This window comes from Pleurodeles waltl, chromosome 4_1, assembly GCF_031143425.1.
Source record: "Pleurodeles waltl isolate 20211129_DDA chromosome 4_1, aPleWal1.hap1.20221129, whole genome shotgun sequence".
Taxonomy (NCBI): Eukaryota; Metazoa; Chordata; class Amphibia; order Caudata; family Salamandridae; genus Pleurodeles; species Pleurodeles waltl.
Genome location: NC_090442.1, coordinates 423,853,778 through 423,925,866, shown reverse-complemented (window position 1 = coordinate 423,925,866; position 72,089 = coordinate 423,853,778).

The window sequence follows — 72,089 nt, the reverse complement described above, 5'->3', positions numbered from 1 at the left end:
TTGCAAAGTGCCTAGCTGTGGATTTTGGCCTCCAGCTCAGCCAGCACCTAGGGAAACCTACCAAACCTGCGCATTTTGGAAAACTAGACACCTAGGGGAATCCAAGATGGGATGACTTGTGGGGCTCTCACCAGGTTCAGTTACCCAGAATCATTTTCAAGCCTCAAGATTAGGCCATAAAGCACTTTTTCCTCACATTTTGGTGATAGAAGTTCTGGAATCTGAGAGGAGCCACAAATTTCCTTCCACCCAGAGTTCCCCCAAGTCTCCCAATAAAAATGGTATCTCACTTGTGCAGGTAGGCCTAGGGCCCGGAACAGGAAATGCCCCAAAACACAACGTGGGCACATCACATTTTCCCAAAGAAATCAGAGCTGTTTTTTGCAAAGTGCCTAGCTGTGGATTTTGGCTTCGACCTAAGCCCCACCTAGGGAAACCTACCAAACCTGCACATTTTTTAAAACTAGACACCTAGGTGAATCCAAGATGGTGTGACTGTTGGGGCTCTCACCAGGTTCTGTTACCCAGAATCCTTTGCAAACCTCAACATTTGGCCAAAAAAACAATTTTTCCTCACATTTTAGTGATAGAAAGCTCTGGAATCTGAGAGGAGCAACAAATTTCCTTCCACACTGTGTTCCCCCAAGTCTCCCGATAAAAATGTTACCTCACTTGTGAGGGTAGGCCTAGCGCCCGCAACAGAAAATGCCCCAAAGCACAACGTGGCCACATCACATTCTCCCATAGAAAACACGGCTGTTTTTTGCAAAGTGCCTAGCTGTGGATTTTGGCCTCTAGCTCAGCCATCACCTAGTGAAACCTACCAAACCGGCACATTTGGGAAAACTAGACACCTAGGGGAATCCAAGATGGGGTGACTTGTGGGGCTATCACCAGGTTCTGTTACCCAGAATCCTTTGCAAACCTCAGAATTTGGCCTCAGAAAACTTTTTCCTCTCATTTTGGTGACAGAAAGTTGTGGATCTGAGAGGAGCCACAAATTTCCTTCCACCCAGCGTTCCCCCAAGTCTCCCGATAAAAATGGTACCTTACTTGTGTTGGTAGGCCTAGCGCCCGTGACAGGAAATGCCCCAAAACACAATGTGGACACATCACATTTTCCCAAAGAAAACAGACCTGTTTTTTGCAAAGTGCGTAGCTGTGGATTTTGGCCTCTAGCTCAGCCGGCACCTAGGGAAACCTACCAAACCTGCGCATTTTTTAAAACTAGACAGCTACGGGAATCCATGATTGGGTGACCTGTGGGGCTCTCACCATGTTCTGCTACCCAGAATCCTTTTCAAGCCTAAAAAATTGGCCAAAAAAACACTTTTCCCTCACATTTTGGTGGCAGAAAGTTCTGGAATCTGAGAGGAGCCACAAATTTCCTGCAAAGGATTCTGGGTACCAGAAGCTGGTGAGAGCCCCGTAAGTCACCCCATCTTGGATTCCCCTTGGTGTCCAGTTTTCAAAAATGCGCAGGTTTGGTAGGTTTCCATAGATGCGGGCTGAGCAAGAGGCCAAAATCTACAGCTAGACACTTCGCAAAAACAGCTCTGTTTTCTTTGGGAAAATGTGATGTGTCCATATTGTGTTTTGGGGCACTTCCTGTGGCGGGCACTAGGCCTACCAACACAGTTGAGGTATGTGGGCACATCACATTTTCCCAAAGAAAACAGAGCTGTTTTTTGCAAAGTGCCTAGCTGTGGATTTTGGCCTCTAGCTAAGCGCCACCTAGGGAAACCTACCAAACCTGCAAATTTTTTAAAACTAGACACCTAGATGAATCCAAGATGGAGTGACTGTTGAGGCTCTGACCAGGTTCTGTTACCCAGAATCCTTTGCAAACCTCAAAATTGGGCCAAAAAAACACGTTTTCCTCACATTTTGATGATGGAAAGTTCTGGAATCCGAGAGGAGCAACAAATTTCCTTCCACCCAGCGTTCCCCCAAGTCTCCCGATAAAAATGGTGCCTCACTTGTGTGGGTAGGCCTAGCGCCCGCATTAGGAGATTCCCCAAAGCACAATGTGGGCACATCACATTCTCCCATAGAAAACACAGCTGTTTTTTGCAAAGTGCCTAGCTGTGGATTTTGGCCTGTAGCTCAGCCAGCACCCAGGGAAACCTACCAAACCTGCCCATGTTGGAAAACTAGACAGTGGGGCTCTCACCAGGTTCTGTTACCCAGAATCCTTATCAAGCCTCAATATTTGGCCATAAAGCACTTTTTCCTCACATTTTGGTGATAATCTGAGAGGAGCCACAAATTTCCTTCCACCCAGAGTTCCCCCAAGTCTCCCAATAAAAATGGTATCTCACTTGTGCGGGTAGGCTTAGCGCCCGTGACAGGAAATGCCCCAAAACACAACATGGGCACATCACATTTTCCCAAAGAAAACAGAGCTGTTTTTTGCAAAGTGCGTAGCTGTAGATTTTGGCCTCTACCTAAGCGCCACCTAGGGAAACCTACCAAACCTGCACATTTTTTAAAAGTAGACATCTAGGTGAATCCAAGATTGGGTGACTTGTGAGGCTCTCACCAGGTTCTGTTACCCAGAATCCTTTGCAAGCCTCAAAATGTGGCCAAAAAAACACTTTTTCCTCACATTTTGGTGACAGAAAGTTCTGGAATCTGAGAGGAGCCACAAATTTCCTTGCATTCAGCATTCCTCCAAGTCTCCCAATAAAAATGGTCTCTGACTTCTGTGGGTAGGCCTAGCACCCATGACAGGAAATGCCCCAAAACACAAAGTGGGCACAACACATTTTCCCAAAGAAAACAGAGCTGTTTTTTGCAAAGTGCCGAGCTGTGGATTTTGGCCCCTATCCTAGCCGGCACCCAAGGAAACCTACCACAGCTGCACATTTGTGAAAACTAGACACCTTGGGGAATCCAAGATTGGGTGACTTGTGGTGCTCTCACCAGGTTCTGGTACCCAGAATCCTTTGCAAGCCTCAAAATTTGGCCAAAAAAACACTTTTTCCTCACATTTTGGTGACAGAAAGTTCTGGAATCTGAGCGGAGCAACAAATTTCCTTCCACCCAGCGTTCCCCCAAGTCTCCCAATAAAAATGGTACCTCACTTGTGTGGGTAGGCATAGCGCCCGCAACAGGAAATGCCCCAAAGCACAATGTGGGCACATCACTTTCTCCCATAGAAAACACAGCTGTTTTTTGCAAAGTGCCTAGCTGTGGATTTTGGGTTCTAGCTCAGCCAGCACCTAGGGAAACCTACCAAACCTGCGCATTTTGGAAAACTAGACACCTAGGGGAATCCAAGATGGGATGACTTGTGGGGCTCTCACCAGGTTCTGTTACCCAGAATCATTATCAAGCCTCAAGATTTGGCCATAAAGCACTTTTTCCTCACATTTTGGTGATACCCAGAGTTCCCCCAAGTCTCCCAATAAAAATGGTATCTCACTTGTGCAGGTAGGCCTAGCGCCCGGAACAGGAAATGCCCCAAAACACAACGTGGGCACATCACATTTTCCCAAAGAAAAGAGAGCTGTTTTTTGCAAAGTGCCTAGCTGTGGATTTTGGCCTCTAGGTAAGCGCCACCGAGTGAAACCTACCAAACCTGCACATTTTTTAAAACTAGACACCTAGGTGAATCCAAGATGGGGTGACTGTTGGGGCTCTCACCAGGTTCTGTTTCCCAGAATCCTTTGCAAACCTCAACATTTGGCCCAAAAAATACTTTTTCCTCACATTTTAGTGATAGAAAGCTCTGAAATCTGAGAGGAGCAACAAATGTCCTGCAAAGGATTTTGGGTACCAGAAGCTGGTGAGAGCCCCCTACGTCACCCCATCTTGGATTCCCCTTGGTGTACAGTTTACAAAAATGTGCAGGTTTGGTAGTTTTCCCTAGATGCGGACTTAGGAAGAGGCCAAAATCCACAGTTAGACACTTTGCAAAAATAGCTCTGTTATCTTTGGGAAAATGTGATGTGTCCATACTGTGTTTTGGGGCACCTCCTGTGGCAGGCACTAGGCGTACCAACACAGGTGAGGTACGTGGGCACATCACATTTTCCCAAAGAAAACAGAGCTGTTTTTTGCAAAATGCCTAGCGGTGAATTTTGGCCTCTAGCTAAGCGCCACCTATGGAAACCTACCAAACCTGCACATTTTTTAAAACTAGACACCTAGGTGAATCCAAGATGGGATGACTGTTGGGGCTCTCACTGGGTTCTGTTACCCAGAATCCTTTGCAAACCTCATAATGTGGCCAAAAAAACACTTTTTCCTCACATTTTGGTTATAGAATGTTCTGGAATCTGAGAGGAGCAACAAATTTCCTTCCACCCAGCGTTCCCCCAAGTCTCCCGATAAAAATGGTACCTCACTTCTGTGGGTAGGCCTAGCACCCGCAACAGGAAATGCCCAAAAGCACAATGTGGGCATATCACATTCTCCCATAGAAAACACAGCTGTTTTTTGCTAAGTGCCTAGATGTGGACTTTGGCCTCTAGCTCAGCCAGCACCTAGGGAAACCTACCAAACCTGCGCATCTTGGAAAACTAAACACCTAGGGGAATCCAAGATGGGATGAATTGTGGGGCTCTCACCAGGTTCTGTTACCCAGAATCCTTTTCAAGCCTCAAGTTTCGGCCATAAAGCACTTTTTCCTCACATTTTAGTGATAGAAAGCTCTGAAATCTGAGAGGAGCAACAAATTTCCTTCCACACTGTGTTCCCCCAAGTCTCCTGATAAAAATGTTACCTCACTTGTGTGGGTAGGCCTAGCGCCCGCAACAGAAAATGCCCCAAAGCACAACGTGGCTACATCACATTCTCCCATAGAAAACACAGCTGTTTTTTGCAAAGTGCCTAGCTGTGGATCTTGGCCTCTAGCTCAGCCAGCACCTAGGGAAACCTACCAAACCTGCGCATTTCCTTCCACCCAGCGTTCCCCCAAGTTTCCCGATAAAAATGGTACCTCACTTGTGTTGGAAGGCCTAGCGCCCATGACAGGAAATGCCAGAAACACAATGTGGACACATGACATTTTCCAAAAGAAAACAGACCTGTTTTTTGCAATGTGCGTAGCTGTGGATTTTGGCCTCTAGCTCAGCCGGCACCTAGGGAAACCCACTAAACCTGTGCATTTTTTAAAAATAGGCACCTACGGGAATCCAAGATGGGGTGACCTGTGGTGCTCTCACGAGGTTCTGTTACCCAGAATCCTTTGCAAGCCTCAAAATTTGGCCCAAAAAACACTTTTTCCTCACATTTTGGTGAAAGAAAGTTCTGGAATCTGAAAGGAGCCACAAATTTCCTTGCATTCAGCATTCCTCCAAGTCTCCCAATACAAATGGTCTCTGACTTCTGTGGGTAGGCCTAGCACCCACGACAGGAAATGCCCCAAAACACAAAGTGGGCACAACACATTTTCACAAAGAAAACAGAGCTGTTTTTTGCAAAGTGCCTAGCTGTGGATTTTGGCCTCTAGCTTAGCCGGCACCCAAGGAAACCTACTAAAGCTGCACATTTGTTAAAACTAGACACCTTGGGGAATCCAAGATGGGGTGACTTGTGGTGCTCTCACCAGGTTCTGGTACCCAGAATCCTTTGCAAGCCTCAAAATTTGGCCCAAAAAAAACTTTTTCCTCACATTTTGGTGACAGAAAGTTCTGGAATCTGAGAGGAGCAACAAATTTCCTTCCACCCAGCGTTCCCCCAAGTCTCCCAATAAAAATGGTACCTCACTTGTGTGGGTAGGCCTAGCGCCCGCAACAGGAAATGCCCCAAAGCACAATGTGGGCACATCACATTCTCCCATAGAAAACACAGCTGTTTTTTGCAAAGTGCCTAGCTGTGGATTTTGGGTTCTAGCTCAGCCAGCACCTAGGGAAAGCTAGCAAACCTGCGCATTTTGGAAAACTAGACACCTAGGGGAATCCAAGATGGGATGACTTGTGGGGCTCTCACCAGGTTCTGTTACCCAGAATCATTATCAAGCCTCAAGATTTGGCCATAAATCACTTTTTCCTCACATTTTGGTGATAGAAGTTCTGGAATCTGAGAGGAGCCACAAATTTCCTTTCGCCCAGCGTTCCCCCAAGTCTCCCAATAAAAATGGTACCTCACTTGTGTGGGTAGGCCTAGCGCCCGCAACAGGAAATGCCCCAAAGCACAATGTGGGCACATCACATTCTCCCATTGAAAACACAGCTGTTTTTTGCAAAGTGCCTAGCTGAGGATTTTGGGTTCTAGCTCAGCCAGCACCTAGGGAAAGCTAGCAAACCTGCGCATTTTGGAAAACTAGACACCTAGGGGAATCCAAGATGGGATGACTTGTGGGGCTCTCACCAGGTTCTGTTACCCAGAATCATTATCAAGCCTCAAGATTTGGCCATAAATCACTTTTTCCTCACATTTTGGTGATAGAAGTTCTGGAATCTGAGAGGAGCCACAAATTTCCTTTCACCCAGAGTTCCCCCAAGTCTCCCAATAAAAATGGTATCTCACTTGTGCAGGTAGGCCTAGCGCCCAGAACAGGAAATGCCTCAAAACACAACGTGGGCACATCACATTTTCCCAAAGAAAACAGAGCTGTTTTTTGCAAAGTGCCTAGCTGTGGATTTTGGCCTCTAGCTAAGCGCCACCTAGGGAAACCTACCAAACCTGCACATTTTTTAAAACTAGACACCTAGGTGAATCCAAGATGGGGTGACTGTTGGGGCTCTAACCAGGTTCTGTTTCCCAGAATCCTTTGCAAACCTCAACATTTGGCCAAAAAAATACTTTTTCCTCACATTTTAGTGATAGAAAGCTCTGAAATCTGAGAGGAGCAACAAATTTCCTTCCACACTGTGTTCCCCCACATCTCCTGATAAAAATGTTACCTCACTTGTGTGGGTAGGCCTAGCGCCCGCAACAGAAAATGCCCCAAAGCACAATGTGGCCACATCATATTCTCCCATAGAAAACACAGCTGTTTTTTGCAAAGTGCCTAGCTGTGGATTTTGGCCTCTAGCTCAGCTAGCACCTAGGGAAACCTACCAAACCTGCGCATTTGGGAAAACTAGACACCTGGGGAATCCAAAATGGGGTGAATTGTGGGGCTATCACCAGGTTCTGTTACCCAGAATCCTTTGCAAACCTCAGAATTTGGCCCCAAAACACTTTTTCCTCTCATTTTGGTGACAGAAAGTTGTGGATCTGAGAGTAGCCACGAATTTCCTTCCACGCAGCGTTCCCCCAAGTCTCCCGATAAAAATGGTACCTTACTTGTGTTGGTAGGCCTAGCGCCAGTGACAGGAAATGCCCCAAAACACAATGAGGACACATCACATTTTCCCAAAGAAAACAGACCTGTTTTTTGCAAAGTGCGTAGCTGTGGATTTTGGCCTCTAGCTCAGCCGGCACCTAGGGAAACCTACCAAACATGCGCATTTTTTAAAAATAGACAGCTACTGGAATCCAAGATGGGGTATCCTGTGGGGCTCTCACCATGTTCTGTTACCCAGAATCCTTTTCAAACCTCAAAAATTAGCCAAAAAAACACTTTTCCCTCACATTTTGGTGACAGAAAGTTCTGGAATCTGAGAGGAGCCACACATTTCCTTGCATTCAGCGTTCCTCCAAGTCTCCCAATAAAAATGTTACCTCACTTGTGTGGGTAGGCCTATCCGCCCGGAACAGGAAATGCCGCAAAACACAATGTGGGCACATCCCATTCTCCCATAGAAAACTGAGCTGTTTTTTGCAAAGTGCCTAGTTGTGGATTTTGGTCTCTAGCTCAGCCGGCACCTAGGCAAAGCTACCAAGGTGGTAATACAAGACGGGGTGACTTGTGGGGCTTTCACCAGGACCTTTTTAACCAGAATCCTTTGTAAACCTCAACATTTGGGGAAAAAGACACCTTTTCCTCACATTTTGGTGATAGAAAGTTCTGGAATCTGAGAGGAGCCACACATTTCCTTCCACCCAGCGTTCCCCCAAGACTCCCGATAAAAATGGTACCTCACTTGTGTGGGTAGGCATAGTGCCCGTGACAGGAAATGCTCCAAAACACATCGTGGGCACATCACATTTTCCCAAAGAAAACTAAGCTGTTTTTTGCAAAGAGCCTAGCTGTGGATTTTGGCCTCTAGCTCAGCGGGCACCTAGGGAAACTTACCAAACCTGCACATTTTTGAAAACTAGACACCTAGGGGAATCCAAGATGGGGTGACCTGTAGGGCTCTGACCAGGTTCTGTTACCCAGAATCCTTTGCAAGCCTCAAAATTTGGCCCCAAAACACTTTTTCCTCACAATTTAGTGACAGAAAGTCCTGGAATCTGAGAGGAGCCACAAGTTTCCTTCAACGCAGGTTTCCCCCAAGTCTCCCAATAAAAATGGTACCTCACTTGTGTGGGTAGGCCTAGCGCCCACAACAGGAAATGCCCCATAACAGAAAGTGGACACATCACATTTTCCCAAAGAAAACAGAGCTATTTTTTGCAAAGTGCCTAGCTGTGGATTTTGGAATCTAGCTCAGCGCCACCTAGGGAAACCTAGCAAACCTGTGCATTTTTTAAAACTAGACACCTAGGGGAATCCAAGATGGGGTGACTTTTGGGGCTCTCACCAGGATCTGTTACCCAGAATCCTTTGCAAACCTCAACATTTGGCCCAAAAACACTTTTTCCTCACATTTTGGTGATAGAAAGTTCTGGAATCTGAGAGGAGCCACAAATTTCCTTCCACCCAGCGTTTCCCCAAGTCTCCCGATAAAAATGTTACCTCACCTGTGTTGGTAGGCCTAGTGCGTGCCAGGGGAAATGCCCCAAAACACAATATGGACACATCACATTTTCCCAAAGAAAACAGAGCTGTTTTTGCGAAGTGTCTAGCCGTCAAAATTGAGGGGGAACCAAAGCAGGTCCAAAAGGCCAGTTTAAATAAAAACATTTTTAGGCTGACAAGTGCAGCACAATTTTTATCGGTATAGATGAGACAATGCTGGGTGGCAGGAATTTTGTGGATTCCTGCAGATTCCGGAAGGTTCCATCACAAAAATGTGTGATTTCCAGCAAAGTTGGAGGTTTGCAGGGCATTGTGGGGATAGAAAATGGTGCGGGTGCATGTGAAGCACACCACCCTTGAATCACCCAGATGTTTAGTTTTCAGATGTGTCTAGGTCTTGTGGATTTTTCTACATGGCAGCATCCCAAAGTCCAAAAAGTGCAGCCCTCACCATTCCAAGTGGGATGATTTAGAGAGTTAGCCAAGCTCTCAAGGCCCAAATGTAAAACCAAAACCCAAAATAATCAAATATCCTCTTGCTTGCAATGGGATAAGATGTTTTAGTGTGTGGGGGGAGAGCTGAAAGACTGTTACCCCCTTCAGTTGGGGTGGGAGCATAACCATAGCCATACTGGTTGGTAGCCACGACCCCACTATTTTTTAAAATTCCCTGTTATCTAGTAGACTTTCTGCTCCCCCCGGGGTGTGGATCAGAGGTAATTGCCCCATCGCCCAGCAGTGGGCAGAACAACTTTGGCCCCATTTCTTTGGTGGGTGGGGGGATGGCCATACCCCCACCCTCTTATTTAGAAGAGAAAAAAAAATCTGCCCTGGTCTCTGGTGGGCTTTCAGATGGGCCTTCCAAAAATAGGTTGATCTGCCCCCAAGGGGGGCAGATATGGCCAAGAGCAATCTGCCCCTATGGGGAGCAACCCTTGCCACTAGAGGGCAGAATATTCTAATAAATAAAACAAAGGCCCTCCTTATGACATTGGCGGTAAGTCCCGCTTACCGCCATGCCGACTGCTGCCAACATACCACTGCCAGAGCTTTTTATCACTACCCATAGAACTCCCTCTCCTCTCTCCTTTCCTCTGTGGTCAAGCCTTGATCAGAGTCACTGCTTCCTGGTCTTGCAGGGGGCACAATTGCAGGGGTCACTTCATCCACTGATGGCAAAAAATCCTCTAAGGGGCCATCTTCTGGCTCCTCATCCTCAGCATCATCCTCTGAATGGGCTTCTGCCCAGGCCCTCAGCGCCACTTGAAAGTTCTCCTTTCCGTAGGCCCCTTGGGTGGGTACACTCATCTCCTTGCAGAACCCTTTTAGTTGTTTGACAGTATATGTCTCCCACATAGCTAGGTCAAAATCTCCTGCTTGAGACCCAGCCTAAGACATGTTGAGTGAGGATTTAAGTTTAGAAAATTGTCAGGAAAAACACATTTGCAAAAAAAGATAAAAATCAAGTTGACCTTCAACTGTGGATAGGTAGTGAAATACTTAGCTACTGTATGGCTGCACAAATACAAGTCCTATCCCACCGCTGCCACCAATGTTAGACATGGGGTCTTTGGTTGGCAGTCAGGTTACCCCCTGTCCAAGTAAGGACCCTCACTCTAGTTAGGGTAAGTCACACACAATCCAAATTATCCTGTGCCCACCCTCTGGTAGCTTGGCACTGAGCAGTCAGGCTTAACTTAGAAGGCAATGTGTAAAGTATTTGTGCAATAAACTATACAATACCACAATATAACACCACGAAAATACACCACACAGTGTTTAGGAAAATATATAATATTTATCTGGATAAATGCAGGTCAAAACGATTTAAGATGAAATAAGCAAATGTAGGGATATCACTGGAAATGATATCAAGTGTCTTTAGAGTTAAAATATTACTGTAAAAGCAATAAGAAGTGCCTTCAGATCTCCTAGAAACACAAGTGTCTCTTGCAGGGCAAAGTACCTGGCTTACATTGAAAAATCCTTGCAAGGGACCGCAGAGGAGGATGTGCTTGGAAAACAGTGAGTGTGCGTCGGTTTCGCCCCTTCCCACACGGACTTGCTTCGTTATTTTCCACGCTGGGAAGACGTTGCATCGATTTCTGGTGCACGGACTTGGATCCTCTTTGGGTTGCAGGGTTTTCAGACACCCCAGGGACGATGCATGGAATCCTAGGCTTGCGGAGCAAAGTCACAGGGGCTGCATCTATTCTAGTTGGCGATGCGTGGAATTTCCTTCTGCACGGCAGGCGATGCGTCGATTCCTCTCATGAAATGGGGTGGCGCCATTCTGAGTCAGCTTGTGTCGATCCAGTAGGGCCGTGCTTCTAAGTTCCGGTCACGTCACTGCCACTGCGTCGATCTTCTGTCGCGAAGTCGGGTCTGCATCGTTCTGGTCTTGCCGTGTGGTGAATGTTTCACCGTGAGCAGGCTGCGCGTCGTTCTTGGCAGGTGGTGCGTTGAATTTTGGCGCACGGGGATTTCAGCTGCAGGAGAGAAGTCTTTTTGGTCCTGAGCCTTCAGGGAACAAAAGGCAAGCTCTATCCAAGCCCTTGGAGAGCACTTCTGCAGCACAGCAAGAGGGCAGCAAGACAGCAGGGCAACAGCAAGGCAGCAGTCTTCTTCAGAAAGCAGTCAGGTGAGTCATTTAGGTAGCCAGGCAGTTCTTCTTGCCAGGGTGCAGGTTCTGGTTCAGGTTTCTTCTCTAGGAAGTGTCTGAGGTGGTAGGGCAGAGGCCCTGTTTTTATACCCAAAAGTGAAGTGGGGGAGACTTCAAAGAGTGGCTTATAAGTGCACCAGGTCCCCTTTCAGTTCAATCCTGTCTGCCAGGGTCCCTGTAGGGGATGTGGCAGTCCTTTGTGTGAGAGCAGGCCCTCCATCCTCCCAGCCCAGGGAGACCTATTCACAATGCAGATGTATGCAAGTGATGCTGAGTATCCTGTGTTTGGGGTGTGTCTGAGTGAATGCACAAGAAGCTGTTCACCAAACCCAGCCAGATGTGGATTGTAAGGCACAGAAAGATTTAAGTGCAGAGAAATGCTCACTTTCTAAAAGTGACATTTCTAAAATAGTAATATTAAATCCAATGTCACCAGTCAGCAGGATTTTGTATTACCATTCTGGCCATACTAAATATGAGCTTCCTACTCCTTTCAGATCAGCAGCTACCACTCAAACAAAGTATGAGGGCAGCCCCAATGTTAGCCTATGAAGGGAGCAGGCCTCACAATAGGGTAAAAACGAATTTAGAAGTTTTACACTACCATGACATGTAACCTACACAGGTACATGTCCTGCCTTTTACCTACACAGCACCCTGCCCTAGGGTTTACCTAGGGCACACCTTAGGGGTGACTCATATGTAGAAAAAGGGGAGTTTTAGGCTTGTCAAGTACTTTTAAATGCCAAGTTGAATTGGCAGTGAAACTGCACACACAGGCCTTGCAATGGCAGGCTTGAGACAAGGTTAGGGGGCTACTTAAGTGGGTGGCACAATCAGTGCTGCAGGCCCACTAGTAGCTTTTAATCTACAGGCCCTAGGCACATATAGTGCACTCTACTAGGGACTTAGAAGTAAATTAAATAGCCCAATTGGGTGTGATCCAATGTTGCCATGTTTAAAAGGAGAGAGCATATGCACTTTAGCACTGGTTAGCAGTGGTAAAGTGGTCAGAGTCTAAAAACCAGCAAAAACAGTATCTAAAAAGTGGAGGGAGGCAGGCAAAAAGTTAGAGGCGACCACCCTAAGGCTGTCAGATCTAACAATGACCCACACATAGCAATCCGTCACTATGCAGACACACACACAAGTCCGCCAGCCCAAATGTCAGTGATAAACTGGCAGTACCAAACGCCAACAGAACTACGCCCACAGCATTATGACCCACGAATCACAGCTGCGCTCAAAATACATACACACATACAAAACAACACCACATTGGACAATTCAATCTACACACACCTGGCACACATACACACACCACACCCACACACCCACACCACTATAAAACACACACCCACAATATCCACAACCACCTATGACTCAAAAATATTGCCAACTGATATAGACAGACCAACAGCACCCACGGAACCAGAGCCACAAAACACCATCACCCATACACCATCCACGTACCTTACAGCACACACCCCAACACATCGCCCCACAGAGCCTCACACATACCACACACACTACACCCATGGCACCACAAAGAATCCCCAGGTTCTCAGAGGAGGAGCTAAGGGTCATGGTGGATGAAATCATCCAGGTAGAGCCATAGCTATTCGGATCACAGGTGCAGCAGACATCCAGTGCCAGGAAGATGGAGCAATGGTGGAGGATGGTTGACAAGGTCAACGCCGTGGGACAGCACCCAAGAACAAGGGATGACATCAAGAAGAGGTGGAACGACCTACGGGGGAAGGTACGTTCCGTGGTAGCAAGACAACAGATAGCGGTACAGAGGACTAGCAGTGGATCCCTACCTCCTCCCCTACAACTAACAACATGGGAGGAGCAAGTCTTGGCAATACTGCACCCTGAGGGCCTGGCAGGAGTAGCAGGAGGACTGGACTCTGGTAAGTCAAATCTTTACTACTTTCACCCCCCTACCTGCATACTATCACATACCCCCACTCTCATACTCACTCTCATCACTCCACCACCTCCCACACACCCCACCATCACAACCCACCTCTCCCACAACTAAGCCCTGCATGCAGCACCAATGCATGGACACCCATCACAGACCTGCATGGACACCCATCACCAAAGCATACACACTTGAGACAATCACCTAGCCCACCAAATCACCAATCACACAAGCCTAATCTGCCAGGGCAATAACAACCATAGAGGGCAACACACTCATGCACAAGATGGCACACGCAGAAACAATAACACTGCATTTACGTCCCCACAGGTCCCCCACACAACGTCACCGGAGGGGAGGTGCCAGCAACATCCAGTCCCCCCCCAGAAGAGGCCCACAGTGATGACAGCAGCTCTGCACACCTGGATCAGGATGACCAACCTGGCCCATCAGGGACTTCCGGACAGTCGGTTACCCAGGCACAGTCCCAAACCACCACAGAGCCTCCCCCTCAGGAAACACCAGCACAGCACCCACCCAGCTGGCCCATAAAACTGTCCCCAGGACACGTCAATCAGCAGGGTGTCCACCACTACAGGGACCCCAGGCCACCACACAAACACAGGACGATCAGGGAGCTGAGGACTGCTGTGCGACAGGGGGAGGACAGGTCCAGGGAACCGACTCTTCACGAGGCACTCACCAACATCCTGGGAGCATAACCCCATTCCCAGGAGACGATGGGCCCGATACTGGCCAAGTTGCAGGCAACCCATCGGCTGCAGGAGGGACAGTACCGGGGGATCAGGGAGGACCTGAGGGACATCCACACCACCCTGGTCACTATTGCAGGGGTGCTGGCAGACATGGCCAACACCCTGAGGGAGGCAGTGGCACACCAATGGGCTCCTGACACTAGCCAAATGGAGGAACAGCCTTCCACCTCTGCTGATGCTAGTGGACAGGAGGCCACGACACAGGAACAACAGGCCATCAGCACCCCTCCCCCTGCAGAAGGAGAACCACCCCACAAACGGTCCCTGCGATCCAGGCAGAAGTCAGAGAATATTGCCAAGAACCCACCAGGAAATAAGACTCTCCTGAATGTCACCCATGTGTCCCACTCTGTCACCCTGTCCACCTATTAGATACACCCGGTGCCTCTGGAGCTGAGCCATCACATATGGGATGCTGCTATTCCTCAGGATATAGGCCTCATGCACAGAGCCAGGATACTTTGCATTGACATGGAGAGATGTACTGGTCCACCAGGCACACTATCTGAACATTCATCAAGTGAAAGCTCTTTCGATTTCTGAACACCTGTTCATTTCTCTAGGGGAGGACAAAGGCAATATGTGTACCATCAATTGCCCCAGTAATATTGGGGATATGTCCCATTGCAAAGAAGTCAGCCTTCACTGTGGCCAAATCCTCCACCTGGGGGAAAACAATGTAGCAGCGCAAGTGTTTCATCAGGGCAGACAACACTCTTGTTAGCACTATTGAGAACATTGGCTGTGACATTCCTGCTGCCAAGCCCACTGTCACTTAGAAAGAACCAGTTGGCAAGAAATGGAGCACAGAAAGCACCTGCACAAGAGTGGGATCCCAGTGGGGTGACGGATAGCAGATATGAGGTCTGGCTCCGATTGGGCACACAGCTCTTGGATTGTGGCCCTGTCAAGTCTGTAGGTGAGGATACTGTGCCTGTCTTCCATTGTTGCCAAGTCCACCAGGGGTCTGTACACGGGGGTATGTCTCCATCTCCTACTCATCTGCAGCGGTTGCAATCTAGGGGGCAAAATGATGAACATCTGGTCAGTATTTCACACTTCCAAACTGTACACTGCATTGCATGTTGTGACTGAAACAGTATGTTGTGGGATAGGCCCAAATGGTGCCTGTGTGTACTGTGATGCACTTAGGTGCCATGACCTGCCCCCTCCCCCTGAAATAGCATCCACCTGTCCTGTGTGGATGAACAGGTGGAAATGAGGTAATGCTGCTGATGTTGTGCGCTGTTGCGGGAGGTGGTCCAGTACCGCCGTGCAACTCCTCATTGGTGTATGGGCCATATGGGTTACAGTGGCCAATGGTGCTGTACACCGGCGGTGACGGTACGCACCACCGGGGACGTGACCGCCATTTTCTATCTGTTCTCTCACTTGCTACCTGACCTTCAACAGGAGAGGATCTACACTGCAAGTGCTGCTGTGACCTGTGTCTGGGACCTACCATGGCTCGAGTCACTGGGGAAAGGGCCCCTGCCTTCACCGCTGCAGAGTTGGAGAGACTGGTGGATGGGGTCTTACCCCAGTACCGAAAGCTGTATGGGCCTCCAGACCAACAGGTGAGTACACTGTGAGCACGATGCATGGGGCATGAATGCATGGAGTGCTGTGTGTGAGGTCCTCGTGCAGGGGGGTGGAAGGGTCCTGGGCAGCGTGCTGCATGTACGGTGGCCAATGTCTGTGCATAAGGGAATGTGAGGCATATGGTGGGATATGAGTGTAAGAGGCCGGACGGTATGGCTGATACCTTTTTCTATGCTTATTTTTCTGCTGGTGAGCACCCATTAGAAAAAGAGTATATGGCGTGCCATTGCCAAGGACGTGCAGATCCTGGGGGTGTATGGCAGGCAGAGCACCCACTGTTGGAAACGGTGGGAGGACCTGAGATGCTGGGCATGGAAGACAGAGGAGGCCCAGCTGGGGTTGGCCTCCCAATGAGGAAGGGGTGCCTATCGAACCCTGACCCCCCTGATGGCGGTGGCCTATCCGGAGCTGGATGGGCACTTGAGGCCACAAGGGGGTGAGTACAGTTTCCAAATCTGCACATTGCACATGGTGGGGTGGTCTCTGGTGGGGGATGTGGGCCTGTGGGTGCCCCTAGACCAGGCAGGACATTGCATGGTAGGTCCCATGTTGGGCAGGGTTCTCATGTGAAAGTCCTCCACCCAAGCTAGTAGGACTCCACTACTGGGCAGGGGTCTATGTGTCTCAGGTATGCTGCTATTGGCCTTAGGTATGCCTGTCCTAGGGCTGGTGACTAGCAATATGACTTATAGTGCATTGCATAGTGCGTAGGCCTGTTCCCTGTGTGAGTGTGCTGTGTACGCCAATGGTGATGTTGAGGCAGCCATTGACCAAGTGTATCCTTTGTCTCCCCCTTTTTGTTTTGTCACCCTGTCCTTGGGTGCATTAGCATCATCTGGCAGGGGAGCAGAGGCACCCGCGACGGAGGGAGCTGCATCCCACATGGCCCAGGAGGCCAAATCCAGGGCACCAGTGGGACGGAGGGTGAGGGGAGCACCACGGCGGAGACAGGAGGGGACAGTTCTGACAGTGATACCTCCTCTGATGGAAGCTCCCTGGTGGTTGAGGACACCTCTGTGCCCACCCCAGCTACAGGTAGAGTCTCCATCCCTGTACACTGTACCCTGTACCTCCCAGCAGCCCCTCAGCGAGTTTCCTGTGCCCGCTCACCCAGGAGGGTGGGCATCTCCTTCACCCCAGGCACCTCAGGCCCTGCCCCAGTTAGCCCTGCTGCCCTGAGTGAGGAGGCTATTGACCTCCGGCGATCCATCTCTGTTGGGCAGTCAACCATAGTGAATGCCATCCAGGGGCTGGCAGGCCATTTGCAACAAACAAATGCATTCCTGGACGGCATTCACTCTGGCATGGTGGCCCAACAGAGCTCAATCCAGGCTCTGGCCTCCTCCCTGATGGCAGCCATTGTCCCTGTCTCTAGCCTCCCCCTTCCAGCTTCCTCTACACAGGACCATTCCCCTAAACCCCAACCTATCCCAAGCACACATTCAGACCAGCATGCACGCAAGACAACGCACAGGAGTGGCTCAGGCAAACATAAGCACCACACATCATCCCACGGGCACTCACACAAACACCATCCAGAATCAGACACACCAACATCCACTGCCTCCACACTGTGTCCCCCTCCTCCTCCTCGTCCACCACCCTTCCAGTAGCATCTCCACTCAAACCTGCATGCACTACATCCTCATCCTCATCTTCTACCTCCATCACCATCACGCCTATCACTACACACCCCTCACTGGCAGTCACCACCCCCACATCCATGCACATGTCCCCTGTGTACTCTCCCACTGTGTCTGTGTCCTCTCCTCCCAAAGTACACAAACGCAAGCACCTAGACACCCAACAGCCATCCACCTCACAACAGCATCCAGCCCATGCACCTGCCCCCAAACACAGCAGACTGACACCTCCCACAACCACTCCCTCTTCCTCCACTCCCAGACCTTTACCCTCTTCCCGCCCCAGTGTCCCTGAGAAGCTTTTCCTCTCCGCCATTGACCTCTTCCCTACCACTCCCCCCCAGCCTTCACGTCGGGCATAGGGTGGTCAGAACCCAGGCTAGCACCTCAGCCACCCAGTCCATGGCCACAGTAGTATCGGCAGCTACTGCAGGTGGGAGAGGCTCCAGGGAACCAGCCATAACCACTGACAGGGTGCCTGCACCAGCTGCCAAGGGAAGGACAAGGAGGCACCACCAGCTGTGAAGGGCAAGGGCAAGGAGGCACCTCCAGCTGTGAAGGGCAAGGGCAAGGAGGCACCACAAGCTGTGAAGGGCAACGGCAAGGGCCCTGCTCCTGCAGGCAGGAAGGTCAGGAGGCCTGGTGCAGGGAATAAATCAGAGCCCCCACCACCAACCATGGCGGTTCAGCAGTCCAAGGCAGCAGGGGACGGGCTGGAACCTCCCCCCACCACGGGCATTCCCTAAACCAGCACCACCACCAGCACCACCACCACAAGCACTGCCACCAGATTCACTGCCTGCAGCAGTGCCAGCAGCAGCAGCCCCAGTGGGCAGACGTCTGGGGCTGCAGGAGATGGGCTGGAGCCTCCCCCCGCCACCGGCATTCCTGTCACCAGCACCGCCTCCAGCACCACGACCAGCACCGCCACCAGCACCGCCACAAGCACCACCACCAGCAGCACTGCCTGCAGCAGTGCCAGCAGCAGCAATCCTAGTGGGCAGACGTCCGAGGCTGCAAGGGACAGGCTGGAGACTCCCACCACCACTGACATCCCCGACACCAGCCCCGCCACTGCCACCACTGAGCAGCCGTCACTGCCAGAGGGCAGTGTGTAGTCCTGACTCCATGGACTGTAGTGCGTCCTGGCCCATGCAAATCCTGTGGGTGTGACACCCAGGTGAGATACTGTGACCTTGCACTCCCCATATATTGCATCACAGGGCACAAAGCCCCCTCCAGAACCAGTGGAAGAAGGCATCCACTCACCCCTTCGTTGCCAGGATGAAGCACACTGGGCACAAAGCCCCATCCAGAACCAGTGGAAGAAGGCATCCACTCACCCCCTCCTTGTCAGGATGAAGCACACTGGGCACAAAGCCCTATCCAGAACCAGTGGAAGAAGGCATCCACTCACCCCCTCCTTGCCAGGATGAAGCACACTGGGCACAAGGCCCCCTCCAGAACCAGTGGATGAATGCATCCACTCACCCCCTCCTTGCCAGGATGAAGCACACCAGGCACAAAACCCCCTCCAGAACCAGTGGAAGAAGGCATCCACTCACCCACTCCTTGCCAGGATGAAGCACACTGGGCACAAAGTCCCCCCAGAACCAGTGGAGAAGCCATGCACTTGAGAAACTGTGGCCTTGCACTCCCCAGGACCAAGCAGTGGGCAAACCATCCACTTGAGAGACTGTGGCCTTGCACTCCCCAGGACCAAGCAGTGGACAGACCACCCACTTGAGGGACTGTGGCCTTGTACTCCCCAGGACCAAGCAGTGGGCAGACCACCCACTTGAGAGACTGTGGCTTTGCACGCCCCAGGACATCGCACAGGGCATGTTGCCCCCTTCAGGACAAGTGGTGTTGTTCCATCGTCCAACTGATGTGCCCCCCATTCCCTGTCCCCCTGAGGTGCCTGTGTATTTTCGACCTGATGCCCCTGCAGTGTTCTGTCTGTGTTGTGGCAGGAGTCAAGAGGGGCCTTGATCTATGCGATGTGGCCCTGTGGCCCACGGACATTGTGGACTGGGCAGTGTCCCTCCATTTGTATATATGTATATACTGTTTTGATTTTGAAGGATGTATTTCTAGTATTTTATCTTATTACACTCACTTTAATCAATTCCTTTTGTCCTTGCATTATTCCTGAGGGGTACGGGTGGATATGAAATGTTACTGCATCTGTTTGTGTGTATGGTGCTGGGGGAGGGGGTGTTGCGTGTGCGTGTCACTCTCTTTTTCCTCCCCCCTCCAATGTGTGCTAGGCGGCAGCACTCACCGTGGTCGCCGGCGTTGGTATTCATGGTGAAGAAGGAGATAGACGAGCATGGGGAACACCTGCAACTCGGGCTCCATGGCAGCGTGGTTCTTCCTTAAGTCTCCAGGGGTGAGTCGTTTCCCTTCTGTGCACTGTCTCCGCCGTGCTTTAGATGTCATTGCTACCACCCCGGAAAAGGTGGCGGATAGGCCTGTTGTAATAGTGTGGACGGTACATTGTCTTCTGCCTGGCTGTTGGCGGTTACCGCCCTGGTGCTTGTTGCTACCGCCGTGGCTGTCAATGTGTTAAAGTGGCTGTATGTGTGAGCGGTTTCCGCCGTGGTCATAATTCCGTTTTTTTTTTTACTCCCGGCCTGCTGGCTGTATTACCACCACTTTATCACCGACCGCCAGAGTTGTAATGAGGGCCAAAGTCCTCATGAAGCCAGAGGGGTTTGAAATCCAGCAATGTTCTTTAGCTGTGAACAAAGAACATTGGAATGTTGACGCTCTGGGCTTTTATCAGCCAGTAAAAGCCCTGAGCACTCCTTTGTTTCCAATGGAGTTCGCAACATTCCAATGTTCTAATTACATTTAGTATATTTCCTGGTTGGGCTGCAGACTAAGAGTGAGGTGAAAATAAATGCATCTTTGCCTGGTGGGGCATGGCCTCTCTGCGAAGAACAAACTCGAAGAAAGGGACGTGCCGTGCTAAATGAGGATAGATACAGCTACTTGCATTTGTTTTCTGACTTTAATCAACTTTGATAGGCTACCAATGCCTGCTAATACTTTACAAACGCATTACTGAATTATTGAAACCTTCCCAAAGTATGCTAATATGCACAATGAGTCTGCTGTGAACCTCATTTCTTCATCATGCTCTTCAAAGTGCCATTCCTGTCAGAATCTAACCATTGTTTCAGGCACTGTGCTCCTTAAGACAATAAATCTAAATCCACAGACATAGAGTCAGCAACAAAGATTGTGTTTCACATTGTTTGAAATCATTTTATATTATTGACTTCTGGACGGTGCTTTCAGTCATTCTCGTGTCACTAGTGCTAGCTTCATCAGACCTGTTAGAGTGCCCCAAGTGGATTTGGGGGGGGGGGTGTTCTGCATGCAATGGACATTAAGAAAGTCAGGTGGGCGCTCTCAGTGTGTTCAAAGTCCTGCAGCCTCAGCCTGCCAGCCCCCAGCACTGGCAAACAACCGATGTTTGTGGTGGAGCACAGGGAGGGGGCTCACACTGTCCGAATCAAGGCAGGATATTAGGTCATCTGCCTTCCTGCCTCCAGTCACATGTGGAGTCACTGTAGTCCAGTCCCATGTCAGTGGCCAAGCCCCTGTCTACCCTCCAGTGTTACAAACCATTCTTCTAAAAGTGACCCAAGCAGTGTGGCCTTGATTACAATAGAGCCTGGCAGCAGCACTAGAAACAGCCAGCAGTCTCTGCAGCACCCCAGTTACAAAACCTTATTTACTGACAGCCTCAGCCTGCTGTACAGTCACTTCTGATTGGCACAGGTGATTCCAGGAGCAATTGGGGCAGTACCAGAGCGTGAAGTAAAGATATGGTTTGGTCGAGTTAGAGCTATTAGCGTTGTAAACTCCTAACCGGAATTTCTTTGCCACATAAACTGAAAATGAAAAGTAAAACAGTTTCACATAAGCGAGCTGACGGCCACAATTAGCATGAAGGAGACATACAAAAGGAAACAGAAGTTCGCTCGCAGTCAACCTTATCAGCAAATGTGCAATTATCCATGTAACTGGCAAAAGTGCAATTATCCATGTAACAGGGTTGATGTCATGCAAAGCACTTGACTTCTGCCCAGTGAGATTACGCTGCATAGGAAATAAAATGAAAAAGTAGTCCAGAAGCCATGCTGAAAACACATAGCCTAGCATGTTTTCAGTAGTTTACAGGTGCTCTTAAGGAGGTCTAAACACCAGACTTTAGATAAGTAACACAGTCACATGCACTTTAAATGAAAGATAAAAGCAAGATCAAGTAATCTGTGGGAAATGTAATGTTTTACATTGTGAAACCTCAATTGGTTAATGCAGTCTCTCTGTAGATGTCTGTCTTTCTTTAATCACAGAGAAAAATAATTTGATCCTGGTTGGTGCAGTAGGGAATAGTGACTTGTCTATTTATAGAGCTACGGGGCCCCATTCTGAGAATGAAAAAGCACTTTAGCTATGCAAGTCATTGATTGTAATACACACTAAAAGTGTCACTCAAAGTGTCAGACATTTGGCTGTAGAATAGTCACTCCTAACTACACTGAAACCATGGAAATGCCATGCACACGCAAACTGAAAACTTGGCAGCTATGAGTCTGGGCCTGGTCTCCACGTGGGGCAGAGAGCGTGGACTGCAGTCCTTATGCTCCTCTGCTGCATTTATTTGATTGATTGCCAGGCAGGAGTCTTAGGCCCAATGAGTCAGCCTACAAGGCTGGTTAAAGCTGGCAGCATTAATTGTTTAAGGGTGTAATTTATGATATCTGTATGGTTCCCTCGTCTTCATTGCTTTATTTTGCTGCTGAGAAAGTGTCACTCACAGTCATTGAAATGTCACTCATAACTACACTGAAATTATGAAAATGTCGCACACAGCAATCTGCAACCTTGGCAGCTATGCCGATGTCTTCCCTACCTGGGAGTCGAAAGAAAACAGCAACACTCTTCTGAATACTCAGTGTGGAAACAGCACACACTGCTGTCTCCCCCTCTCCTTCAAACACAAAGCTCCTCCACAAGAATCACATCAGAAATCAGGAATTACACACATCGGTTGACATGTGCAAAGGTCTTTTATCCTGGAATACCACCATCAGCTGAGAAGCGTTCATCCCTCATCGGAATCATGGGACTAGTAGTTCCTCTGAATTCAATGAAAGGCATAACATAAAAGGCACATATAAATTGCAAGCAAAGTTATCTCATTGTATTTCAATAGTCACATAGGATATGTCTTGTTCACTGATGATCCCGAAGGCGCCTGGTCAGTCTAAGCCCTTGCACTGCTTGAGACTTGGCTCTTGAGGCAGCTTTGGTGGTGATAAGTAGTGTTCCTAACTTTTGAAGCCATACTGGTGATAATCTACTATTAGGTTTAGGGAGGACGAGAAATTCCATGTTCTGTGCATTAAGGTTCAGTTTCACATGAAACATTCAGTTAACAAGCAGAACCAGGTTAGTACAGTGGCTTTCCATCCCATTCTTTGTGGATGGTTTGTAGATCCTGTTCAGTAGGAGACAAGTTTGTCATGCTGGCTAGGAAACTTTTCATTTGGTATCAGAGTGCATTGATTTTTATTTTTATATTCTGGTTCTCGGTTTTGAGCCAACGGGTCTTATGTCAAATGGTTGGTTGTGTATATGCTCATGTGTTGGAATTTAGGCCAGAGGAGATCCTCTGGAGCTCAAATTGTCACTAGTTTTATGGATCAAAACCAAATGTTCCTTGTTTGGGGTTCAAAGAAAGATAAAGTGGTGCACATTGCCAAAAGTAATAATCTTACCCTTTGATGTTGAGGGGGGTGACCATTCCACCAAGGAAAATGATGGTTGATACTGAGAGGAGTAAGCATTTTACCATCCAAGTCTGCAATGATAAGGTCTACAGCCCTTCCTTATTGCAGGTGAAACAGAAAGCATGGGATGGATGTCAGACAAGATTATCAATGTTTACAATGTTCTCTACGCTATGAATAATTTGGATTTCCGAATTGCCACAATTCATGTTGAAATCACCCATGAAAATTGCATTTTCATCATTATCAGGCAGAGGGATGGGTAAGGGTGATCGAGACAATCAAATTTGAGTTGCGATTGGGTGGGTTATAGCTGATATGTAGATAAACCGTTAAAGAAGGTGACAAAGCAAGTGAAACACTGATGCATTCAAAAGTGGAATACAGTGCAGTTGAGGGACTCTTGAAATTAGGGTGATAACACCATCCTGTTTTGTTTGTTTTTCTTAGTGAAGGATGGCATAACTATTGGTAAGAGGGAACCAATGATGAACTGGGAATATAAATTAAGTCAGGATTCTTTAAAGAAGGATTTATTATTTTTACTCTACCTCAGCCACATTCTGGCATTATGGAACCACAATACTCAGTGACTAGTGTTTTTTTAATTTGCTCAATATACAGGCACATATATATTAAAATGGCGTCATTGTTATAATTATTGAAATTTTAACTAACGTTCACCAAATTTTGAATAATATTTTGGGATGCATGTGTGCTTACATATATGAAGTTTAATTAATGAGCAATAACAAACTATTTCACAGTTTAAAAGGTAAGTTTTACTATTTGATTTTTGAGCACCATTCATATATGAGTTAATTCCACCCAGTGTTACAACTTAGGGTGGAATGCAGTCACTCATAATGAAGGCCTTAATGACCATTATTGATTTACTACCAAATGTTCTATGGGATTCAATGGGACAAAGGGTGTAGACAGGAATGGTTTGAGGATTATCAACGTACAAGGCAAAATGTTTTGTTTGTTTCACCTTTCCTTTGGATTAATCAATGGCGATGCAGACAGCTATACATTTATATACATAAAAGAAGTTGCATCACCATTATTGGATTCCCCTGTCTTGAACTCTCTATCAACCCCAGCACATTGGCACATGATTAGGCAGGCTCTGGGAGCTAAGCCTGAGATTAATAACTGTTCACAGGGGGAGTAACACTTAATTGGCAGGCAAACACACACACAGGAAAACTTAGATCATATTCTACAGTTAGGCAGAGCAACACCACAATGGTCCCAATAAAACACACATGCCCAGAGGGATGCGTGAATTCCGAAAAACTCCATAAAGTTAGATGCCTCACAATTAGCAAATAATAACACAGCACACACAGGGCACACAGCGACCGCGCACCCCTCAGGCCGGACATCTGGACATGTATTTGCTGGCCCATATTGTGTCTACGCCGGATTAAGGCCCACTTGCATATTGTTAGAAATGGGGTCTTTGGTTGACAGTCAGGTTACCCCCTGTTCAAGCAAACACCCTCACTCTAGTCACGGTAAAAGAGAATCACCCTCAGCTAACCCCTGCTTACCTTCTTGGTAGCTTGGCAGAGCAGTAGGCTTAACTTCAGAGTGCTTGGTGTAAAGTATTTGTACCAACACACACAGTAACTTAATGAAAACACTACAAATGACACAACACCAGTTTAGAAAAATAGGAAATATTTATCTACACAAAACAAGACCAAAACAACAAAAATCCGACATACACAAGTTAGGTTATGAATTTTTAAAGATTAAACACAAAAATAGTGCTTAGAAACACAAAATGCTTCGATGAGGTGTTAACACGGCATCGTAACGGAGTCATTCCCACTAATGACGCCGGACACGGAGTTGTGTAGACCCTCAAGTACAGTACCCTGGTGAAGAAATGAAAACGAGCCTATGTGTGAAGTCGGGGATCGCGGCTGGGATAGCGATGTCAGGCCTGCGAAGGTCGTCGCATTCCAGCGAAGATCATGGAGTTGGGTGCAGGCGGCGTAACCGGATCCAGCAGCGGTGTCGGTCCGAAGTCGATTTCCTTGAATTTCCACCAGCTTTCCTTCCAAGGGCCCAGGGACTGAATAGGGCACCACTTGTCAGAGCAGGAGTCTCTCCAGAGACTCCAGGTGCTGGCAGAGAGAAGTCTTTGCTGTCCCTGAGACTTCAACCAACAGGAGGAAAGCTCTAAATCAAGCTCTTGGAGATTTCTTCACAAGATGGAAGGCACACAAAGTCCAGTCTTTGCCCTCTTACTCTGGCAGAAGCAGCAACTGCAAGATAGCTCCACAAAGCACCGTCACAGGCAGGGCCGCTCTTCTTCCTCAGCTCTTCAGCTCTTCTCCAGGTAGAGGTTCCTCTTGTTTCCAGAAGTGTTCTAAAGTCTGTGGGTTTGGGTGCCCTTCTTATACCCAATTTCTCCTTTGAATTGGGCCTACTTCAAAGTAAAGTCTCTTTTGAATGTGAAATCCTGCCTTGCACAGGCCAGGCCCCAGACACTCACCAGGGGGTTGGGGACTGCATTGTGTGAGGACAGGCGCAGCCCTTTCAGGTGTAAGTGACCACTCCTCCCCTCCCTCCTAGCACAGATGGCTCATCAGGAAATGCAGACTACACCCCACCTCCCTTTGCATCACTGTCTAGTGTGAGGTGGAACCAGCCCAACTGTCAAACTGACCCAGACAGGGAATCCACAAACAGGCAGAGTCAAAGAAATGGTATAAGCAAGAAAATGCTCACTTTCTAAAAGTGGCATTTTCAAACACACAATCTTAAAATCAACTTTACTAAAAGATGTATTTTTAAATTGTGAGCTCAGAGACCCCAAACTCCACATGTCCATCCGCTCCCAAAGGGAATCTACACTTCAATCAGATTTAAAGGTAGCCCCCATGTTGACCTATGAGAGGGACAGGCCTTGCAACAGTGAAAAAAGAATTTTGCAATATTTCACTGTCAGGACATTTAAAACATTACTATATGTCCCACCTTAACCATACACTGCACCCTGCCCTTGGGGCTACCTAGGGACAACCTTAGGGGTGCCTTACATGTAAGGAAAGGGAAGGTTTAGACCTGGCAAGTGGGTACACTTGCCAAGTCGAATTTACAGTTAAAAGTGCACACACAGACACTGCAATGGCAGGTCTGAGACATGATTACAGATCTACTTATGTGGGTGGCACAACCAGTGCTGCAGGCCCACTAGTAGCATTTGATTTACAGGCCCTGGCACCTCTAGTGCACTGTACTAGCAACATACTAGTAAATTAAATATGCCAATCATGGATAAACCAATTACATACACTTTTACACACAGACACTGCAATGGCAGGTCTGAGACATGATTACAGATCTACTTATGTGGGTGGCACAACCAGTGCTGCAGGCCCACTAGTAGCATTTGAGTTATAGGCCCTGGCACCTCTAGTGCACCGTACTAGCGACTTACTAGTAAATTAAATATGCCAGTCATGGATAAACCAATTACATACATTTTTACACACAGACACTGCAATGGCAGGTCTGAGACATGATTGCAGAGCTACTTATGTGGGTGGCACAACCAGTGCTGCAGGCCCACTAGTAGCATTTGATTTACAGGCCCTGGCACCTCTAGTGCACTTTACTAGGGACTTACTAGTAAATTAAATATGGCAATCATGGATAAACCAATTACATACACTTTTACACAGAGGGCATATGCACTTTAGCACTGGTTAGCAGTGGTAAAGTGCTCAGAGTTCAAAAGCCAACAGCAACAGGTCAGAAAAAATAGGAGGCAGGGGGCAAAAAGATTGGGCATGACCCTGCATAAGCAAAAAAGTCCAACACATATACTATCTGGAACTATTTTTATGACTCCATGACAACTGTTCGCATTTTTACCAAGCAAAGAATGTTTTTTTTTGTTCTATTTTACTCAGAGAAATGTATAAAATCCAGCTTCAATCTAATGTATGTTGAGAGATAGTCCTCAGACCTCGGTTCTGTAAATGCTCTCCTGACCGTAATGTTTAATTAAACTAAATGTTTCTGTTTTGCCAGATGCCTCTTGTCTCTTTTTTTTTAGGCAAATTCTCATTTGAGCAACAGATCCAAATTTGCATCTTCTAGCTAAAGTGTGGCATACTTCACGGCCCACTGCTAGTGGCACAGTAAGGCAGCTGTAAATCAGAAAATGTGCTTTTCAGTAACACTCATTACACTATACCTTTAATTCAGAGAGATTACCAGTATTACACAACATAACACCAAAATAGGTGCATTGTTCAGGAAAAGTTAAACAATTTGTGTAGAACTGTAAGTTTCTTTTAGTCATTGTAATCTATATCCATTATAACCTTCCCTTTCATTAATATATTTGTTTTTTCATTGATAAAAGTTACGATTTTCAGATTCAATTATACTAATTGGAAATAAAATGTCCCCCCAAGAACCTACAATGACTTTCACCAGAACCTTGGAGCTTTCCAATGCTTGTTTGAGGATGTTCTCGGCGTTCTAGTGACAGTGTGAATGAAATAGGTTTTGCGGTTGCACAGCTTAAGCAAATTGCAGGTGAATTGTGATGTTTGTGAGGGTTTAGTGAGTCTGCGTACTCCAAATAAGGTTGTGTAGGGATTTTGCGTACTCCAAATAAAGTTGTTGAAGGAGTTTGTGTACTCCGAAGTGTGAGAGTAGGGAAGTTGTTGAACTTCACATGTGTGTGGCGCTTTGTGCTCAAAAATTGTCTATGTGGTTGTTGGTATACGGACCCTGTGTGGTCTAAGACTCTGGAGTATTGAATAAGTGCATGAGACACTTGGTTTATGTTGTAATTTGTCTGTTTAATAGGTCAATTGGGCGTGGTTGACAAACTCGAGAGTTCATGTTAAAGTGAGTAAAAAGATTTCAACTGAGATTTGACGAGTCCTATGTGCACCAGGACAAACCCAATGATCAGATGAGAGTGAAATTTGTGGGTCGAATTTTGCTTGCGAGACAGGGAAACTGAGATAGAAAGAGTATCTGTTAGTGCAAAATGCCACAGTGAAAAATCGGTAAGGATTCTTATGCAATTGTGTTACCCTACCTGTAGTAAGCAGACAAATTTGTGTATTGTATTTTATTTAGTGCTCACAACATTTGCATTAGTTTGTGTGAATTTGAGCTGAGGAAGGCAAGCCGAAAGAATTTGTCGGCTGCTGTGCGTGTGAGTGTGATGCCATTTGGAGGTGCGCTGGTCGGTCAGTGAGAAGGGTCGCAAACCGATTGGTGGACAACCGTGAAGTGTGATTGGTTGAGAAGGTCTTTTTGGGATTTGGGGATTGAGAGTCACTTCCTAATTTGTTTGAAAGTAGTGTGAATTACCAAAGATTAAATTTTTCAAAGCTTTAAAGAGCGCCCTAAGGGGAGAGGCGTTTATCCTGACTAGATTAGGAGAAATGACACCACCAAAAGGTACACCCGCCTATATTGTATTTGAAGAACACAGTACTGCGCCACGTCTTTGGCTGAAACAATGGTGCGAAGATACAAAGAAAGATGGGAGCTTAGCATTTCCTGCTCATGGAACATTTAATTTGAAGATTTTAGAGAATTTGAGGAGAGTACTATATGATTTGAAACCTCCCCCGAGACCAGCACAATTCGAGGCATTAGCAACTTGGGAACTAGTAGCTAGACAGAAACAGCAACTGAAATTTGAGAGAAGAATGAGGAAAGCTGAAAAAACACAAGCAGGGGCTAAATGGGATAGTGATCAGAAATCTTGGAGAACTGAGACGTTGCAGGGAATTTAACAGTTTCCTGCCATCACACAAGAGAACGGGAATTAGGCTAAAAAGAGTACTAGAAAAGGGGATTCTTATCCTCCTTATGACAGAGCGCAGAAACCCACAGTCTAGGAAATATTTGGCACGCAATGAAGAGTCAGAGGATGATGAGTTTATTTTGCAGTTACTGAGAAATCATCCCCCACCATATGCAGCACATGAGAGAAGTTCAAGTACAAGTGTAAACCCTACAGATCTGATACCAGTTGAATAGGCCCAGAGTCAGATACAGGTTAGTCATAATATTCCAGCTACCTCAGTGCTTCAAAGGCCTATGCCGCAGATGGATAGTCCCACATTTACCCAGATGTGCCAATTGTAGATACTGCAACAAACTTAGTAATGCTGACAGGACAAGTTTACCAGAAGCCAACATTGATTGAGATAGAGTCTACCCCGAACTTGATGTCCCCGATACAGACACAGACGATCATGAGATACACCCCCCCCCATAACAGGATCACAGACAGAAATGTCTACATTGGCAAGTCATAATACAGGAATAATGTACCCAAGAGACCCAAATGACCGATCAAGTCCAGATGCAGTGTCAGTACCAGTTACCATAGGGCCAGTCATACCATTGTTTGCCCAGGGAAACAATAAAAACAGTGAGCAGAAAATCCTGAATCCAAGCATAGCGAGGGACAAACTCGAATAGAGTGCAAGAATAATAACTCCCATGCGACCAACATTTGATGGAACATGTCCATTAATTGATTATATCCTTTCAAGACTCCTTCAGATAATGAGGTGAGATCATACATTGTCCAAATCCAAGCATGGTGACACCAGAAACCCCGAACAAAGTGCCAGGCGTAAGCCAGAACAACGTTTCATTACAAGGTGTGACAGCTCAGCACTTAACGGAATGGTTACAGAAGTTGAGTAACACTCAAGGAGATTCTAGCAGAGGAAATGCCCTGAATTCCACCAGACTTAGACTAGAGGCAGAAGACCTAATTGAGGGAACAATGGGGTTAGACAGGATTGGCACATTCATAAGAGATGAGTTGTGCTACTTATGCAAGCTGATTACTAACAAAGCAGGAATAGTGCACCTTTCATTTACCAATGATTATCCCAGATTGAGAGAGAAACCAGTAGAGTAGTACCAGCAAACAGATAGGTTTGTGAAACTTGCAAAATGTCTGTGGGAAGATTTGAACACTCTGTTAGAAATAGTAGTTCCAGCCGACTTATAGGTCAAGTGCAAGAGCAGCATAGATCGGCCGACAAGAGAACCTCAGAGAGATTCAGCAACAGGTGCACCATCTCCTGACGTAATGAAATATTACTATAAGGTGATTGAATTTTTGAAAGTGAGAATCTCGCCCAAGAACATTGACTGGCAGCGAATAGACAGGACAGCCAAGGAAGTGAAGGAGTCAATACATGCATACTATGAAAGATTGTTATAGAGGTTCAAATATTGCAGTGGCACAGAGACAAATGAGCCAAAAGACATGATTCATTTTGTGATCAGATTTGTTGAAGGATTGAGGCTTGAGATTAGCCAGATAATTAAGAGTCATTTGGTTTGTTCACAAACGAAGCCGATTGATGAAGTATTGCAGTATGCAAAGTACTGTAGTCACGTGATTGAGTTGAAGTGGAGAAAGTTGAAAGAGAAGGCAATAGTGATGCAGATCAAAGTGGCACAAACATGCATGCAGGGATGTTTTCCGCAACAGCAGCAGCAGGGAAACGTGTTGTTTCAGAATAAAGCAAGAGGTCATGGTGGAATTGGAAATGTGAACCCTAGTCCTGATTTGAATACTGTGGTTGTTCAAAATGATGTACAAGGGATGAAGAGATTGTTGTCATGTCACGCTTCTGGATGCCTCGGACATTGGAAACGGCAGTGTCCGATGTGTTTACAGGAAGGTGTTGTTCAGCAAAAAAAGCAAAATCAAGTCTCTTCAAAATATGAGAGGACCGAGAATGAGAGGTCACAATCTAAATTTTCAAAGCAATGTGAATCAGATGCCAGGTTTTCAGCCCATGCAACAGATGAAAATGCCATGTTTACAGATCCCCCAGTCGCCGCAAATGCAATCGCAAGTTCAAATGCTACATAGACAGCAAATTCAAATATCTCAAGCCCCAACGGAGCAGCAGCAGGTGATTCTTCCTCAGCAGATCACAGGTCAAAGGTTTAATCAAAGTAATAACAGTGCACCAATTCCTATTACACAGTAAGGATGGAATAAACGATGATTGGGTGAGTGAGTGTTCGGATGAGGAAGAATGCATGTTAGCAACTTCACTAGAGGTGGATCAGAAAAGTCCATACATGAAGGGAAAAGTAATGGGTCACAAAGTCTCATTTTTAGTTGACACAGGAGCTACGCGCTTTACAGTAAGCACTAAAGAAGTTCCAAACCTGCTGCTTTCATGGAAAACAGTCCAGATTGTAGAAGTCGCAGACCAATACTTGACCAACCCACTTACAGAACCAGTTCAGGTTAAAATTGGCAACTTTTAAAAACTACACAAATTCATCATTTGTGACTCAAGTCCGGTATCCTTACTGGGAAAGGACTTGCTATGCAAGACAAGATGTTCAATTACTTGCTCAAATGATGGAATTACAATTCAGACAAACAGTGATGATAAAGATGTCTTGTCCCCAGAACCTAATGATGATACAGTGAATGAGGGGTACCCTTTGATTAGTTTCTTTCCAGTTTTCACAGTGATAAATCTTCCTTCTGATTTACAGGGAACAGTTAAAATTAAAGTGTGAAATTTTACAGGAAAAGACACTGGTGTAATAAAAGGAGTTGAGCTAGTTGAGGTCCCAATCAGGCCAAACAAGATTTTTCCCCAGATTCTTCACTACACAGGATGCAATTGAAGGGATTGCACCCATAACTGCAGAATTTGTAAACCAAGGTATTTTGAAAGAGGTGTTGAGCAGCCCATGTAATTCACTGATAATGGGATTGTAAAAGCCATGTGGGAAATTTTGAATTGTTCAGGATTTGAGGAATGCGAAGCTGAACGGTTCACCATAGTGCACCTGTCACAAGCATTCTTTTCTGTACCTCTTCATGAGGATAGTCAATTCCTTTTCTGTTTCAAATTTTTGGATCGAGTCTACTGTTGGTGCAGAATTCCTCAAGGGTTTTCAAAGTCACCATCCATTTTCAACCAGATCTTGAAAAAGAATCTGGAGTCATTAAAAATGCTATTCCAATCGACATTGGTACAGTATATTGATGATCTGCTGATTGCATCAAAGACAAGGGAAGCATGCAAGTATGATACTATCGCCTTACTGAATCATTTAAGAAAGGATGGACATAAAGTGTCCCCAGCTAAATTACAGTACTGTCAGAAAGAAGTGAAATATTTGGGTCACCTAATTGAGAAGGGAACTAGGAAAATCTCCAGAGAAAGGGTCACAGTCATATTGCAGATTAATTCCCCAGCCACACAGAGAACTGTCAGGATGTTTTTAGGAATGGTGAACTATTGGCACCAGTGGAATCCCAATTTTTCAGTCATTTCAAAGCCACTGCAAAAACTGACACACAAAGAAGTCACTGATCCCTTATTGCTAGAGCAAGCCTGTATGAAAGCCTTTACTGATTCGAGAGAAAGTCTGTGCAAAGTCCCGGCTTTGGGAATGCCTGACTACACAAAACCCTTCATGTTGTTCTGTCATGAGCATGATGCATGTTCTTTGTCTGTCTTGACTTAAGTCCATGGTGATGTAAACCGCCCAGTGGCATATTTTTCAGCTACTTTGGACCCAGCTGCAGCAGCCTTACCAGGTTGTCTGTGTACAGTTGTTTCGGTTTCACTGAGCCTCACTAAGAGTGAGAGCACTATGATGGGACAACCTTTAACTGTCATGGTCCCTCACTCCATTGAAGTTTTACTCACCAGAACCAAGACTCGGCATCTGACTGATGCCAGGCTGACACGTTATGAAACAATCATCCTGGGGTCCCCTAATGTATCACTGAAAAGGTGTACAGTGCTTAACCCAGTAACCTTACTCCAAAAAGAGAATATTGAAGTTGACAAATTGAAAGAAGTTGAACATGACTGTCTGAAAGTAACTGATACGTTCACAAAACCGAGACCCGACATTCAAGATACTCGATTGGAAGGTAATTACCAAATTATTTTTGCTGATGGTTCCTGTTTAAGAGACAACATAAGAACATTGATAGCAGGATATGCAGTGTGCACAATTTCCAGTATACTTGAAGCATCCTGGCTTCGAGGAGTGTATTCTGTGCAATTGGCGGAATTGGTAGCACTTACTAGAGCATACCATGTTTCTGCACAGCTTAAAGTTACCATTTATACTGACAGCCAGTACGGATTTGGAATAGGCCATGATTTTGGCCAGCTGTGGTCGCAGAGAGGTTTCCTGACCTCTTCTGGTTCACCAGTCAGAAATGGTGAGAGAATTCATGAGTTGTTACAAGCTATTCAAAAGCCTGAAAAGATTGCTGTGGTGAAATGCAGTGCATACCTGAAGTCACAAGATTTTGTTTCAATGGGAAATGGATATGTGAATCAAGTCGCAAGGTTTTGTGCATTGAACTGTATATCGTTCAAAGATAAATGGGAATTGTTACCGGAGGAAGAAATGTGCCCAAGGTATGCATTACATGTTATAGATACTTTTGAAGGATTTAAAGAGTTACAGGATAATGCTTACAAAGATGAGAAAAAGAATTAGGTAATGTTAAAATGTGTTCAATGTGAGGACGATGTCTGGGTGTCCGGGAAGGAACAAACAGTTCTGCCTAATAGCTTGTTGACTCAAATGGCTAGATTTTATCATGGTCAAGCACATGTTGGGAGGGATACAATAGTCCATACCTTTAAACAATCTTGGTTCAACTCAAAGTTTAGACAGGTTGCCCAAGCAGTTTGCCATTGAGGCATCATCTGTCAGCAGATGAACGTGAGTAAATGGACAGTGGTCAATTTGAGCCACATTGGAAGAGCGGGAGGTTCATTTAGCAGAATACAGATGGATTTCATTGAGATGCCTGTGTGTGGAGGGTTGAGATATGTGTTGTTGATTGTTTGCATCTTTAGTTATAGGATTAAAGCTTACCAGACATGAAGAAATGACAGCCTTCCAGTAACAAAGTTGCTGCTTAGAGAACAAATACCACTTTATAGGTTTCCGGTCTCTTTAGACTCAGATAGAGGAAGTCAATTCAACAATTAAGTAATTCAATTACTATGATCAGCTTTAAAAATTGAGCAGAAGTTGCATTGTAGTTACCACCCTGAAGCCTCAGGACTTGTGGAGCAGATGAATGGTACCTTGAAATCGAGAATGGTGAAAATGTGTGCCTCTATGAATCTGAAATGGCCTGACGCACTGCTGTTAGTTCTGATGACTATGAGAAACACACCCAACAGGAAAACTGGACAGTCGCTGCATGAAATCCTCATGGGCAGAGCAATGAGGTTGCCAGCAGTTCCTGCCAATGCTCTTGTGAACATGACAGATGATATGGTGTTGGACTACTGCAAAGGTCTGGTTGATGTGGTTTGCTCTTTCTCTCATCAGGTGGAAGCTGCCACACTGCAACGTCTCAAGATCAAAGCCACAACTTGAGAGCGGGAGGTTGGGTTGTGATCAGAAACCACATGAGGAAGACGTGTTTGGAGCCTCGGTGGAAAGGCCCTTACCACGTAGTACTGATTACTACCACAGCTGTGATGTGCGCTGAAGTTCCGAATTGGATCCTTGCCAGCCATACTCGGAAAGTACTGTGTCATTTGGACAATGAGGAAGAGTTGTTGAGAGTACCAACAACGTCCAGACCAACTCCAGAATTGGAGAAGGGAGAATGAGAATCAGAGACTGAATCTGAGCAAACTGAAGCCAGTACAAACACTCCTGTGAGAGACTAAGTGGAAGATCTTCAGAAGAGTGACAGTGATCCAACCTCAACTGAGGTAGCAGGAGAGTCTAGTCAGAGGAGGGCTCTCCCAGAAGCAGACGGTCTTGAAAGACAAACAGACCAAACAACAGATCCTGAGGGGGAAGGAGTTGAGGCAGATCAAAGCCAAAGCAATCTGACACCTCCTGAACCAGTTGCAGCTACGTCAAGAGAAAATCCTGCAGAACAGAGAGAAATTGCAAATCCAGCACTGAAAAGAGCATTGACAAAGGGTCTATTGAAAGGAGATAAGTGGCTGAAGTCGCAAGCAAAGAGAAAATCCCAGTGACAACAATTGAGGAAGAAGTAGACACAATGAGAAGAGAAGATTTGAGTGATGGAGAGCTAAATAGAGATCGAAGATTGAAAAGAAAGAGAATTGCAAATCGATGGTACGCAAGTCCTGAATGGGCGTATGCAACGACAAGTGAATGGCAAAGTGAATTTTTGTCTTTTTGTTTTGATCAAGACATTCCAGGTCAATATTTTGGCACTTGAAGAAGATCAATGAACTGAACTTTGCAAACTATTAACTTGAGAAAAGTGCAAGTGAGAGAGACTGTTGTAAGTAACTGGAAAATACTTTGATAACCTGATTTGACAAGCCGCTAAACCAATTTTTACAAATCTACCTATTTTTGACAAAGGGTTCGGGAAGAAAGACTGGAAGCTGTAAATAACTGCTAAAGAAGAGTGAAGATTTTTGTTTTTGATTTTTGCTGCATAGTTATACACTTTTCCTTCTACTTTCTGATTCTTTACAGATCATGAGTAACCTTAGCAACAGAGTAAGAAGAATAGGTGTTGTACATACTTGGGTATTGGATTGGTGATTGTATGTATGATATTGTGTCTGGTGTTGATGGTGAGCATGACTCTTCTTGATAAGACTGTGGCCAACCATACCTCAGCTTTAGAGATAACTACCGCACTCACAGAAGTAGATAGATTTAGGATAGATAAGAAACATTTGCACGTAGATCGCACCCAAGGAGAACTTTCCTCTAATGTTTTTTATCATTTATTGCGTGAGTCTGTTGCGACAATAGATGCGAGAGATTGTTATGTCTGCTTGCAGATTCCTTCATCAATGGAGGAAGGAGTTACTTACCATAGTCTGCCCCTTACTTATGGAATACGGTGTAGTCTGTTACTATTAAGATTTTATAATCAGGAGTATATTCAATACTTCTACTCAAACTATGACATAGTATTTTCATTTGTCCCCATAATTAAGTACCTGAGTAGAGTAGCTAAGGAAAACACCATAGAATTTGTGAAAGGATTCTTTGAACCTAGAGTGACTTTTGGCACAGTTAACACACATAGAAACAATTTAACATGCTTGCTGACACCTATAGAAAAGAACTTCTTAGATCACACAGATGACAGTAGAAAGGCATTAAAGGAGAAAGTAGAAAAGGGCTTAGAGAAAATGGCATTTTGAAATGATCATGCATTTAGTGAAATAAAGACACAAGGGAGGTTAGCTCTAGATGCACAACACGTAGGAAAGCTTTGTGTATGTAGGCCTAAAACTGATACGTTGTTTGTTGAAACACGTGAATGTAGACATGTGTTTTTGTTTCAAAATAAATGGACGTTGATGTTGAATGGACAAGACCCAGCAATTCCAGGAGTGTATTACATCAGTGGACCAAATACACATTACCATCTTCCTAGTGGATGTATGGCACATGTTACTTGGGAATAGTTTTCCCAAGGAGTTATCAACTTGAAGACTTGAGTAAGATACCTAAAATGACTGAATTACATCAAGATAGACAAAATCTAGAATCATATTCTGGCATGGTTGGAGACATATTTGGAGCTATAATTCCTTCAGTAGGAGTTATTCTGAATTCTTTGAAAATTGACTATTTTTGTGGCTAATATGCTGATAAATTTTTCAGGAGTCATGAACCTCATGGACACCGAAAGGGCTGTGGTAAGATCTATGACTCTTCATAACCGCCTTGCATTAGTAATCCTTTTAGCTAAGGAGGGCGGAGTTTGTAAAATGCTGAATCCGCAACATTGTTGCTCATATATACCTAACAGTAGTAATAAATTAGAAGCCTTATTAACAATTTGACTAATGATAGTGCTGATTTGAAAGAGCTGAAGGAACCAGGAGTCTGGGAAAATGTTGGCAAAGGTTTTGCTTCTGTGGGAAATTAGCTTGGCAACCTGGGAAAAGGGATAGTATTGAAAATAATACAAATAATATTGATTACTGTAATTTGCATAATTGGAGCGTGGGGAATACGTAAATTGTATTGAGTGATTAAAACAAAGAAATTGAAAAATGATAAGAGGAGGGAAGAAATTAAAATGGAAGGATTGTTCAGATAGAATTTGAAAAAGGAAAGAAGAAATAAAAGTGGCAAGGAGGGAAAATGTTAAATGAATAAAGGTTTGGGTGATGTAAAGTGTTATGACATATTTAGTCATCAGAGGAGGGATTGTGAACGCTGAAGTTTTACTAATAAATATTCATGTACTTTGAATTATGAATCTGCATAGCATTTGACTAACATACAAAATAATGTGCGACATGGAAAATGTGCCCACTTCAGTAGCCACCATTGATCACAAAGTGTAATTATTAAATGCTTATTAATATTAATTGAAGTGCCTATGTTTATTTTATTTTAGTAATGTGGTATGTTAATGATTTTGCATTATGTATTTGCTTTATTAATTATAGGCCTTAAGTTAGGGAGGTTTGGGCCTAGTTTGCACAGCCTCATATTAAGTTGTACTATTCTAATAAAATTGTGGGAAATGTATGATTAGAGAAATTAATTCATGTATTGTTTACACTGAGTTGACCAAATGTTAGCAGATGTCTTTAATTTTCGCATAAGAACTGCTTGCTAGAAGAGCTTGTACTAGTAAATGATGCAATGTATAGTTTGATGCGTGACACAGCGATGTCCCCAGGAGCTAACAATGGATGCACTGACTGGAGTACAGATGGATACAAAAATGTTACCTGACCTGTCTGATGGTGGGAACAGGAGAAGAGGAGCCAATCATTGATATGTGAAAGACAGTTTACTTCTAGCTTAGATTTGGGAATAAATCCTTATTGGACTAATTGTAAACGTACGATTCTTTGACCAACGGAAACGTGGGAAGTTCTTTAGACGATTTTAACTGAGCCTGACTGCGCATAGAGAAGCGTGCTCATTCCTGTTTTGATTTCCTCCAGAGAGGATTCTATCTTTACTTTATTGCTTAGAGTTCTGATGCTGAATGCTGAATCCTTAGATATTGCTTTCGAATGGTTCAGATAGCTTAGAGTCCCGGGTTCTGAACCATTCCCTTTCATGATCCGTTGCTGATGCTGACCAAACTGATGTCTAACTGACTAAGATGATTGCAGTTTGCTGATCCATATAAGGAAAGGTACAACAAAATGTTATTGTTCTTGTTGTAAGTTTGTCTTTTGTTTCTAGTTACCAACCGCTATTTTGATAGCGCCATAGTTAGATGTTTTCCAAATTTAAGTTGACTAAATTGTTTTGCATGAAGCCCTAACATTCTATTCTAATCAGATAGTTAGTAAGGGAAATCCTGATATATTAACAGGTTGCTATTAACAGCAATTGATGTTGCTCATTTGTTGAATCTAGATGCATGCTATTTCTGTTGTGCAATTGTTCTTGCTCTTAATTTGTACTGTAACTCTTGAATGCTTAGTAATCAACACACTAGTTAAATTGAGATTCTTTAGAATATTTGGTCAACCAGTGTTGTTCTTGTGTGTTTACCAGATGGTTTTGAGACTAATTTACATGACATTAGCATTGTTAATATAGGGAAATGAACGTTCTAACTTTCCCACAAAGGTGCGGTTATTTGTGGTTAAATGGGTCATGGTATATGAAGATTTCTGACTCCAAAGGTATTTGATCTTGTTTATTGATTTTGTTGATGAAATTGCTTTGTATTTGGGATTTATGGCGGGAATTACTCTAAGCGCAGTCAAAAGGCCATCGAACCTCTAACGTGTACCCTTATAAATTAAAGATAAGAAACCAAATAGGGTCCAACGCGCTAACATGAATGAGTGAGAATTAAGCCACTCCACCCAAAGTTTAAGGAAAATCAAAACAAGTAATAGTAATAAAAAGCACGGAGGAAGATGAAAACAGAAAGAATGATTTGCATATAGCTGGGTCCAAACTAGGGTGGCATGGTAAGCGAAAGAACAATGGGTTAAACCCAGATATGTGACTGGGGGTGATTGTTTGTATTGTTCAGCACTCCGTTCATCATCCTTTTGTGGAGCTGTTCTGCAGTGGAATGGCAAAGGATCATGGTCTGAAAGGGGTGTGTTTTATAGTGTGTGCTTGCAGGTGTTCACAATTGCCTAATATATATCAGGTGTGGTCTGCTAGCATCCAACTAATAGTTACAGCCTTGAATCAATGCTTAACAGGTTCCGTGATGGACTTCCACTGTCATAGGCCTACTGCTGATATAGCCTCTGCACGATTGTGTTGTCTAAATATGGTTGGTGGAATCCTGCTGTCATGACAGCAATGGAGTACTAATTGGCAGCATTAGAGTCCACCGTGCCGTGAGTGCACTCCATCGACGCGGTCGGTAGCTGCACAGCCATAGATCTAAATATGGCGGGCGAAACACTGTCTGCTTGATGGAGTACTTGGACCGCCGGATTGTTGGTAACACTGTCAAGATCTAAATCAGGCACAAAATAAGAAGACCCAAAAACCAGAAAAGCTGCATAAAAAGATATGATGGAAGAAAAGATCTCTGTGGGGCCCATTATGAAAAGGAATGCAGTTGAGAACACATGCACCATAAAACAAATGCCTTGGCTTTGTTGATTACAGGAGGTTTTCTAGTCCAAGTAAAATATTTCCTTCCAATACTGAATCAACATCAGGAAAAAAGCGTTCTTGTGATCTGGGTCATTTGTAACTCTTCTAGCCATTAATAAAAATAACTTACTTTGTCACATCATCCACTGGATTCAGTAATTAGAACTAACAAAATTGATCAAATATCACATAGGACTGTGGTTCATGTTGCTCTTCAGATATGTAAAATTATGTCCAGTTTTAGGAGGCACCTGAAAAGTTTGGTATAGTATTTATTTGATGGTATCAAGGGTGATTTCATTTGATCATTGGAAAAACAATATACGTGCACTATGTCAAATATCAAGCTGTAAGAGCAAATATATGATGCAACAAGGTCAAGAAACAGTCAGAAAACGTTTTTAGACCCTTTTGGATTATGGCAGTGGATCTTGTAAAGCAGCTCTTAATTATGATATTCCTTCCATGATTCTGGAACCTTTGAAAACATTTGTTTTAACTCTGATGGAGAATTGTTTACTCAGCTTGCCTGGGGTCCATGAACGGACTGTATATATACTATCAAGTGATGTTAAGGTAATGACAAAGACCTTTCGACCATTGTGATCATTCGGTCTGAATTCTGATGCCATTTTATTCCAATATTCCTAATTTTTGAACCTTCATTGTTTCACTTAGTGGATCAGTATTACAACTGCTTTGAAGCAAGAAGTGCTCCTGTTGCGATTGTTTGATAGCTTTACAGGGAAAAATACGGATAACTCTTTTACACATTACTGTTGCAAAAATTGGAAAAATGGCCCCATGAGAAAAAGTTGGTTAATTTTACATATACGGGATTTCAGGAACACTGTTCCACAATGGATAGTGCTTTGCTTAAAAAATGCTAACCATATAAGGAAAAAAAACGGGAAAAATAAGTGTATTTATGTTTGCATCATAGACTGCAAGGCAGTATTTCATAAAGTAAATTGAGCTCAAATCAGGTGAAAACAGATCCTGGGGCATTGACAAAATGCGGACTCTGACAATCCAACCTGGGTAAGGGCGAATCTGTCCGTTAACATAGGACTATCCCCAAAGATGAGTACAGCAAGCCTTTTAAAACAAGGCTGCGTTTTTGCCCCTTCTTGGATCCTCATTTCGAGTGGGCCGATAATTAACTGATGGGTGTGGTAGCTTCTATTTTGCTTGTATTACCACACCCGATATCGGCCAGGTGTGAAAACACATACAACCCCATTAAACTTTGGCAAGTCAACCTTACAGAAGTTAAAGGAAGAAAAACGCCTGACAAGAAAAGGTGATCTTATTGTACTTTACAATTAGTTGATCTTTTGTGGATGACTAAATTTCGGTTTTGTTCAGAACAAGGTCTTACTGCTGTGTGAGGTTTGACCGACCAACACTTGTTCAACATGAAAACATCGTATTGGGTTCCAGAAAGGTTGTAATTGATGTGTACAATACTACTGATACCAAGTTTGTTCTAAGATTTAGGGCCTGATGTAGCAAAAGAAAATTTTGCGAGTTGCAAATTGCGAGTCAGACCGACTCGCAATTTGCAACTCGCATAATTGTATGCAGAAAGGTGTCTCAGACACCTTCTGCGACTCGCTATGGGGACGAAAAGACGCACCTCATGAATATTAATGAGGTGAGTCGCATTTTGCGACCCCATAGCGCGTCCATGCATTCACAGAGATGGTGGCCTGCTGAAGACAGCAGACCTCCATGTCTGTGACTGCTTTTTTAATAAAGCAGTTTTAGTTTTTTTTTATTGCAGCCCGTTTTCCTTAAAGGAAAACGAGTTGCAATGCAAAAAAATAATGAAACCATTTGGTTTCATTTTTTCAGAGTAGGCAGTGGTCTATTGGACCGAAATTATTTTTAGCGACATTCACAAAGGGGAAGGGGTCCCATCGGGACCCCTTCCCGTTTGCAAATGAGTTACCACCCACTTCAAGTGGGTGTTAACTGCGAATTGCGGTGCGAGTCGCAAATAGGAAGGCAACACCCCTTCCTATTTGCGAGTCGGATTCACATTTTGCGAGTCGGTACCGACTCGCAAAATGTGAATCAGCATCGCGATGGCTGTTTTGCATGGCGCAAACTGCGTTTTTCGCAGTTTGCGACATGCAAACCGGTTCCTACATCTGGCCCTAAATCTTTGACTGTATATAGGAGGTATCGCATCTGTGTTAGCTGGGCACCTGGGATAAGTTACAGACCTTGAGTGAGCGTCAAAGGAAAATTGTATTGAACAATACAATTGGGGAGATGTCTTTCCTTAGGTTCTCTGACAAATTTGGACATAGCAAGTACAGCGAATGTACATCAAAGCCTACTCTATAATTAGAAATCGTTACCTAACTAGACTAAAATCTCAGTTACATATGCTTTTGGGATCTATAAACAGTTTGGACTTCTATGGAATGGTAGGGACACAAGGATAATATAAGAAACCCCAAATTAGGCTCATTCTGTTATGGCAGAATAGACTGCCAACTACTTCATGCCTCACCTTGTCATGTACAATTTGCAATCCGGGCTTGTCTTAATATTAACACTAATTAATTTTTTATCTTATGCTTAAAACTACATTTCTGGCGTTCTTAAGCACTGTTAGTAACAAATGTTACTATTATCCCATTTAATGTTGTTTTTTTACAAACTTGGAAAGATGGAATGCCGAACCCACCTTGCCAGGATTTACAATTATAACCGACTTATCACTCCAGATGGCAGTAGTGAGTGTTAATTTTGTGTGCCACCTTTCTGGTGATGGCCCAAATAGAGCTTGCCTGACCAGAGATAGTCAGCCTGTTGTAGTTTTTAGGAGCAAGGGTGGGGTCGGGCAGGGCATGAACCCTTGTTCAAAATTGTCCCCTTAGGCCAGTATGACTAAGTGAAATGTAAACATTTTTAAATGTGCATACGTTCTGCTCATCTTACCAAGTGTGAATGCTCTTCCAGTTATGTTATGTACATTTGTAAATTGCACTGTCAACCGCAAGGGTATCCTGGTGCTGAGCAGGAGTCTGTGCCTAGCCTTGCCTATGGTAGGTTGGTTAATTGAAAAGCCAGGTATTCAGCATTTTGTGGAATTCAAGAGGAGAGGAAGAGCCTCTGATATGGAGTGGTAGGTCAATCGACCCGTTAAGAGCGTTGTAAGAGAAAGCCTGATGTGGTTTTGTGTTTGCATAGTGCATGGGCACGTTGAAGGCCAGTGCAGTGGAAGTGTCTTTGTGGTTTGTGGAAGGAAATTCAACTGTTCAGGTAGGTGGGGCCTGAGGTGTGTAGGGCCTTGAATGTGTTTGTGAGAAGTTTGGATTGAAGCCATTTTGTATTGGGAGCCAGTGTAGTTCCTTGAGGTGTTGTGTGAGTTCTGTGTGGGAGTTTAAGGATGAATGCGGCTGCCGTCTTCTGGATAGATTGTAGTCTTCTAGTGAGTTGCTTGGTGATCCCAGCCTAGAGGGCATTCTCTTAGCCTAACTTGTTAGTGACTAAGACATGAGTGACAGTTTTTCTATTGTTACTTGGGAACTTCCTCATAATCTTCAGGGTGTGGAAGCATGATGCAGTCACAGTGTTGACTTGTGCGGTCATGTCCAGTTTGCTGTCAATGATCATTAAGAGGTTCCTTGCTTGGGTTCTAGATGTGGATGTGTCTCCGAGTTTGACTGGCCACCAATTTGAGTCCCATGATGAGGTGTCTTGCCAAAGATCCCTACTTCTGTCTTGTCGGTGTTGAGCTTGATTCAGTTGGCTTTTATCCTGTTAGTAACTTCAGTCCTGCAGGCGTTGGACTTGTTCCTGGTGTTGAAAGTCTTTCTCTATAAGTTGTGTGCTGCGTAGGAGAGGATGTTGATGCTGTGTGCATGAATGACAGTGTTCAGAGGGATCATGTATGTGCTGAGGGTGGGGCTGAGTGATGAACAGATGAGTTTGTGAACTTCGAAGGAGTAACATGCCAGGCAGGCAGCTTGTGTTCTATCCATTAGGAAGGAGCAGATCCAGAGTAGATCGGGTCCATGGATACCGATCTCGTGTGGATGACCAATGAGGATGGGGTCTTGGACCTTGTCAAATACAGAGACGTCCAGGACAATGAGGGCTGATGTGTCTCCTCGGTCAGGGAGCATGCGGATGTTGTCTGTGGCAGAAATGAATGTTGTTTCTGGACTGTGGTTGGGCCTGAAACCGGAATGTATGATGTTGAGGAGCTGATGGTTGCTGAGGTGCTCGGTGAGGCACTGGTTGATTAGTTTCTTTAAGATCTTTGCTGTATAAGGCAGGAGGGAGATGGATCTGTAGTTGGAAAATGCGGCTGGGTCAGTGCATGGTTTCATGAGCAGGGGACAGCGGCATGTTTCCAGGTGACAACGAATGTGGCTGAGTCGATAGAGGCATTGAGGATGGGTGATAGTTCTTCATTGATTGGTAGGAGTCCTTTGGTGGAGGCGTGGTGGGGAAATACCCAAATGGAGTCACAGAATGGATGGTGTTCATGGTAGCAGTGATTTCAACTGTGGTGATAGCAGGCCACAAGTACAGGATTCATTTATCAACAATGATGGAAAGTTGAGCTGCGACAGTGATGGGGTCCAGTTGAGGATTGAATTTGCTGCATATGGAGGTGATTTTCTTACAGATGAATTCCAAGAGCTTGTTGCAGTGGTCTTGTAAAGGGGTGATGTTGCTGGAGGCAGCAGGAGGTGCAATGAAGTCTTTGACAATGACGAAGAGTTCCTTGCTGTTGTTTGTGCTGGTGTCGATGCAATCTGCAAGAGCTGTGCCCTTGATGCTCAGTATCTGCTGGTGATAGAGTTTTAGCAGGGGCGTAGCTCCAGGTGGGTGTTTGGGGGGTTACACCCCTCCCCCCTAATAAATGTACTTTCTGGAAAATAGTTGGGTACAGGTGCTTTCAATCTGTTGTGGTGAAGTGTCTCTCTGATTTCACAAGGAATTTTTACATGCACACAGACAAATACACACACGCTCTCTCCCTCTGTACTTTAAAAGTCTTTAAAGATGTTAGTTATTTTACAAAATATTGTGTTTTCTCTTCCTTAGTACTTATACCAATCAGCATTCGTCTCTCTTTCCACTGCCCCTTAAGCCCCTCTCATGTGCCCTGCTTGTCGTATAATGCATTTTGACATTATGGGGGACCACGGAAGCACCGCCAACAGGCTGGCGGTGCTTCCCAGCCCATTCTGACCGCGGCGGTTAAGCCACGGTCAGAAAAGGGGATCCGGCGGTTTCCCGCTGGATTTCCCCTGTCTGGGCTGAATCTCCATGGCGGCGCTGCAAGCAGCGCCGCCATGGAGATTCCGACCCCCTTACCGCCATCCTATTTCTGGCGGTTTTTACCGCCAGGAACAGGATGGCGGGAACGGGTGTCGTGGGGCCCCCTAACAGGGCCCCATAAAGATTTTCACTGTCTGCTTAGCAGACAGTGAAAATCGCGACGGGTGCAACTGCACCCGTCGCACCCCTGCAACTCCGCCGGCTCCATTCGGAGCCGGCTTCCTTGTTGCAGGGCCTTTCCCGCTGGGCCGGCGGGCGCTCTTTTGGCGGTCGCCCGCCGGCCCAGCGGGAAAGCCAGAATGGCCGCCCCGGTCTTTTGACCGCGGAGCGGCCATATGGCGGTAACCGCGTGGCGGGCAGCTACCGCCGCCCGCCGCGGTCAGAATGACCGCCTATATGCCAACATATTTGTTGGGAAATATGAAGCTCATCCCCCCAATTCTTACTGACCAAGTTACACCCCTGAGTCTTAGAGCTGATATGAAGATGTCTTTATCTGCGTTGTCTTAACTTGTTCTCCAATTGTGCTCCAGTTCCTTGCAGTGGCATTTCCTCTTTGTACCAGCTGACCTGTTGTTGGGCTATTTGCCGTTGGGTTGCGCTTGAAAGGAATCAGGATGCCGCCACATGCGGTGATCCAGCTGTTGATGTTTTTGATGGCTTTAAGCAAGTTGCTGATGTGTTCGGACCGGTGCTCAGAGAGGGTGGAAACCCACTCCTCTTCTAAGATGCCCTTATTTTGTGCAAATCTATAGCAGTAGGAAGTATCCCTGCTTTTAAATGTTGCATAGGTTTCTACTCAGACCACCAACTGGGTTACTGTGCCTGATCTATCGTGATGACAGTCTTTTAGTTTAAATACGCCCAGAGCTACAGCCAGCCTAGCTTGATTTGTGCCTTGTAGATCAACCAAATCTGATAAATACAAAAAACACTATCAACTATGAAACGACCCATACAACCATATCCCAACAGTACACCTTTGATAGAATATCCTGCGTAGAAGATCCAAAACATCCCTTGTACTGACCTATAACCAACAGCACTAGCCACCAAGATAGACCACACACAAACGTTTGCTGCAGTGCACCAGAAAAGATTTCTCACACGCACACATTAACACAGCTCGAAGATGCCACACATCCAGTAGAACCATGCCTGGGTAATCACTAATCGACCTACAAAGGGTATGCTATCTAAGGCAGATGTCATGCGGTTCGCTCTAGATTCACACACATAGTTATCATTAAACATGCCTCCACACAGGAACCAAAACACAATACCCACAACATATCTTCACATGATAGCTCAGACCTTGGTCTCCAATGGAAACCCAGAAATTGTGTGATAAAGGACCTCCAGACAGCTAGCCGCACTATAAGGCCATAGGAACTCATTCAGCAAACATTCAAATTTGTTACAGAGCAAGGAGTCCCTCGGGGATCTCCTGCTTCTTATTTCTGGGTGTCATCTAATGGTTTTATTTATATTATTCTTTGAGCACTGCTTTCTTGTCCGAATGAACGGTTTGCATATTCTTCCTGTGAACATTCTAAGACGTCTGGCTAACTTGTGTTTGTAAACAAACGTGTCATTTTCAACATTATCTCACATAGCTCTGGGTTGCCGTGTGCTTAACTATCTCCACGCTCATATAGTGTTTTCTAAATAATTACTCAGTATTTTTATGTAACCATGAAATCACCTGCGTTAAAGCGAGACTTAGTACAGTGAACAAACTAGTACATGGTTTCATGCCACAGCACCGAAAGTATTTAAAATCATGCAGACAAAAATAGTATGAGCACAGCGTTTAATAAACAAAGTCGCTTTTCACAGAAGAAAATTCAACAATCGTAAAAGCACATGTCATTGCCGGAAGGGAGCTTATAATAACAGAGAGCACCTGCGCTTCTGCGCAACGTATTTCGCTTGAAAAAAGTTAGACACTATAAAAGACTAGAGATAATTAAAAGAAACAGGTCGTGCCATGCTTCTAGAGACATGTTATCGATTGATATTTACTGAGCATGAAAGAAACAGTGGAAGAACGGAGTGCGTGGAGAAGTGTATCCTAACCAGATGGCACAAGCACTAGAAAACCTTAGAGCCAGAAACAAAAAGGCGAATGGATGTAATATGAATAAAAAAAGGACACTATTCTTGACTTGATTTTGCAAGAAAAGCATGAACACAACTATGTTCTTACTTACTGAGATTTAATTATGTAAAGTAAATGCTAGGCTAAAGTTGCAGAGTTGCACCTGTGCGAATTTCGCTAATGCTGAGTAGTATCAGTGAGCTTCCACTGTCTCGCCCTAGGACAGGAGGAATTCGCTGCCTTATCAGACCCATTAGTTCATTCAGTGGCTTCATACTTTTAGGGTCGAGCGCACAAGCGCTCATCCCTGTTGTAATCTCTTTTTGGGCTTTTAGCCAGGCCCATGTCACGCCTGCCACTTTCATTGGCTCGTGGGCCTGCCTTTTAAAATCTGCTTGATTTCATTAGTGAAAGGCATGCATTCGTCATGCGCTTTCTGGTGTTTAGCCCTCCTCGAGCGCACCGGCCAACTACTGAAAACATACGAGACTTTGTGTTTTTAGCATGCTTTCTGGACTTCTTTTTGTTTTGTTTTTCCACGCAGCGCGATTGCGCTGGGTTTTACATAGTGCGAAGGCGCTTGGTTTTTTCCTTTTCAATTTAAGCACGATCGTGCTGCGTTGTACATAGCACAGTCGCACTAGTTTTTTGTCCTTTAATTGGTGTGGCAAGAAAAGTCCGGTTAGGAGTTAACAACGCTAGTAACTCTAACTCAAGCAAATGCGAGACCCATTGCATTGCAAATGCTTGTTAGTACTGCAATCTGGCTAACGACCTGCTGGATGCCTCACATAAAGGATAGATCTGGGAGACCCCTCCGGACCCCCCACATCAACATGTCCTGTTAGTCTAAAGTCATGCCCACGCACCTAAACGGGTCACTTTTATATCACTCACTATGTCTTCGCACTTTACATTGTACAGGCCACGTAGAGCATTTCAAGGAGTATATTACCTCATGCACTGTACTTACTTACCTTCAGTCCATATTCTCATGCTTCTGGCCCTTACACCAGTCCGTATTTTCTCTCTTCGGTTTTCTAAATACTGGAATGCTCTTCCCTTTTGAATTAATATAATCCCTGAAAATTTTGCCTTCTGCAAAAAGACAGAAAAAGTGTGTGTTCACTTCTCCTTAGCTTGAACTGCCTTAAGACGTTTCCCTTAGTGGCAGGGTGATCCAGTCAAGGTCCACAAATTGTGGAGCTGGTAGATATAGGGGGCAGGTTTACCAGTAAGACTCGGGGAGGGGCAGAAAGGGTTTCTATAAAAAATGAAAACCACGACATTCAAGTTGGAAAGCTGAACAAGCAAGAGGGGTTTTAATGCCATATCTATACATAGTAGTAATTATCTCCAGACGCATAAACAACATGACTCCTGCATCTAGGCCGAATGCGAGCATGCATGGAGGCAGAGCCTGAAAATGCCTGTGGGAACGGGAGCGGGAAGCAGCCCAGCTCCACCAAGCCTCCTGGACTTGAAGGCACCGGCAGAAGTGATGGGAAAATAAAAGGGCATTGTGCCTGGAAGAGACGTACCGAGACGGGTCATGCTGGGCTGGAGGCAGGCCCGGTTCTAGCGGGTGGGCCAGGCCCACCCAAACATGATCTTTGGCCCTCACAGTAACAGCAAAAGAGGCCACAGAGAAAGCAACTGTTAAGTGCTTCCTCCATGTCGGCAAGTGTGATTTATTTTCGCTTTTGTTTAATTATCAGTCAGGGGTCAACGAGAAATCTCTAGAATACATTTTATAGTGCATTATTTTTATAATATCTGTTTTACTTGGGTACTGATAGGGAGAAAAATACCATCTTTAGATAATTTTCCCTATTTTTCTACTGTCTGAGACAAAACTCTGGGCATGCCCAAAAGAAAGCAGCCCGGTGGCGACCTTAGCTCATGTCTGAGGCAAAGCTGCAGTGGGAAGGGGTGAAATGGGGAAGAGGAGACAGGAGTTTACCTGCCAATGATGCAGCAGGTACAGTGACACCAAAGCCCAGGTTGTAGGCTACCTCCTGATTTGTCGAAAATTAGGCACACATTTGCCCACCCAAACACATCCATATATAAATTCCTGGAACCGGGCCTGGCTGGAGGAATTGCGCCAATCTTAAAGGGGGATTAAGCATACCTCAACTGAGCAGTAGACCAGCACTGGCACCAGCAGCATGCTCCTGACAAGCACTGCACCAGTAGAGGTGAGGAGAGTTTCAGCAGAGAGCCATTACATCAATAAAGGGTGGGTGGAGGGATAGCGTTGCTTAACACCCGCTGTGAACTGTGTGATTGTGAACTGATGTGAACTGAGGCTGGACGGTGCAGAAGCCTCACTGGAGGATGCGGCTGGGCATTGTTGCTGGATGACTTCTGACCTGGTGGTGGTGATATGCATGAGGTGGAGTCTTCTGGCACAACTAGGAGAGAGTGTGCACGGAACCACTTCACAAGCCTGGGAACGCAGAGCCTTATGTCCACATAGGGCTAATGGGGAGTCTGGCAGAGGCTGGCCAATCAGTGAAAGGCACTACTGCTGAAATTGGCAACTTTCATGAAGAGTTTTAAAACTCTTTACCTGAACTAGTTATATTAAATCCAACAATTGTAAGTTGTGGGATTTATTATAACAATTAATTTGATACCAAACTCAAGGTATCTGACATTTATGGGGACTTTATTAATTACAATAAAGTCTCCCCATTTTAGTCTATGGAGGCCATTCACTACAGTGAGGGAAAACAAATTTGGCTGTTTTACCTCACCAGGCTTATAAAATAATTTTTACAATGTCCCTGCTTATAGTTACATGGCACCTCACCCTAGGGGCACATAGGGCACACCTTAGGGGTGACTTATATGTAAAAATAAGATCGTTTAAGACTTTGGAAGTACTTTTAATTCTAAAGTTGAATGTTCATGTACCTTTAGTTTAAAAGCAGCCAGCAAGGCAGGCCTGCCTTTAAAATAATACTGGATACTTCAGCAGTGCACCTATGGGTGCACTACCTATTGTGTAGTCCCTAAGCCTACATGCCCTACAATATATTAGAGACTTATAGGTAAGTTGATACTGCCAATTTTAATTAGCCTAATTTGCATATACACTTTTCACATAGCCCTGACCCTGGGCTAGTAAGCATTACCCAGGGCACAGCTAAGAGTCAGTAACCACCAGTATCTGTCCACAAAGTTTGGGGGTGACCAGGGCAAAAAGGAGGACTTTCCTACAATCCACTTTTTAACAACACCCAAATATGAGAGAATATGCTTTTTCTGCGTTCAGCATGAGATAACTGGATTTCATCCAGATAGCTATGGAAGGTGATTTGGACCGATCATTAGATTGCACACTTCAAACATCATTGCTAATGGAGACAAAAATGTGAGCAAGATCAGCCTATGATAATAATGAGAGACCAAAAGAGTGAATCAAAAATGGTAGAAGAGTGATATATAGAGTAAAAAGAGTAAGACTGAGGCGGGAACACTATGGAACACTAAAGGGAAAGTGTTTGAAAGCAAATTGAAAAGTAGAGAAACAAAGATATTGCAAACCATATAAAAGGATGAGATCCAGGTTAGGGAGTTATTGTGTGTCCCTGGGTCCTCAATATATCTTAGTAGGATAGCATGAAATACTGTACTGAAGGTAATGGAGAGGTCCAAAAACATCAGGGCTGCAGAGCAATCGTAATCCAAGAAAAGTCATAAATCATCTGCTACAGCCAAAAAAGCTGATTCTGTTCCATTGATAGGGTGGAAGCTAAATAAGTGTGTAGAATCCATTTTCATCTATGGTAGCTGGGAATTCACTTTTTTGCCATGATTCCTTGCCATGATATGGGTTTATAGCACTTCTGAATCAGTTGATCCCTTATAAATGAGAGGAACACTAGTATCAGATTTCCAAATTCGGGGGAACTATGCAAGTGATAATGTGTTGCAAAAGGAGGGCTCCTGAGTTTTAGCCAAAATATTCTGACTAGATACAGGAAATTGGAGCTTTGATAGATGAATACCTGGCTTCAACATCTTCTAGGACAGCAAATTCTTGGCAGTCAATATGGAACCCACATTTCACAATTTGGACTTCTATAATATCAAGGTGAACATAATAAGCATCTAACCTACACAACATAATACTTCCACAGGAACTAAATGCTCCTGTTCCTTTGAAAGCCAAACCTCTATTGAACTTGGAGACTATTGTTATGGCCGAGGAATCTCCTTCATCCACCACCTCAAAAAAATAAAACCTATTCAGTCACCTCAATGTTCTTGGGACTCAATATTTTTGTTCTCCCTTAGCATCATGAAACATTCCCAAGTCACATCAGATAATTTTAAAGAATGTGTCCACATGCTGCAAGGCACATACTTTGAATAAACAGACCAATCACTCATAGAGGTCAGTATAGCTCAACCAGTTTGAAGCATTCTGTAGAACCCTTTAACAGTAAGAATTTGTTTTTTAGAGGGCTGGACAAGTAGGCTTGTAGCCACCTCAGAGTGCTTAGGAATATCAGGAGTCCGAGGTGGCACAGGAAGGAGGTAGAGTCTACTTGAATGTAAGGCAAGTCAAATCTATTTGAATCACACCAAACCCAAAAATATCTTGTTGAACCCACTACAGTCTTTACTTTGAGATGTATGGTTGACTGATTCCATCGCTACTACGGTAAACTTTATACATAAAGAACAGTGGTCCCAAGACTATAGATATCACAATCAATGCACACATTAATCAAATTATCAATTTATTCAATGTTATATTAACAAATTAAAAACAATTTGATTGCTTAGTGGGTGTGTGGTGAAAAACCTGTGCAGTGTTCTCATATAAGTGATACACACATGTGACAATATATAATCAAGAGTGTGAATCAAGTAAGAGCAACACTGCCAATTTTATTCTTATTAACAATCAAATTGGGTCCGTAGAACTATTTAACAACATTTTGATCTTTTAGAGAGATAGAAGAATCATCTTCAGGACTCTAAGAATACATGAGAAGAATAGGGGACTGCAAGAGAGCACAGAAAATATAGTTTTATAGTAGACAAGGGCATAGTGCCGGATTTCAATATGTACAATGAGTGGGTACTTACTAGGCACTAATCAAACATTTCTGAAGGCCCCAAAGGGCTCACTTCAGATACACCTATAGAATCAAAATATTCAGGACATCTGCAAAAATAGTGAGAGAAATGGGGTGAAGGGGACTTAGTGAACAGGATTACAGTAAATCGAAAGAGTCTCAAAATTACTTATGCAAGGATTGTATAGACTCTCAAAGTTGCCTAAAATTACCAGTGTAGTTCAAATGGGGCTCAGGGTGATCTAAAGTGAGGTGTCAGAGGTAATGTCAGTCAAAAATGGTTGGTAAAGAAATTTTGTAGGAATAAATGCCCTACCTGCTGCTAGGTTTCTCCTATATGTAATCCAAGCACATACATCCCCTGCCCTGAGGGCCCTGCACTGGTTACCATTTTTGAGTAGATCCACCCTCAGGAGCTGCTTTCAACCACCCACAAAGCAATACATCGCAAAGGACCACTCTAGATCAGGAAGAAAATCATCAAATACATACAACAAAGGAACCTAAGCTTGAAAATGGCTCCCCACCTCAGAATTCCTACATACAAGAAAAACATTATGGACTGAACATCTTTCTCTGTTCAAGCATCCAAACTATGGAATTTACTACCCTCAAACATAAGATCCACTGACATCTATCTCAGCTTAAAAAGCTTACTCAAGAGCTGGCTCTTCCTCCTATACTCACAACACAATAGTGTACCATAACACTATGTACAAAACATTAAATGTTCTGCTGAAAATATTTCTGTATGTGTGTGTGTGTGTGTATATATATATATATATATACATATATATATATTTTTTTCTATCTATCTATCTATCTATCTATCTATCTATCTATCTATCTATCTATCTATCTATCTATCTATCTGTCTATCGGTCTATCTATCTATCTATCTATCTATCTATCTATCTATCTATCTATCTATCTATCTATCTATCTATTTATATAGCTGTCACTAGTAGAGGGTTATGGTTAGGAAATAGCTTCCATAGAAAAAGCATTTTTGACTTACCTATATCTTTGGAACCATTTGACGAATCATCACAAAGTTTTTCAGAAAAGTGTCAAATTAGGTCTTGTTATGCATAGAAAATTTCGGGATGATCCATTAAGTGGGGGCTGAGACAAAGGAGGGGGGTAAAAAAAAGTGCAATTCCCATGTTAATTCCCATAGACTCTTTAGACACGCCTGCAGCCTAAACCACCAGACGGAATCACACCAAATTTGGCAAAAGGTAGCTTTTGGTCTGCAGACCACCCATTTTTTTATTTGGTCTAAGTCCGTTCAGTAATCTTTGATATATCAAAAATAAAGATTTTTTTTTATATTTACGGCTGTGGATCCAGAGAGATCTCCTATTGAGATCTGATTGGTTGGCAACATTTCAAACAAGAAGTGTTGGCAGCCATTTTGGGACTCGACTTCAGGGGTCTCCTTGATACCCCTCCCTAGGCTTAAAACTATTATTTTTTAATCACAGAAAAATCTGCATTTGGAACCACGGATCTTGCTGTAATTTTAAAAAAACAGTTTGTAATTGATATTGCCCCCATGGGGGGGCAGGTCCCAGGGGCATTGTGGGCAAAATAAGAGAGAGTGCACAGGGCCACCCTCCTAGGGCTTTCAGAAGCCTCAGGGACCATCATCTCCCCAGGGCTATGTTTGTTAAGTATGTGTGGGCAACACAGCCTCCCTGTACCCTGGGAACCACCCCCTCCCCGGGGCTTGATGTATACTAAAGTAATGAAAAAGTCCTGCCGACCCCCTGGGCCCTGGGAACCACCACCTTTTAAGGGATATGTTTATATACTATGCAGGAGGGCCACCACCTCCCCAGGCAAGATATTATAAAAATAATAGGAGGGCCACCACCTCCCCAGGGCCGCATTGAAAAGATGGAGTGGGGCTGCGCTGCCCCCCCCCTTGAAAAACCATACATGGCGCTGGGGACTGCCACCTACCAGGTCCGGCTCCTGCTATCTCCTGAGGTGTCCACTCTCAGCAAGTAGCTATTGGCTTTTGCTTAGCGGGATCTGACATACACCCCACTTTCCTCCACTCTCACACAATACTCTACTCTACTGTACTGTATGCCACTCCACTCTACATCACTCATTGCCATTGTACTCTATAACACTGTACGCCAATCCACTGTACCACACTTGACAGCACGCTATTCTACAAAAATAAACTAGACTATATGCCAGTCTACTCTACTGTAATCTATATCACTTTCCAATACTGTATGACACCCCATTACACTCCACTGTACCACATGCCACTCCACTCCACGGCACTTTACTCCTACCCTGCTCCACTATACTTCACACTGCTACACTATATCCTACTCTACGCCACTGTACTATACTCTGCTCTATGTTGTTCCATTGTCTGACATTCTAATTCACTGTATGCAACACCACTGTAAAACACTGTGCTACACTCCGTACCACTCTATGGCACTCTACTCCATTCCATACTGTAGTCTGCGATACTCCACTTGACAATACTCCACTCTATGTACTTCACCCTACTGCTTTCTAAAACACTATACTCTATGACAGTCTACAACACTCTACTCTATTGTTGACCCACCATTCCACTGAATAACTAGCTGCAAAATAAACATTGAAGCTTAGTTATAGTTAGGAAAACTTATTTTACCTATAGAAACCAAATCAAGTTTAAATCTCACAAATATTAAAAATTCGACAGTTTTAGGTATCCACTACCTTCATTTTATTATCAGTAGTGGACCTCATTACACACTCTTTTCAGCTTGCTAACCAGACAACACTAACTATAACTCGCTACTCTTCCATGCACTGTTTTCTCACAAATAATGATACTTCACTGTACAACACTACATTGTATGAGATGGTCCACAACTGTACTGCATGACACCACATTTGACAACTCTGAACTACACTCTATGCCACTCCATTGAACTCCACTGTATGTCGCTCCCCTCTACAACACTCCGCTACACTCTATTCCACCCTACAACTCTCTACATGATGACACAACACTCCACACACTCCATTTCATGACACTTCAGTAGACAACACTTCACTGTACAACACTCAGCTCAAGGTACAACATGCCTCTCCAGTCTATGATACTCCAATCCATGATACGACACACCACTCCTCTGTATAACACTTTACTCCACTGTACGCTATGTCACTCCACTCTATTTGGCTCCACTCTATTTCACTCTACAATATTCCACTCTATGATACTAGACTCTACAACATTCTGCTTCTCTGTTTTGTACTACACTCCACTTTACAACAGTCCAACCAATTATACTCCACACTATGATTTGAAACACATTTAAAAAAAATAAAAAACACTAACATACAAGTAAAACACACACAAGCCCAACTTTAAATAAACAAACATCTGATAGAGACAACTAGCACAATATGAGCCCGTAGCAGAGGAAAAACACAAAATGGAATATGGAAAAGAAACCTTCCTAGGCAGGAATCCAAAGGTAAAGAACCTACCAAGAGTAGGCAAGAATGGGCTCCCGAAGAAGTACAACAATATATGTCCACATGGGGAACAAAACAAGAGAAATGCTCAAAACAGCATCCACTACCAAAAGCACAAAGAGCGAATGCCCAACCCAATCTCTTGGCAACAGAGATGAAGGATAAAAATCCTAGGGCAATTAAAAGGAGAGGCAATGGGGCAGGTACGCCCAACTGAAGAAAATCCACGAACCATGATAGAAAAAGACCAAGCAAAGGCAGACTTTCCACCAGGAATCAGGCCAAACGAGAAAAGGGCACTCTGCCCATCTCAAAAGTAGTAACACACCAATAAGGGCAAAGCCTCACCTAAGCTAAACAAAAGGGAGAGTTGAAACTCACCAAGAAACCATAGAGGACCATACTGTTATGGCTGCAGAAGCAACCCTGTAAACAAGGGAGCTGCACCAGCCGAGGCACAAGCTATGCTCCAAACCCTGCTCCACTGAAAGGAGCAGCAGAAAAGAAAGGTGCTGTGCGCATCAAAGGAAGCGCAAAAGATCCAACTTGGATGACAAAAGCGCAACCAAAATATGAGTCGAAAACAACTCAACTAATGGACCAAACGCCAGCACAATACAGAAGGGGTGAGAATGCTCACACTTGAGAGGAACATGACAGTTCCCAGAAAGTATCAACAGACGAGGACGTAAGATAGAAGAGGAAGGGCACTAGTCCCCATCGTAGGAATCATGAAACAACACAAGGCCAAAAAGCAACTTGCTATCAAATGGCATATTAAGGACAGCATCTCTCACTGGAGATGAAAAATTGGAAGACGCTAACCAAGACCTGCGATGCATGGCAAAAGAAGCAGCCGTGATCCGTCCAGTGGATTCGATAGAATCCATACCGGAGCGAACTGCAAGGCGAGCAGCTGTTGACCATCTCTGATCAAAGATGTCAGAGCAGGGCGTACATTATCAGAAAGTGATGAGAGTAAACGTTCCACAGAGTCCCAAAGAGCATGGGAAATGCGGGCCAACACACAGGAAGTGTTGATGGAATGAAGAGTGGCACTAGAAGAGGCGAAAAGACGCCTGCCAGCAGCATCCAGCTGCAGAGAGTCCCTGTGAGGTGGAGTAGGTGGAACCTGTTCCAGTGCAGGAATGCTCAAATCAGTTTCAGTAACAAACCCCTGATGTGTAGGATGGTGGTGAAGACACAAAGGGTCTGCCTGTGCCGGCCAATGCCTGTGCGAAACAGAATGATCCAGGAAGGACCATATATAAGCTGAGTCCAGACACCTAGAAGGATGTCGTACAAAGCCTTGCAAAAAGGCAGAACAGGTTCGGTGTCAGATTGATGTGGGGTTAAAGACAACAAGGGATCAATAGACAATCACACCGTAGGAAGGCGCAAGTCCAAAACATCAGACACCCACCTCAACACATTGAAGAATGCAGTGCTGGCTTCCGTCTGCAAGCCAGAGGATGAGAGCAGGCTAGACACTGGGGAGGAGTCTAGACTACAAGCATGTCCCGAATCAAGCACGCAATCTGAGGATGAACCTGGAATGGGCCCCAGGAGGGGAGCATGAGGAAGTGCAAGGGGGTCAGAAAGTGGCCCAGCACAGAATCCCCATGCAATGTCCCTGGTACCGCTCCCTTGGAAGCGGCGTTGTCCGACTCCGGGGATAATAATATAGGCTCGTTGAGCGGAGTCGACGAGTTCAACGGTGCTGGGTCGGGACAAGAAGATCAAGCGAAGGCGACGGAGGTCGTACGAGGCTGATCTGACTCCGGAATCAGATTCGAGAGTGTGAGCATGCACCGAGGTGGAAACTGCCTTTGAGGACCCTGCCAAAACACTCACCACCTCCATAGGGTGCTCCAGAGGGAGAGTAAGGACCAAAGATAGAATGAAAGGACGTATAATAATGTCATATTTGGTCCATAGTCGACCCGGCCCGGGAAATGGCGGAAGGGATGGGGTTGACACGGGCGCAGACTCTACTGGTGGGGAACACGGAGGCAGAGACGTAGAAGAGCGTGCAGGCACCTGGGAAGACCTACCTTGAGATGGCGAGGGTGCAACCGAGGTTGGCGGAACCATCTGAGAATCACTCCTGGACTGCTCCTGGGACCGCGAAGCAGAAGATGGACTGCGACGCCGGCGCAAAGAGCACCTGTCCGCCCACCCCGCAAGGAGCTTCATACGACACTCCTTTAAAGACTTCGGCTTCAGAAGATGGCAGGCATCGCAGTCGTCAGGGTCATGATGAGACCCTAGACACCACAAGCAGACGGAATGAGGATGCATGGCCGACATCTGCCAGGAACAGGATCCACAGGGCTAAACCCAGAAGGCATGTACACTATTTACTGTAGAGATATTTATTTTTTAACAAAATACCTGACTTCGGGTAGAAAAGGCCAAAAATGCTTGAGGTACTACGATACACCGGATCTGCATTCTGCACGGAAAAGAAGAAACTGACGTCAGCACGTCAGAGGAGGGAACTCCACTGAAGTCATGTCTGGGGACAACATTGCTGCGGAGTCGCTCAACGCCCTCTACTGACGCGCAGAGGTACTGCTGAAGAAAAGTTTACGGATCAATTCTGACGCCTTTGGGACAATTCTAAGATAAGGAATCTGCAGCTAGTCTGTGTCTCTACGAGATAAGGCGTTACTGAAGGTAAGTAACTTGTTCATTAAAAATTGTAAAGTTATCATTATAGCTTCAATTTGTAATTTACACACCACCCTCAAATTACTATAAGTCGCACACCTCCGAACACAGTCCTGTCGCCTCACTCGCCACACTACATCAACTATAACTCATGCCTTTTCCATTCACTGTTTGTATCCTTGCATACTACATCACTTATTAAATCATAGCATTCATAGCAACACTTATAACAACACAGCGCATGGTAGAGTGGTGAGTTATAATTAGTGTTATCTGGTTAGCAAGCTGAAAAGATCCGGTACTTATAATAATTTGAAGGTGGTGAATAAATTGTAAATTAAAGTTATAACTATAACTTTAGAACTTTTAAAGCTTGTGTAGTTTAAACTTGGTTTGTATAGGGAAAATAAGTTGTCCTAACTGTAACTAACCTTTAACCTTTGTTTTTTTTTATTATTATATTTATTAATATATATGTATGTGCGTGTGTATATGTTTAAATATGTGTGCAACACACATACATGTCTTCCCCCTTGATCCATATATGAATATTTATCTTCAGAGACATCTTTCTGGGTATGTGCAGATATAAATACACAGAGAAATATGCATCTATTTTTCTTACAGGGATGGTACTGTCATCTGTTTGTGTACCATGTTATTAACCTCAAGCTCCTCAAAAAGGTTGAACCCTTTCATCCCAGAGTAAGACCTCCAAAATGTGGTGCAAACCTAGTGATATCCAGGCTGAACTATTGAAATGCGACTTTCATGAGCACTCCCAAAACCCAATTATCCCCCATGACAGCCCCCCTTAATGCAGCAGCAAGATTCATATAATGTGAACTACACACAGACCACATTACTTCCACAATCTCTATGGTTAAATGGCTTCTGATCAAAGCCAGAGGCACCTTCTAAACTGCTTGTAGCTCTCAGGAGTGCCGAATTACCTATTGAGAAAACTGACAGGATCAGAAAAAAATCGCACACTCAGAAGCTCTGACACACCACTACTAGAGCCACCCAGATTCAGGAAAGAAAATACATACACACAGTAATTCACAGGAAACTGGAACTCACTTCCACCAGAGATACAATCAAACCTGTCAGTGGCACACTTCAGAAGATTTGTTAAATCACTGCTGCTTAAAAGACATCTAGGCCCAAAAAAGAAATAACTGCTTTCCCTGCATTGACTGTAATGGAAGCTTCTCAGTCTTCTTGATTATCTGTTCAACCCTCCACAGAAAGGCAGACAGATACACAAAACACTACCTTTAAACTCTTCCTAAACCCATGTAAGTCTTGGAACTGTGTGTGAGAGTGTGAATTTTCTAACATGTTTATTAATGATGTTGATATATTAATTATACGTTGAATTAACATGTGAAAAACTGGTGACTTTTGAAAATGGTCACCACAGTTCATTTTCTGTTCTTAACTGAATAAAATTCTGATTAAATGTTGTAGTTATTTTCCATAATTCAATGCTTACATAAAAGTGTATTTGATGCTCTAATAGATGTGCCCACAGCTACCCCTAGTGGGTTGCTGCATTATGTCTTACAAGGTCATGATTAACTGAATCTTTGAATGAGTTGAATGTTCTAATGTTTGAGAATGTTACTAATACGTGGTTTCTTCCTCGAGGATGGAAGTGGATGTAACAAATAAGAAAGTTTCTTCCTGAGAAGAGAAGTTTAGATGAGATGGAACAATGAAGCTACAGACGAGACGGAAGAGGGAAAGTCACTGTTGAGAACATATTCTGGTTGACAAAATGATGTAGTATTTTAGGTTATCAATTAAAATTACTATTAGCTGAAGCGTAACCACCCCATGAACTGACCAATCATAAGCTTTTTGAAGATTAGTATCACAACCTGGGTAGGATTTGTAGGTGAGAGGATTCAGATTCGAAGAGAGAATTTTTAGTTAGAGAGATCAAAGACATTAGTTTCCAGTGTTCCTGCTGATGATTCGAGTCGTATTAGCAGTGTGGGTTTAGCTGTTTTTAGGCCCGATTCTTCTGAAGACATATCTGATGGTGACCCCTTGCTGAAGTAGACTACATATTGTTATCGATTGGGTAATGTATGATATTGTAATGTCATATGTGTCTATTTTGCTTTCTTGGTACCAGCTGCAATTTATAATCTGATTGCTGCATATTAACATCGTTTTTTTCTAATAACCTGTGTTAAAGAGACTTTCCTAAATTTATGTTTCTAAATTCTTTTTACATGAAGCCCAGTATGTTGATGCTAATTCGTGGTTAGTGAGGGTATTAATACTGAATGCTGAAGATTTATATTCACACGTTTGAATGTTGTACTAATGCATAAATTGCCATTATTACAGATTTTGGTGTTGTTAATCAGTGTTATAGTTTTGGAGATTATTTGCTTGATTGTTTTGATTAAACTTAGGTTTATTAGATGTTCTAATCAACCATTAATAATTCTATATGCTTATCATTTGTGTTTGAGAGTTATTTTCCTGACATTAGCATTGTAAACTAGGGAAATACATTTTATAATCCTTCTTAATAAACTGGTGTGGTTATTGATTGAGGTTCAAAATTCTTAACTATGTTGATTATACTTGATGATTACATGCCACATTGATGACATCCCCTCAAACCTATGTTGAATCGATCGATTGACCTCCTGCGTAGAATCCACTAATCAGTATGAGTAATAACTAGGATTCAGTGGCGCTGCAGCATTTTTTTTGGTAGCAGATTACGTTTATGTCATTGTTTAATGATGTCATAACGTGGATAATGTAAGGTTTTCTTTCTTTCTGAAAATACAATTTGTTGGGTTTTCTTTTTCTAAAATGTTGAATGGATTTAACAAGATGAGTTGCTAGTTGCCTTAAGTGATTTTCCCCAGTTCTTGGTTGAAGGGTATGTTTCTAGTGGTGTTTGGTTGAATTGAGTGAAGTTATTTGCGCTTGCACAGCTTGAGCTAATTTGCAGATGACTGAGGTGAGTATGAGTTTAGAGGAGTGGGAATACTCAAGTAGATTCTAGAAGGAGTGGGCATACTCCTAAAGGCATGAGAGTAGGGAAGCGGCCTTCTTCATTTGAGTGTGGCGCTTCATGCAGGAAAAATTATCCACATGGTTGTTGATGACGGACCGAAGAAGAGAGAGGTCTGGGTCTCCGGAGTATATTGACAAGTGTAGTGAGACACTTGGTATATGTTGTAATTCGTTCATTTAATAGACCGATTCGGCGTGATTAGTAAGTCGAGTTTGCGAGGTAATTGGTGATATTGACACTATACTGAAGACTTGGTGAGTACTAAGTGCACTAGGATGATAGTCCATGGATCAGTTGAGAAGTGAAATTTGCAGGTCGAGTTTTACTCGTGATTGTGGGAACTGTGAAAAGCAGTAGGCGAAAGCTGAAGGTTACTTTGGAAGGTTCTAAAGCAATTGTATTACCCTACCTGTAGTAAATGAGCAAACTTGTTTTCTTATTTTTTGGTTTAAGTTAGCTCACGAATTAATATTGTGTTGATTTTATATGTGGGTTGTGAAAGAAATTTGTACGATAGGCTTAGTCAGCGTATCAGCGAGCGTGCTGAGGGGGTGTATGTGTTAGTGTGATGTAAATGGTGCCACGCTGGGATTGGTTGATTAGTGAGAAGGGTCATGCACGGATTCGTCAATCAGTCCGACAATAGAGTAACGCAATTGGAAGGTGAGAGGGTCAAAGAGAATTGTGGGATCGTAGTCACTTTTCATGATTGGTTGTTCTTACTTTACATTTGATTTACTATTTGTTTTGTTTAGATTAATTCAGTTTGTATATAATTTTTTGGGTGGACATCAGGATTAGATAAAAATCAGTTGAAAAATTAAGTTTTTCAAGGCTTTGAGAAGCACACTGAGAGGTGATGATATGATATATTCTGGCACTTGAAGGAGAGCTCTGCCCGCCAGAGAATACTCCGGCATATATTGTATTTGAGGAGATGGGTGCAGGAGCATGTCTTTGGTTGAAACATTGGGTCAAGATTACAGTAAAAGAAGGTTGTTTGGCTTCTCAAGAAAATTGAACATTTAGTTTGAGAATTTGAGGTTGAAAATGTACAGTTTAAAACCTCCACTGAGGCTAACACAATACAAAGCTTTAGCAATTTGGGAGCTGGTAGCTAGACAGCAACAAGAATTAAAATATGAAAAGAAAATGAGAAGAGTAGAAAAGATGCTAGCGGAGGCTAGATGGGATGAAGAGCAGAAAAGGTGGAGAGTAGAAATATTACAGGGAACTAGATTATTTCCTGCAAGAACAAATGACGAAATAAAATATGGGAAGAAAAAGAAAAAGGGTTCAACAGAGATTAAAGAACAAAAATTGAAATACTTGAAACAAGTCATGTTTAATGATGACTATGAGACGGGTGAAGATGAGATTGTTTCTGAGATTTTAGAGACTTATCCTCCATCAAATGTGAACCAGAGAAGTGATAATGGATCAAATGGGAGTAGAATTAGTAATACAATTCCAACTGCACCATCCATCTCAGAAACATCAAGGAGGATCCTGAACAATGAAAGTGTTCAGATGCAGAGTAGTTTCAATGATTCATTGAACAATAGACAGCAGTTAGAAATACACATTCCTGAAATACAGCCTGAGGCTCAGTTTGTAAGGACGACTACTAATTTAGTGTTGTCTCATGGTCAGCAAGGATTAAACATAAGAGAGCCTGTTCAAATTCAGATTCCACAAATGCAGAGCATGAGTGCAGGACAAATGCAAAGGGTTGGATCTTTAGCAAATTCAGATGCAATTACTGTACCTATTATAATGGGTCTGGTAACTCCATTATATACACGAGTAGATAATAGTGGAGTGAGTTCATTGATTAAAGTTCAGAACAGGGTTTTGAAAAAATCTATTCCTGGACAAGGACAAGGTTTAAATGAGACAAATTCTTTAATAGGTTTGTCGCCTGTCGAAAATTCAGGGACGAGATTGTACAATAGTCAGGAACAAAGAGTAATGTTTCCACAACAATGCGTAAGTCCAGGATAAGAGCGAGATTTAGGTGCACAACCTAATGGAGTTTCTTTGAAAGGTTTGTCTGCACAAGAAATAACACAATGGTTGGAAGATTTAAGTAATTCAAAAACACAAAAAAACAGAGAGGAAGAGACAATAAACAGAGTGAGATTGGCCATGGAAGTAAATGAACTCTTGGAAGGGAAAATGGGTGTGAAAAGACTTGAGTCTTATACTGAAGCTCAATTGAAATATTTGTGTAAAATAATTACCAGAGGAGCAGAGAGAGTTTACCAGCAGCTACAAGAAGTAGCAGATGATTTGGCATTGATTTGTCAAAAATGAAAACTTTGAAAAGAAGTTACAGATTAAACATGGAAGAGGAAGATTTTATACACATGAGATCTGCAGGGATGAAGACATATCTTAGAGAGTTACTTGAGAAAGTACAGATTTGGAAAGCATTAGATAAGTGGGAAGGCAGATGGGTCAAGAAATGAGAAAGACCAAAGAAAGACGATGTGGCACAGGCAGGAGAGTCAGTAAAAATGCTGCCAATGAGAGAAACACCAGGAGGGAATTTTATACATGTACCTTGGAACAGAAGTGATATTTAACGTTTTACAAATGATTAACCGAGGTTGAGAGAGAAGCCAGTGGAGTGGTACCAGCAAACAGATAGGTTTGTAAAACTTGTGAAGTGTCTATGGGAAGATCTAAATATATTTTTTTATATTATTGTTCCAGCAGATTTGTGGATTGAATGCAAAAGGAGTGTTGATTGGCCAACGTGCGAACCGCAAAGAGATTTGAAAACAGGTGCGCCATCTCCTGAAGTATTAAAACATTACTATAAGGTCATTCAGTTTCTGAAAAATGTTAATTGGCAACTCATAGAAAGAACATCACAGAAAGGAAAGGAGTCAGTTCATGCATATTACGAGAAGTTGTTGAAAGTGTTCAAACAATTCATTGGTGTGGAAACAATTGAGAAAGAGAGCATGAATCATTTGGTGTTCAGGTTTGTTGAAGGGTTAAAACCAGAAATAAATCAGATGATTAAGAATCATTTAGGCCCTCATTACAACCCTAGCGGTTGGCGGAGAAGCGGCGGTCTTACCGCCAACAGGCTGGCGGTAAATTTTTTGGAATTATGACCATGGCGGTTACCGCCATGGTTATCCGCCACTTCTCCGATCAGACTGCCAGGGCGGAGACGACCGCTGGGCTGGAGACCTGGGTCTCCAGCCCGGCGGTCGTCACAATACCGCTGGCGGTATCATGACCCGGCTGACCGCCATGGATTTCATGGGGTTAGGAACTGCCATGAAATCCATGGCGGTGAGCACTATCAGTGCCAGGGAATTCCTTCCCTGGCACTGATAGGGGTCTCCCCCACCCCCCACCCCCACCCTGAGTCCTTCCCCGACACCCCCACCACCCCTGCCACCCCCAAAGGTGGCAGGACCCCCCTCCCCACCCCTACCCCCAACATTACATTACACATTCACACCTGACACGCACGCAGGCACCAACAACACACATAAACGCACACACACCAACAAACATGCCAACAGCCACACACACCCACATTCAGACATACACGTACACATCCATACAGACATACATACAGACAGACACGCACTCATTTCCAAGCACACAACACCCCCGCATGCATACACGCACTCACACACCCCCTCTACATTCACACACGCACATCCCCATGCACGCACACAACACACAACACCTCCCCACCCCCTCCCCCTAACGGATGATCAACTTACCTGGTCCGTTGATCCTCCGGGAGGGGATGGGATCCGTGGGTGCAGCTCTGCCGCCAGCACCCTGTCAACAGAACACCACCACAAATGCAGAACGTGATTCGGTGGGCGGTGTTCTGTTGACGTGGCGTGGCGGTGGAGGTGGAGCAACCTCCACTTCCTCGCAGACCGCCGGAAAAGGACGGAGAGCTGCCAGCAGTCATAATGCGCCGAGCGGAAAACTGCCTGCACTGGCGGTCTTCAGCACGGCGGTCCCTCGGCAGTCTTGTAAAAAGACCGCCGAGGTTGTAATGTCCCCCAATATTTGCTGGCAAGCAAAGCTGATTGATGAAGTATTGCAGTATGCTAAATACTGTAGTGAAGAAATTGAGATGAAGCAGAAAAAGTTAAAGGAAAAGGCGATGGTGATGCGGATCAAGACTGCACAAACGGATTACAGGGACATTTTCAACAGCTGCCACAGGGAAATGGTTTGTGTCAAGGTCGAGGTAGAGGTCGAAGTGGAATGATACTTCCGGTAGTCAATAGAAATGGGGATTTGAGTTCAGTGGTGATGCAGAATGAGCAGCAAAGGCGAAAGGTGTTACCTTGTCATATTTGCGGAGTAATTGGACATTGGAAAAGGCAGGGCCTGATGTTAAATAAAGGAGGAATTGGGCAACAGACAAATGGTGTCAATCCATATCAGAGCATGAGAGGACCTAGGATGGGGGGGGTCAAAATCAAAATTTCCAGAACAATGTAAATAACATGCAGGGTTTCCAGCCTTTACAACCAATACAGCAGCTACAGAATGAACAACAACAGGTACATCAGGTACAAATGCCACAGTTACAACAAATGAAGTCACAGGTGCAGATGGTGCCTGTACAGCAAATGCACAAACCGAGACAGCTTCAGATGATACAGAGCCCTATGGATCAACACCAGGTAATGCTTTCGCAAGTGGTCACAAGTCAGAGAAAGAACAAAAGTGTAAAAACAGCTGAACAGTTTCCTTTACACAGTGAGGATGAAATAAAAGCAAAATGGCTGTTGGATAGTTCAGATGAGGAGGAGTGTATGATGGCCGCATCATTAGAAGTGGATCAAAGGGGTCCTTATGTGAAGGGCGAAGTACATGGTCATGAGGTTAATTTCCTGGTTGATACAGGAGCAACACGCTCAACAGTGAGAACTGTGGAAGTTCCAGACATACCAGTTTCAGAGAAGACAGTGCAAATAGTAGTAGTTGCAAATAAACATTTAGTCAATACTCTTACGGAACCAGTTCTTGTGAAAATTGGAAATTTTAGGGATTTCCATAGTTTTGTTGTTTGTGATTCTAGTCCAGTGTCATTATTGGGAAGAGACTTGTTGTGTAAGATAAATTGTTCAATTTTGTGTTCAATGAAAGAGATTGAGATTGAGACAAACAGTGATGTAGAGGATTCATCAGAGGTGGGTGAAAGAGAGATGGTGTCTCAAGAATTTCCTTTGATTGCCCTTGATGAACAGACAGATGAAAATGAGCAGCTAACTAAGGATAACAATTTGGTAGATTTGATTAATTTTTTTCCAATCTTTGAAATAAAAGATCTGCCGATCGACTTACAAAAAAGAGTTAAGTCCAACGTTTGGAACTTATCATGAAAAGACATTGGTCTGAATAAAGGAGTTGAAGGAGACAAAGTAACAGTGAAAGAGAATGTGGTGTTTCCACAGACTGCACAATATCAAATGACAAATGAGGCAATTGAAGGGATAAGACCTTTGATAGAACAATTTTTGGAACAGGGTGTTTTGAAAGAAGTGATGAGCAGCCCGTGTAACTCACCAATAATGGGTTTGAAAAAGCCGAATGGGAAAAATCGTCTTGTACAGGATTTGAGGAAAATAAATGATATTGTGGTAAAATGTTGTCCAGTTGTGCCACATCCAGCAGTGATAGTGTTTCAGATTCCATGTGATGCAGAATGGTTAACAGTAATTGATTTGTGCCAAGCTTTCTTTTCCGTGCCTCTACATGAGGACAGTAGATATCTCTTTTGTTTTAAGTTCCTGACAAGAGTCTATTGCTGGTGTAGAATTCCTCAAGGCTTTTCATAATCACCGTCAATTTTCAATCAGATTTTGAAAAAGAACCTGGAGTCATTGGTGACGCCTTACCAATCGACATTAGTGCAGTACATTGATGATTTGTTGATCACATCAAAGACAAAGGAAGGTTGTAGAGAGGATACGATTGCATTGTTGAACTTTTTGGGAGACTATGGTCATAAGGTATCTCCTACTAAGTTGCAGCATTGTCAGCAAGAAGTGAAATATTTGAGTCATTTGATCGGGAACAGATCAAGGAGAATTTCGAAAGAAAGAGTAGCGGCAATAATGAAAATGAAAATACCAAATTTGCTGAAAGAGTTGAGGATGTTTCTGGGAATGGTAGGGTGTTAATGCCAGTGTATTCCAAATTTTTCAGCTATTTCTAAGCCGCTACAAAGATTGACACATAAGGATGTTTCAGATCCCATAATAATGGATGATGAATGCATGAAGAGCATTTACTGAACTGAGAGAGAGTTTGTGTCCATCCCCAGCGTTAGGTATGTCTGATTACACAAAACCTTTCTTGTTGTTTTGTCATGAACGTGATGGATGTTCTTTGTCTGTTTTGACACAAACACATGGTGGTGTCAATCGTCCAGTAGCATATTTTTCAGCTATTTTGGAAAATGTTGCACCAGCCTTACCAGGATGCTTGCGAGCAGTTGCAGCAGTTAAGCAGAGTAGAACTCAAAGTAAAAACATTGTGATGGGTTATCCCCTGACAGTGGTGGTACCTCATTCGATAGAAATTCTATAGACAAGATCAAAACACAATACCTGACAAATGCAAGACTAACAAGATATGAGACAGTGATTCTTGGAGCACCAAACATAATGGACAAAAGGTGCACAGTGTTTAATCTGGCAACATTATTACCAAATGAGGGAGATGAACAAAATAAAACAGATGACATTGAACATGATTGTTTGGAGGTGACAGAACTAAGCACCAAACCAAGAGATGACATTAAAGACACTTGTTTGGAAAACAATGATCAAATTATCTTTGTCGATGGTTCTTGCCTAAGAGACAACAAGGGCGCACTAAAAGCAGGTTATGCCCTGTACGTACAGTTACTGGCATACTAGAAGCTTCATGGCTTAAAGGAGTAATTTCTGCACAAGTCGCAGAATTGGTGGCTCTTACTAGAGCATGCCTATTGTCAAACCAGATGAAAGTAACAGTCTACATTGATAGTCAGTATGGATTTGGTATTGTACACGATTTTGGGCACATTTAGTCACAGAGAGGGTTTTAGACATCATCAGGTTCACCTGTAAGAAATGGAGAAAGAATACATAATTTGTTACAAGCTGTACAGAAACCTGAGAAAATTGCTGTGGTTAAATGCAGTACACACCAAAGAGGACAAGATCATGTAACACTGGGAAATGTTTATGCAGACCAACTTGCAAAATTTAGTGCTCTGAACGGAATTTCATTCAAAGGAAATTGGGACTAATGTCTGAAAATGATAAAGTGTATGCAAATTTTACAATGCAGATTGTTGAGACACTAGAAGAGTTAGAGGCCATACAGAACAATGATCCAGAGGAGGAGTGTAGGGATTGGTTAAAACATCGTTGCATTCAGAGAGAAGACGAAATTTGGATGACAGCAGAGGGAAAGGTGGTTTTACCAAACAGTTTATTGACACAGATGGCCAGATACTTTCATGGTTAGGCACACATAGGGAGAGATGTCAATGATCAGATGTTTTAAACAATTTTGGTACAATCCAAAATTCAGGCAAGTTGCTGAACTGGTTTGCCAAAGGTGCGCAGTCTGCCAGCAGATGAATGTCGGCAAAGGAACAATTGTCAACATGGGACAAATAGGTATAGCAGGAGGTCCATTCAGCAGGATGCAAATGGATTTTATTGAGATGTCTGCGTGTGTTGGTTTGAGATACGTGTTGGTGATTGTGTGCATTTTCAGTCACTGGATTGAGGCATATCCAACAAGGAGAAATGACAGCGTTACGGTAGCTAAGTTACTTTTACAAGAGCTAATTCCACTGTTTGGTTTCCCGGTTTCTATAGAATCAGATAGGGGGAGCTACTTCAATAATGAAGTGATAAAATTGCTTTTCTCTGCATTAAATATTCATCAGCGACTACACTGTAGTTATCCCCCAGAAGCTTCAGGACTTGTGAAGCAAATGAATGGGACACTAAAATCAGTTTTCGCAAAAGTATGTGCATCAACAAATTTAAAATGGCCAGATGCTTTGCCACTAGTGCTAATGTCAATCAGAAGCACTCCTGCTAAGAAGACTGGGTTGTCTCCACACAAGATTTCGATGAGGAGAGCAATGAGATTGCCAGCAATACCTGCAAACGCACTTGTAAATATTACGATATGGTGCTAGATTATTGCAAAAGCCTAGCTGATGTGGTTAGGTCTTTTTCTCATCAGGTGGAAGCAACAACCTTACAACAAACGCAAGGTCAAGGCCACAGCTTGAGTGCTGGTGACTGGGTGCTGTGAGGAGCATGTGAGAAAGTCTTGCCTGGAACCACAGTGGAAGGGTCCTTATCAAATTGTGCTCACAACAACAATAGCTGTGAAGATGCTGGATCGCCGAATTGGGTGCATGCTAGCCACACAAGAAAAGTAAATGATCCAACAGAAAGAGAAGAAGAACTGTTGACATTACCGACAGTTGATAACATCGGGAGCAAAGAGAAGGAGAGTGACCAGAATATTGAAAATGAAAGAGATGTGCCTACTCCTATAACGGATGAAAAAAAAAAGTGCAGAAGAAACTGAACAATCTGCAGAAGGAGTAGAAGAGTCAGTTCGAGAAGAAAGTGAAAAGACTGATTCTGATCCGAGTAGGGTGTCCTCGAATGACAGTTATGAGAAAGAATTGACTGAGAAAAAATCTGCTCAGAGGAGGATGTCCTTAGAAGCAGGTGGTTTGACATACCAAACTGAAGAAAGGACTGACCCCATTGGGAAAGTAATTGAGGGTAGTCCCGCCTCAGTGGATTATACTCTTCCTGAACCAGTTGCGGGAACGTCAGAAGAAAAAGGTGCTAAGGCAAGTGAAGACTCAATCTTGAGACGATTGTTGACGAAAAAGACACTAAAAGGAGACAATTGGCCAGAGAGAAGTTCAAAGAGTGGAAGAATTAATGTAGTTCTACCAATTCAAGAGGAAAAATAATTGAATGAAGGAGAAAACACTAGTAGAGAAGAAGGTGAAAGTAGCAAGAGACCGAAGAGAAAAAGAGTTGCAAACAAGCAATATGCTGGACCAGAATGGGCGTATTTAACTACGAATGATTGGCAAGAAGAATGTTTGAGCTATTGTTTTGACAAAGATATTGAACATTTTTATTTTGGCACGTGAAACTAGCGAGAAAAGACTTTAGGAAAAGATATTGAAAATGATATGAAAGTCGTGCTTCACAGAGACATTAATAACTGGAGATGACAAATGAATAACTGTATTTGACAAGCTGCTATACTAAAATCGACAAAGGGACTGTCCGGAGTAAGTTAATTTTTGAGAAAAAAAGAAAATTAGGAGGGAATTTTGATTGTTTTTGTCTATTTAATTTTTGAAAATTTTTGAAAATTTTTGTTTTCTTATTTTATTAGACTATGGAGAATATGAGAAACTTACATAACCAAAACAGTAGAATTAGTTGTTGTAAAGTTTTAGGTATTGGATTGGCGGTAGTGAGTGTGTTAATATGTTTATTGCTGTTTGTAGGAGTGACTGTTTATGAGATGGATGAAGCCAACCCGACTACAAAGATTGGTAATTCTTAGTACATAACTGATACATCACTAACAAAAGATAAGTTTAGGATGGATGTTAAATACTTACATGAAGAGAAAGAACTTTCTTCTAATGTTTTCTATCACTTGTTGCATGAGTGTGTTGAGGTGATGGACGCAAAAGGTTGTTATGTATGTACACAGATTCTGACTTCAGTGGAAGAAGGAACTACTTACCATAGCTTACCTGTAACTTATGCTATAAATTGCAGTCTTTTACTAACGCATTTCTATAATCAAGAATATATTCAGTATTTCTATTCTAATTATGACATGGTATTTTCATTTGTACCTGTCATAGGTTATTTGAATAGTATAGCTGAAGATAATAACATAGGCCCTCATTACAACCCTGGCGGTAAATGCCGCCTACCGCCGTGCTGATGGCTGCCAACATACTGTGACCGCGGTGGTATTCCACTACGGGTATTATGACACACACTGAGAAATCCACCACAATACAGACACCCACACAAGTCCGCCAGACCAAAGGTCAGTGATAAATTGGTGGTACCAAAACCCACACCGTTACGCCAACAGGAATATGCCCACAGTATCAGGACCCACGAATCACTGTGGCAGTCTTTTAACCACGGTAAACCATTGGTGGTACACACCGCTGCGCTCAAAATACACACACACTTACAAAACTACACCACATTGGACAATTCAAACCACACATCTGACACACGTACACCGCACCCACAGACTCAGACCACTATAAAACACAAACCCACATTACCCACAACCCTTTCAACAAAAAAAAAGATTGCCAACAGAGAGAGACAGGAGCACCCACTCAACCTGAGACACAGAACACCATCACCCATACACCATCCACAGACCTCACAGCACACACCACACCACATCACCCCACACATCACCCCACACATCCTCACACATATCACTCACACCACATCCAAGGCACCCCAAAGACACC